Raw genomic sequence first — 62,619 nt, forward strand, 5'->3', positions numbered from 1 at the left:
CCTATATTCTTTATTTACTTATTTTATACTGTTAATTTTAATTTTATATTATTGTATCTCAGTGTATTTTTTGTATTTTTGTATTTATTGGTAATTTATTATGTTCTATTGTATTTCAATGTATCTTATTGTGTTGTAAGCCGCCCCGAGGCTTCGGCAAGGGGCAGCATAGAAATGTTATAATAATAATAATAATAATAATAATAATAATAATAATAATAATATATTTCAATAGAAAATTAAAGCTCTAAACTGTGGTCTTATGTACGCATACATGGTGAGTGTGGATGGTGACCACAGCAGAAGTCCCACTTCCCGAATATAATACAGACTGAAGGAAGTATCTACAGCAGCAGCAGCAGCAGCAGCAGGATATTGCATTACATTTCTATAATGCCCATAGCAAAAGCTCTCCGGATGGTCCATAACATTTTAAGTCACCCATCCAGATTTCAACCAGGCCCAACCCTGCTTAGCTTCCTACCTTCCTTTTTCGTCTTAGACAAAAGGGCTCTGCAGTTACATGAAAGATGGTTGAAAAGCAGGGGAATATGCGGACCCTAAGATCACAGTGGAGGTATGGGACACATCACCCAGAGCAGGTACTGCTAATACAGTCATAGTACAAGTCCAACAGAGAAGCAGAGTATACAGATATATAATCTAGAAGAAGATGAAGATACCAGAAAACGCTGATACTTTCAGGCTTAGAAAAAATGCAGATCATTAGAAGTGTGTATTTGTTTTTGAAATTTCAAATGGCATTTGTCATTAACCTCTATAATGATGCGACTTAAGTTTCACAAGCAACTAATGAGAACTGAAAATATGCTAGAAATATTGACATTCATTCCAGAATGCAGTGTGTGTGTGTGTACATGTGTGTGCTTGTGTGTGTGTCTGTGCATGTATATGTGTGGTGAACAACTACTTTGATTCTTGCCAGCCCTTCAAGGTTTGACATATTTAGTGGGAGAAAATGTATTTTTAGAATCTACATCAATCAATGAGCAGCTCAGCATTTTTCTGCATTATAAGATCACTTCACTTTGAGAAAGCTAATTAGTTTCATGATAAACAAGGCAGTTTACCTATGTATGGGCATAGCGAGACTTTTCAAGGATCCCCAAGTTTTTATGGAGAGGCATCTCCATAAATATATACATAAAAATAATGAAAATGTAAAAGAGCCTGTGAAGAAGACATTAACGGGAAATGCAATCTTAAAGTGAAAACGTGCCATATTATGGATTAATATGGAATTTATAAGCATTAATATCCAAAAATCTATGCAGTATAACAGAAGGCTGTTAAAATGCCTACATAAAATTGGTTAGACGTATGAACGAGTCAGAGAGAATTGCTATAAAAAGAAAAGTAAAGCATTACAGTTAAAACTTGCTGGAAGATTTACAAATTGGGCTATTAAACAATAAAAGATATAGATAGGTCAGATTACAGAGACAGAAGACATGATTTATGCTTTAGGCACTGGGAAAAATTGTATAATACATGAACTGAGTTGACTAAACTAGCTGTGATAATCATCACACTATTTCAAGAAAAGAGAGCCAGCATGGCAAAGTGTCTGGAGTGTTAGACTAGGACTCGGGGGATTCAGGTTCCCATCCCCGCAGCTGTGAGTGAAGCTCACCGGGTGACTTTGGGCCATTCACTGACTCCAGGCCTAACTTACCTCGCAGAGTTGTTGTGAAGGTAAAATGGAGAGGAGGAGGAGCATCACACAAGCCACCTTGGGATCCTTGGAAGAGAAAAAGAAGTGGGTTGTAAATGCAATAACAAAAATGAACTGGGCCCATTAAGAAAACAGTGAATCTGCAGTGAGGATTCTACAGTGGTTTAAATGTTCTTTCTTCAATCAGGAGGTTATTATTTTCAGAAGCACAATAATTTCACTGCACAAGCGACCCTTCCTGCAAGGACACCCTGGCCAAAGTCTAGGATCAAGATTTCCTTTCATAGCATGGTAAGGCTCAGATTCTAGGCTAGGATCTGCTCAAGGATTTGACTACAGAGCAAATGAGAGGATCTGCAGAAGGAAAAGGACCCGCCTTCCTCACTGGCTGGCTAGATGGGCATGTTCTCTTTCACCCAAGGTTGGGGCTGAGGGGTAGCATCCTGCCTGCTACTGGGCGGGCCACTGAGGGAAGGCTCCTGTTTCCTCCCTCCGCTTCTTGTGTGCTGCTTTTCTGCCTCTTCTTGAGGGCCAGGTGCTGAAACTATTGCAACCCCTCTGGCCCAGCCAGGATAGTGCAGCAAAACAACAAATCAGTCCTGCTCTTTGTAGCCGCTGCAGTGGAAGTAGATGGACACCGGATGCTCCCTCCTGCCAGAGCTGCTACTGGTGAGACCGTAAGAGGAGAAGGAAGCAGCATGATGCCAACAAGCCCTTCCATCTCCATAACCTGCTCAAATTTGCAACAAGAACAACAACAACAAAAATAGTACTCGAATTTGCTTTTTCCATCCTCCCTCCCAATCCTCTTTTCCGATAGTATCTTTTTGATTATTACAGTACTGTGGGTAAGAACTGTTTCAGTTCTCATCTTGGAAGCTGCTCTGGGAACCTTGGCTAAAGAGTGGGATAGAATGCTCTCAGATGATGATGATGACGACGACGAGGATGACAACAATGACCATGATGCGGTAAAGGCAGGCAGGCTGGGTCACATGGAGGAACATCACTCAGTTTCGACACTTCGCCGAGTGGCCGTTGCCTGGCAGATGGCTGTGTGAACAGTCTCCCTCGAAAAGCATGGCAGCGCATGTGAACTCGCTTTAACAAAAACATACATATAGCCAATGTGCTTATGCAGAGGGTTTGGCCAAACCGGGCAGCTTTCTTTTTAAAGCGAAATGGTGCCAATTCTTTCTTTTGTAAGTGAAGAACTTTCTGTTAGATTATTTCCTTTAGAGTGTGCATCTTTCTGGAGAAGCTGTTTGCTGGGGATACACAGCAAGACAGTCCACCATTTCTGTAACCTGCTAGAAAAAAGTGCAGCAGGGAAAGAAAGTGCTAACTGCTCGTCCTGTAATAGGCTTCTTTGCATGGGACTTTTTTGTATCCCACTTCCTTAAAAAAAAAAAGAGTAGCTCAACTGTGAAATGAGTGCATAAATGAAAAAGGCACACGAAAAGGTCAGAGGTGTCACAGCAGTAATGGGAGCGTTCCTTAACTTGGTGATGGATGTGTAAGCATTAAGTGGCAGGAACGAGGCTGTCTCTGTGTGTGGCTGCGCAGAGATACAGCACCGAACTGCACTTCAGCTCAGGGTTTCATTGCCATAACAATCTGAGCAGGAATACTTGTCCAGAGGAGGACAAATCCCACTAGCAAAACATATGCTTGGTGGACAGAATATAGAGACAAGTTTGGTTTAAGGCTTGGAGCTCAAAATAAAGCTGAAATAAAAAAATGCAAGATGAGAGAGTCACCATCAAAAGGCAATCTGACAGGCATGTGTATGAAATTAGCTGATAAAATGGGAAAACAGAGTTGAATAAGGTAAGATGCCGCTAGTTAGTAAATGGCTGTAGATTAACTGAGGTCCACACTACATGAAATGATTGTGTCGCTATGGCATGACTGCCCATATAAAGTAATACAAGTTTCTTCTAATAGGTATGATTTGTAACAGAGGTGAGTTGGAAGGGAGAGGGTACCAGTATGCTTGGAGTGTAGGCCTTGAACTCAGGAGATCTGGGTTCTACTCCCCACTTGGCCATGAAACTCACTGCATTACTTTAGGTCAGACACTTGGCTCTCAGCTTAACTTACCCCATGGGATTTTTATGAAGACAAAATGGAGAAAAGGAGGCTCATTTAAGTTCCAGTGCAAGAGGAAACATGCATGCTACAGATATAATATTTAATAAATGATCTGCTGTGTGCAATATTCCCAAATTACTTCTCAAGTGGCTGCAACCCCCCCCCCACACACACACACACTTCCACTCTCTGCCATGAGATGTGAGAAGAGAACAGAAGAAGAACCTTGCAGGATCAGACCAAGGGTCCATCTAAGCCAACATTCCGTTCACACAATGGCCACCGGCTGTGCAAGGGAAACTCAGATGTAGGACATGAGACAAAGAACATCCTCTGGTCATGGTCCAGTCAACTCCACTCCAAAGCTCTCATTACAATTCTGCGAGGAAATCAGCATAATTCACAAGACAAAGTCTTAATGTATGTCCCCAAAATGCCTGCTACTCTCTGTTATCTGCCTGTAGTTGTAGAATGCCACAGAAGTGTTATCCGTTCACTCAGCTCTTACTTGGAGATCTCTTAAGAGGACTGAATGCCCACTTCTTCCCAAGTCTGACATTTGTTCTCCTGATACAAAGCAAGTTCTTAGGGTAGTGCTCAGCACTGCTCTATGTCCATCCGGCAAATGCTTCTAAAAATCAGACATGTGCATTTTGGACTTTGCAGTCTGTGTGTGCGTGTATGTGCATGAGTGGGGGGAGGTGGCTGTAGAAGTGTTAAGAGCCCCCAACACACCACACAATTTTATCAGTCCCAGTTTCATGCACTGCAGAAATGGCACAGAATGTTTATAATTTGGACCTAGGTTATGTTAATAAGGAAAGAAGATAATGCAGGATGGGAGAGGTCTGATAAATAGCTTGCATTTAAGGAGGCATCACTTATCCTGGAAGAGTACTTTAGTATTTGGTAAAGGAGCTGGCTGACTTATCTGACTTCTGGATCTGAGCTAGGTAATGACCTTCTTTTCAAATGAACCAGACAAAGAGAGCAGCATTGCAGAAGGAAGCTATTGTATGACACATAAAATTGTTTCTAAATGGAGTTTCACAAGCAGCTTTTCTCAGTAGTGCTAATATATAGCTAGGCATGTGCATTCTTGGATAATGTCCAGGTGTTAGCTCACTGAATACTACCCATGCTCTTGGAGATGCCCTTAAATATGCTTTGACTCTCCGGTTTCTTCCACATACTAGTTTGCATGTCTCTTGCCACTCTCCTGGGCTCATGCTTACCTTTTAAGATAATAAAAGAGGATGTCTTTCTCTTTTTATGTCTGTCAGAGCCATAACACCAGCTGAAACTTGATATTCATCCCAGGGGGACCCTGGAAGTGTGCCTCTCAGAACTGTTTTGTTTTTTAACCAGGCTAACTGTAAATTGCCATTCATGTAAAGGGGTCCATATGGTTGAAGGATGCAGCAACCCCTTTCGCCCCAAGGGGCAGACTTCTCTAGCCAGTATTGTACCTAGCAGGGGTGGCCAAACCAAGGCTTGGGAGCCACATGCAGCTCTTTGAGTTTACTTTGCAGCTTGCTGCTTGCCCCTGTGGGTGCCTGTGGGCACCTGCTTGCCGCTTGCTGTCCACTGCCTGCAAGCACCCACTTGCAGCTGTCAAATGTCTGACATTTACCGTATGTGGCTCTTCTGTGCAGCAAGTCTGGCCATCCCAGAATATAGTGTTGTGGTCCATGCTGTTTGAAGCCAGAGGAGACTTGTAGGCCAAAGACAGCAACATAACCTGCCCTGTCACCTTCAATGAGGCCATCTCCCTTGGGGTAATAGAATGGCGAGGCCTGCCCTCAGTGGGCTGTAAGGTTGCCCCATGGCAACGGCTGTGCCTAGCAGTGGGCTTCGCCTTGCTCAGGCAGGGCAGGCAGAATGTGCCCCGTTCTGACCACTACAGAGGTTTCTTGGAAGGCTTTGCTCCATGAATCCAAGGGCTCTTCCCACCTTTGCAGAAGCCCTGCTTGCTAGTTTGCATATAAAGAAAAGGACACACTGACTTTCCCCTTCCTTATATTATTACTTGGAAGCAACCTAATCAGAATGTAAAGCTGCAAGTGCATTTGCATCTTGAGCAGTGTCACATTTTGATATAGGGGAGCCAGAGTGGAAGGAAAGCAAAAGCCGTCTGTGCTCGACAAGAGCAGATCTCTTAGTTGCTCAACTGCCCAAAAGCATGGGGTGGAAGCTTGGAGTATCGTTGGCCAGTTCTGGCCTACTGGTGCAAGCAAGCCTGCTTAGAGGTGTAAGATTTCCTTGGACTAAAGCTGGGTGATGATGTGAAGGTTGAATCATTGTCTGAGATCTTCCAGGTAACCAGCTCAGGTGGGCCATGCTTCAGGTATGAAGGCACATGCCCTCCATGAGCCCTACTCATAACAACACATCCAAGCCAAAGCACCCCCCCCACACACACACACGCACACACTAGTTGGTGGGCAGGCTTTGGTGCAAACAGAAGCCCCAGCACATGTAGCATGCGTGTTCTAGCTGTGAAGCACGTATTTCTGGGCCCTGGCATTTGCAGGCAACCATCCTGATTCGAGGACCCACTGTGGCTCAAGTACTCACATTTGCATATTCAGCTGCTAGTCATTAAGCATGCAAGAATCAAGGGATACGGTTTCATGTGAGACCTGAATGACTGAATATGAGTGAAAACCTTATGTCATCTGTTCGCATTACCTGAAGACATTCTAGCTGGTGAAAGAAAACAGCTATAGAAAAAGGAAAACTAATTTTTTCCAATTCTTTCCTCATTTCCTATGTTCAAACTTAACTGCTGATGCAAATTGTATCATTTGTGTACTTTTAGGTATCATCAGGTTCAGCAGAAACCCTAGTTTTGCAGTAGTACCATTTTTGAAGGGGAAAAACCCCTAAGGGGCTATTTTAGCATGCTTGGTGATCACGGAATGAAGACTTTGATGGAAAATTGTGCAAGAGGGCTTGGCTATCTGACCACAACAGTGGATAAGCGCTTCACACTGCAACATTTTGTTGCAGGTCCCTCTTGGTCTTCCTCAAATGCCTGCACCAGCAAGGACAAGGATAGTAAGCAAATAGGCATAGAATGCAGAGGGGAAGAGGGGAAGTCGGCTGGGGCGAGAGGAAGTGAGAAGGAGTAGATGAAATATGGGAGACTTTGACTGGCACACATGCTGAGGAAAAGACAAGTAGTACTCCAGACCAACCCCAATGCCCGATTTCCACTGGCCTTGCAGTGATGAAGGTGGTATTCCACCTACAAACCCATGGTGCTAATACAAGGCTGGGATTTAAATCAGGCAAACTTCATGGGCATGGAGATCAAATATCCTTTCTCTCAGTGCTTCTGTTCTAACCAGTGTGGAACTTCCCCCACACAGCCCGCACTGGGCTAATGTTTAAGCCCAGTCAGAGAACTCTCACTTTATATATGGCTTTGCCCTTGGTGTGTTTCAGTTTTAATGTCAAGCAACAGCACTAAGTCCTTCCTCCTGTACATCTGTGAAAAGAGGTAGGCTAAAGACAAAGATGTACTCATCCCCATGTTAGTTTTCTTTTCATCTCAGCAGATTTACTGTAATCTAGAGATTACAATCACACAGAAGGGGTGGCAGAGGGGACAAATAAGTGCCTCAAATGATCAGTGATCTGCAGCTGAATGCTTGTATAGCTAAGGGCACACCCTTAATATAAAGGGGTTCTTGGGGGGAGTCTATTTAAAGCTATGTAAAATCAGGGGCTTTGGGAGCATAAAGGATGCAGGTACAGAATTCAAAAGAGTGAATGAGAAAGCAGCTTTTCAGGCCTCCTGATTACTAGGCTGCCACGTGTTGACTGAAATATGAAAGAAATGCTCTGATCAGAAAGTGGAATGCATTCACAGCAGAAACAGGAATTAAAATCTCACCTGCAAAAACATTCCAGCTTTGCACAAATCAATGCTGCCAGAAGAGTTTGAAATAATCAGACACACATCTCTGCTTGGGGGTGGTGGTTGACTGATCTTCCCAGTGAAATGCAATCCTTCTTTCATGATAAGTGGTGTGGGGATAAGTGGAAACAAGATTTGGGTTTTACATTTTGCAAGTTCACAAAGGAAAATTAAATGGAACTGTATGCACATTTCATTTCTGTACTGCCCAATAGTCAATGCTTTCTGGATCATTTACAAAACTTAGCAACACAATATTACACAGTGTGTGTGTATGTGTGTGTATGAGTGTATTGTGTGTGTATGAGTGTATCACATACCAACATTAAACAATGAACATACAATTTGAACAAACAACTATAAGAAATCCCAGGGCATAATTAAAAACCTTATATTCTGCTAAATGCCTGAAAGTAGGGGAAGACCTTAAACTGGTGCTGAAAAATAACTATGTCAGCACCAGGCAGACCTCACTGGGGAGACCATTCCCTATTCAGGGGCCACTACTAAAAAGGCCCTTTCCCTTTTGCCACCTTCTGAGCTTCCCTCAGACAAGGCAGAGATGCAGATGATGAGCACAGTATATGGGTAGATTTGTATGGGTAGGAAAGGCACTCCATCAGGTTTTGTGGTCCCAAGCCATGTAAGGTTTTGTAGGTCAAAATAACCATTTGCATTTTGGAAATGAAGACATGTTTTCCACTAGCTCCTGTGAATATTCTTGCACACTGAAGTGATTAGACTGAAGATGAGTTACATTTGCATTCAAATGAACAAGTTATGATTCACTTTTAGGAGAGCCGTTGGTAGCACTGAATAGTCTGATCAGAGATGTATCATTACGGCATATTACAGCATCCGGGTCTTTTATGAGCCAGAGTCCAGACAGCCGACAGTTTTTGTCTTTCGTGAGGTCCGGAAGCTGTTTTGGTGCTGACCTTGGCCATCATACAAAACTGGGAATTAGGCATCATTTTCATTTGTAATAAACAACCCAGCTGGGAGTGCAGCTGCTTAATAAGGAGGAAACAATCAAGCTTCCTTCTACCTGGAATGTTGGCATTATATAGCCACCTAGATAGTCCCTCAAAACAAGAAATAAAAAAAGCTTGGGTTGAACTGAGAAATAGCCCCAAACACTGGAAGCAACAGCAGCTGAAACAGCATCCAGTGGGGGATATTTTATCCACTGATATCAGCCCGAAGATCTGCAAAATGAAACTGAAGGAATGAGTTTCCACTAGGGATATGTAATCTGAGTGTCTTAATTGGCCCACTTTGCCTGAGCATTTCACATAGAGGCGTCTTGTGAAGCCCTTCCATCTTAGGAATGCCACCTTATCTGTGCAAAACAAAAGGAGCAATATTTTTATACAATTATCTGCAGTTGCTACAGGTTAAGAAAGGGCAGTCAGGCTGCATAAGAAAATGTTTCACTTGCGTGTAAACGAATAAAGCATATTTTTAATGTGACCGTGCAACTCTTTGTATTTTCACCTATACGGTTATGTTAATCAGCAGCTGCTGTGAAAACTGTACTGAAGATTACCTTAAACAAGGTGATTAGGAGTTACAATCACAACTTGGGTAAGAATTTATAGTCCAATCTTAAATGCTAGAACTTGGGGTTGTTCCATAAGGCTGATTGTTGGGAGATTCAGGACAGATAAAAGGAAGTTCTTCACACAGTGTACAGATAAGTACAGAATTCATGACCACAGAGTGTAGTGATGGCCACCAATATGGATGGCTTTAAAAAGTCATGAAAAAACTCATGAAGGAGAATGACTACTAGTCATATGCTAGAGGCAGTGTGGCTATGTGCACCGGTTGCTGGGGAATAGGGGTTTGAGGATGCTTTTGTGTTCATGCCCTACTTGGTGTTCCCTGCAGACATCTGGTTGGCCACTCTGTGAACAGGATGTTGAACTCAGTGAGGCTTCAGTCTAATCCAGCATGGCTCTTATATTTTAAGGATTCCACCCCCCTGCCCCAAATATCCTGTCTACAATGGATGCTAGAACCTTTCATTATCTGGGAAAAATAAACTAGGGATAAGCAGACAAACTGGGCAAAACCTTTATGGTGGTCCAGTTAATAACCACAAAGAGATGATTTATGACTGCAGTACATACTCTGTGATCACAGAGTCAAACAAGGCTCACCATCCTGTTAGGAACTTGACTACACTCTGTTTTCCCATCCCCAGGCAGGCAGTAAACAAGAGGTAGCCTGCATTTGTCTTGATGGGTTACTAGTTCTGAAGGCCTGCTGTGGCACAAGCATGGACACCCAGTGCCATTTCATTGATCAGAAGAGCTAGTACATAATAGAGGCTTAGAGTGTACGGCCTGCACATAGGAATAGTACAGGGAAATGTTGTATGTCTGAAGGTGGGCTTGTATTACCTAACAATGAGTCCGTTGCAACCTTCCTGAACGCTGTAGTCAGGCATTCTGTGGTTTCCATTGAGTCCTGCCTTATGTCTTCAAAATATTTCCCAACAGAACATTTCTCCCTTTCCCCTATTTATACACACTTCTATAGTTCCCCAGCCCCAATTTAAACAACTGTATTTTGTTTTCATTTGTTTGACTTATAGAAAACAACTATGGACATGCAAAACAGGTGTCTTTTTTTTTTTTTTTACACACACTCCTCACTCTCACCTTTAAAAGGATGCCTCATTCGCCTTTGTTTGAGCACATCCTGTTCCTGGCTGGGACCCATGGAGAAACATTTGCCCAGTGTGGGGATGTCATGGGGTGCAGCCCAGTATGTAAACAATCCACACATTCTAGAGCAATAAAACCAAAGTCCTTTAATGCTAATTGTCTACAAGATTTACAACTCTATAGATAAGTTCCCTAATAGCGGTCCTTGCTAAGCAGATGTTAACTCTCTAATGGCTCCTCTTCCGAAGCCCACGTGGGATCATTCTCCCAAGTCACGCCTTTCCTCCCCCTTATGTAATAAACTTTGCCGCTGTTCATATCTGCGTAAAATACGTCTGTTCTCGGCTTTCAAGAAATCCATGACACCTATTGTGTCTTCTGTTTCTGGCTCAGGAAGATCAGCATCAGAGGGGGAAGAGGCAGTTTGCTCTGCCTCCTTCTGAGTAGAACTTGCAGCTTCCTCTTTCTCATGACTCTCTGTCTCTGATAAAGGTCCAGGCGTTTGCTCAACATGCTGGGGCTCAGAGGAAGACTCAGCAGCTGGCTCAGCCGTCCCTGCATTGGATTGCGGGGTCGACTCTTGGGCACTGGGTGTCAAGTGCAAGGTCTCCTCATGAGTCACTGTTTCTGTCGGCGCTTCATGCACGACAGGGGAGACTGGAGTGGAGGACCTATAGTTCAGGAAGCATGTCTGGGCTTTTCAAATATATGTATGTATGTATGTATGTATGTGTATATGTGTGTGTGTGTGTGTGTGTCCTGTCCTATAGCCCCACTAGAACTCTTATCTTATCCATGAGACATCTATGGGTGGGAACAAACATTCGCAAAAGTGAATCAAAACTGCAGCATTACAGGCAAGGTATCAGGACCATGGACAGCACACAAGGAAGATGGATGCTCTGCCGTGAATTGCAACAAAGCTGATACTGCTTCGCTACTAGTATTGCTCATACTGAAGCAACTCTATTCAGGAGTTACCAGGTTTGGAAGCATTATGGCAAGGGTTTGTGTGGCCCAGGCACAGTCCTTAAAAATAATAACTTTGGTCCTGCGGCACGTATATAGGATAATGTTGGCAAATGTCTTGCTGTAGCTTTTGGCAACGGTTGAATTCCAGGACATCGGGGAGGCTTTGCAGAGGAGTCACTGGAATCTGTGGATAACCAGAGGAGGACAATTCTAGGAGGGGTGGACTCCTTAAGGGAATTCCATCAAAGCTGAGGTGGAAGAACCCATGGATGAGTCATTTCTTCTGACTGCCTTCCTAGGAAATTTGGGAAGATGAGTTTTTCATGAGTCTCAGGGCATTTGGCCTCCTCAGATGCCTCCTTTGTTCTACAAGAGAATTTTTCCAAGAGCATACTTGGGTTCTGGGTCACCCTAATTTTGATGCATGTCATTTTCACTCCAGCACACATGCCCATTTTTTATTATTTAATGTTTAGTCTTGCCCCCAAGAAGACTAAAATGAAGAAGAATGAAGAAGTTTATACAATTGTAAGGAGCAGCAATATTAATGCATGGTACCTATTTGGCCTGACCCCTACCCTGTGCTTTATTTAACATAGCAGTTAATCTCATTGTGGCCAGAAAGTGAGAAGAGACTATCAGAAGGGCATTGTATATGGTGCTTGTAATGGGAGAGGGTGTCTGTCTGTCCATCTGTCCATAATTATTTCTAGGTCACTTTTAAGGCTGTAACCCAATCAAGGTGGCCTACAAAATTAAAAAAATAAAAATAAAATGATAAACACAAAATGAAATAGTGGATATAAATTTTAAAAATCCATAAAAGCAAGTTTAAATAAAATCCATAAAAACAGAGATTGCCAATTTAAGATCAATAAGAACAAAATTCCCCCACTCTCCTATTTCCTAGTTTTCCATTGAATTCACCATTAAAAACTAAATTCAAATGCTAGTAGAACAGCAACGCAAGATACATATAATGTGGAATCACATGGAACTGCATAGTATTGCTTGCCAGAAAGCCCAGGAGCTGACATCTTCTTAGTAAAAAGTCCATTGAAAATGTGCAATCAGTGACTCAGTAATATGCATAATATTTTCTGAAAGGAAACATATAGCAATGGGGATGGCATATAAAAATTTTAAATAAATAAATATTGCCTGCCAGCATTTTGCCTGAGGTTGAAAGGCGTTCTTCCATTCTTCACCAGATTGCCTCTTCCGTTTAGCAGGAAAATGATGGACCTAATTGGTAATGACTGGAAGTCTGGGAAAAGACTGAAGGAGATCAAAAGAGAGCTGGATGGGGATCTGTACAGCTGTGACCTTGCTGACACATTACAGTTGCAGGGAAGACAGTTTCTTAGATGTAGTATAAATGTTCGTGCTGGGAGGTGAAATTTGTTATGGAAGTAGAGACCAGGGGCCAGGATTTTGTTTCAGTTTACACATCATGAGAACATCTTCATGGGACACCCCAAACATGGGCAGGAGCTCCTATATATTCTAAATTATGACTGCATTTGAAAATTGCCTATGAACGTTGCATTTTTAAAGCATATATTCATGATTTAGCAAAAGTGTGGGAAAGTGCACACTTTTGGAAAATGAACAATGCATACCTCACTTTTCTCATTTAAGCAAAAAATAAGCCATGTTGGAAACAAAAACAAGAGCAAGGTAAATTCTGGAGAATCTGGCAAGCTCAAGCATCCCTGGGTGCCTCACCCCTAGTAGGAAGGCTTGAAAATTCTACTCAATGTGTGAACTTTGTAAGAATTAATGTCAGCATGCAAACATCTGAGTATTTTTCCAGTGCCAAAATCAATGAACAGATGCCCACATGAGGTCATCCTTTGCTTTTGTTGGTACCATTTCAGACTTCCAGTGGCTTGCATGCTCCCACCCATAAAAATATTCTCCACAAATATAAAACCTGAATATGGAATGGGGAAATGTTCTAGGTTATCTTTCTCCTTGTCTGCTCATTTTGTGTGTGCAGAGAATGTATTATGTCAGGCAGTTTCAGAACATTGAGGCTAGGGCTGACCCTACCATAACACAGCTGGAGGGAATTGCACCTGGTCAGATGGCAGATGCTTAGAAGCAGCTTTGGTGGTTCCTCAAACATTACTCTTGAGTCCCTGACATTTCCCTCTTTTGGAGGATAGAGGTGCGTGTCCGCCCCCCCCCCCCCAAACTGGCTTGCTGCCCTCAGTTGTCATGTGGGACCCAACCCTATCACCAGTGCTAAAGTTAGGTGAAGAACAGAGAGCAGGGTGCCACCTCCTCCTTCCAGCAGTAAATAGTCTTGGGCAGTCCTAATTCTTTGCCTATAGTATAAAGTGGTGCTGCAAAGGGGGCTTCTCTTTGAAGCTCTCCTTAGGAGATCAGAGATACGATATTCCAGAACATACGGAACCACAATGCATTGCCATTTAAAGTCATCCCATGTCTGATGCTCCCCCTGGCAATAGGGCAACTGCTGCAGTGTGGCCCTCCAAAGTGGCAGAGGTGACATCAGAAGCCCAAATTCACATGAGAAGGGTTGCTGAAGTGGCTACTTTCACTGGCATCTGTCCTTTAGAAAAAGTTAGCAAAGCAGCTCTTTCTACATGACTTTGGGCTTCTCGGCTGCATGGGAAGGATTCAAACAGCAGCAGCTCAACATCTGGGAAAACAGCACATGATTCAGTTTCCCTGGACTGTACCAGGAGAATATTCCCCCATGTAATCCACTCACTATCCTTAGAAAGCTTCCTCTATCAGGACGAAGGCTAGGCAGAAGCATTAGCTTTCCCTGTGCAGGAGGGAAGCTCGACATAAATATTATACGCACATACACACGCGGCATTTAGAAGTGCTACAGCTCTGAAAGCTGATGGGGAAAAGTGTAGCTCATTCATTGCACCGCTCTCTCTTCATCAAGTGACAAAATGTCCTTTGCTCCATAAAACTGAGCAATATTCCATCTCTACATATGGCCTGTGCATCTTGATTCCAAGGTCATCCCGTTTCTATGAGCTATTTTTGCATGGTGATGTCATCAGACCAACGTGCGGCGATGCCCTTCTTTTCAGCAGTGCCTTGGAACCTTTATGAAATTAATGACCCACAGGTGGCACCTGTGAGCTCCTTTTTATAAGGCCATTTCCTGGCTAACAGTCATTCTCAAATACATCTTTGTGTCTTGTAAATGCAAACAAGCTGACCTTCTGGACTTCCTCCCTTCCCATCCAAAAGGCACGCTGCACCAAATTTCAGTGAAAAATCTTATTTTTAAAAAGATTTATAAGCTGCCTTTTAGGATAAACCCTTCCACAGGTGCACTTTATGAGTCAAATTTAACCCCATATAAATTCTAGCAAAGTCTCTTGAAAAGATTATGCTTCCTCCTTGCGTCTCCGGCACTAGTGATTTACTGGCTGGCATCTTGGCCGCATACACTGTCATTCATACTGGCTGGGGAACGTTGTGGTTTGTAAGACTTTTGTCTCTCTAAACAGCACAGGATCGTGCCACTGAAATCATATACAGCATCCTTGCAAATGGCACCAAAAATTCACCTGCCTAAGGCTGCACAAGGGTTTACAAGCTGACTTGTCCACACCTAGATGCCTTAATTAATTATGGGTGAAATTCACTCATTGTGATCTGGATTTGACTTTCAGGGCCTTCAGGAAGAAACTGAGTGAAAACTGTGTGATTGGGGTTTTTTAGTAGTTCTTCTAAACCTGGGTCAGAGGAATTTATCTGCCACTTCCAGAACACTGCTGCCAGGTTCTCTCTGTCCCCACCTCCCTCCCTCCCTCCCTCCCTCCCTCCCTCCCTCCCTCTCTCTCTCTCTCTCTCTCTCTCTCTCTCTCTCTCTCTCCAACCCCAACATGCCTCTAGTAGAGAAACTAGCCACAGAGAAGACAGCAAAAGCCAAGCATGTTCAAAACCTCTAGTATTGATGGAACCTCCAGGAAATGTAGTAGTGCTATTTTGATTCAGGGGATCCTTCCCTTACATGAAACAGATTTTTCAGTGCTTATCTTACAGTTTGTATTAGCACTGAAGTGATGCGTGTTTCATTGTTTCAGAATTTTCATTGAATTTTTGTTTGTATATTATCTTGACTAAACATGGAGTCTCCATATTCAGGAGGAGCATGCATTTGAGTACCAGACAACAATGCTTAGACTTCTGTGTTTGCATAAACATTGACAACTTTCACAGAGAAGAAAGTGATGCTAGGAAAGAAAGGCCCACCAGAGAGGGAACATCTGCCTGGGTTAATCTAGGGATGGAAGCTTTCCAGATGTTCTGATCTTTATATTGTTATCATTGGCAAAGACATGCAAGTGCTGAAACTGTTCCTTCAAGCCAGTCTGGATCAGGGATTAGCAATTTGGGGGATTCTAGGGGCCATTTTGCTGAGTCAGCCTGCTGCAGCCACCCAATGCTTTGTCACTGAACTTCAGTGGGAATAGGTCACATGCAGTTTGCTCTTAAGCTAAATTGGATCTTTGACTCTTCCAAAGCAGCTACAGAATGATACAAGGGTCCAATGTAGCTTGAGAACAAGCTATATCTCACCTATTTAATACTTCATAGCAGTAAACAACTGGGGTGCATGCACTAAGCGGCAGTAGGGGGGCACAGTGGGGGTTGTGCCAGGGGCTACATGTGGCCTGTGGACCACGTATTACTCATTCCTGGTCTAGGTGGAACATTCAGCCTCCGGCACTTGGGCTGCTCATCTAAGTGTTGCTTTCTTTGGCCAAGGACAAGCCATCAAAGGAGGAACTTTCAGCTCACCCAGGAGAAGGCCAGATGCTTCACACCTGAACTGGCTCAGGGGCAGGAGTATCTGGGTGAGACCTTGCTGTCATCCCCACGGTTGGTGGGAATACTACTCCAGGTTTGAATTTGCATGAGGCAAATCCATTTGGGGGTTTTGGGTGTGGCTGGTTTGTTGCTGTTGCCAGTACTGCTGGCTCTGCTGTCTGTCCCCTTCCATCCACCTCTTCTCTAGAACCTTTCATTCGCTACGCTAAACTACACTGGCTGGGTGAATATGGCTTCATATGAACCGGCTGGGAAACTTAGAAATGCTTTCTAAAATGTGGATGAGCAGAAAGGAGGAAGCAGAAACAAAGAAGACCTTCAGTTAGAATATAACTTGATCAATCACCTTATCATGCACTTGGTCAATAATGTTAGAAAATCATGCTTATGCTGTCTTTAAACCATCTGTATTGTTTTGATGTTTCTTTGATTGCTTCCTCATGCCATTTTCTGACCATTTATAATCATTCCCAGTAATAAAAACCTGTAATATTATCTTGTATGAAGATTGTATTATATGCATTGTACATATATCAACCAACTCATTTTCTTCCTGTTACAACCGTGAGTCTATGGTCATTTGCACAGGCCACATGCTACTCCAGTCTCTCTGGGTTGCAAAACGTGTAAATTTGAATCCAGAGCATGAATGAAGAGTGGATGCTGGAAAGCACTTGTGAATAACATTATCCTCCCTGGCATCACTCCCGTATGAACATCAAGCAGAAGCCGAAAGGGCAACCCCTTTTATTAATGAAAGTGGGGGTTCTGGTGGGGATGATCAGTGCTAGCTACCTTGCAACATACATCGGAGTGGTGCCTGTGCAAGTCAGACATGGCAATAAAAGGAGACACGCGTGATGAGACCTAAGCGCTCAGCCACTGTCTTGCATTCATCCAACCTTGAATGCGGGTTCTGTGCCCCCTTTCCATGCAACCTTTGTGCATGGTTAGTGCTGGAAGAGGCCATCTTACCAGGCTTCAAGGCTAGATCGTTAATGCTTTTTCCTGGGGGAGGGGGGAGTGTCAGCCCCTTCAGGTTTCAAGGGAGCAGCAGCTTTCCCATTCCCTAAATAAAACAACAGGATCAAGCAACCCAAAGATGTTCTTTGGAGGGAGCGGGGCGGGGTGGGGGGGGGTGAAGCAAACACCAGTGAAACACAATCACATGCTGGCAAGGGCTAAAACAGAGGGCATACCTAAGCGATTCCCTGGACTCTGACACTGAGAGCTATGACACAAATAGATGGGCAAATGGAAGCATCAAAACCACAACACCATCTGATTCATGTATAAATGCTGCTTTTCCTCACAATCCTGAAACTCAGCACTAAGTAAATTTACATCAGTATCTTTTTACAGTGCTCCTGAAACAATGCAATAAAAAGGAGGGGAAACATATGCAGATTTTAAAGTGCTTTTAAAAATATGCACCTCAATACAAGCAGTTAAATTCAAAAGTCAGAGAGAAAACATGATTATCCAGGCATAACATTTTTCCAATCTCAGTCCATAGGGTGAAGTATGGTCTCTTTGGAAGATCACCTATATCAGGCAGTTCTTCCAAGCAAATAATCACAGGCATATTGGCGGTTCTTAAAGATGGACTAGTTCAGATGTAGGCCCCAGTTGATCATTTATACATTCCTTCCATAATCCAGCTAAGTCAGGCATTTTCACTGGGTGGCATTTAGGGTTCATTTAGATATAAATGACGTGCTCTTCATGGGGCTGCCCTTGAAGATGGTCCGGATACTTTAAATGGTGCAAAACAGAGCTGCCAGGATGCTGTCGGCGACCAGTCATTATTCTCATATAACTCCGATCCTCCATCAGCTCCACTGGCTGCCCATTGAAGTCCGGGCCCAATTTAAGGTGCAGGTTATAACCTATAAAGCCTTAAAGGGCTTGGGACCAGGATACCTAAAGGAACATCTGTTTCCCTACATTCCTTCCTGCTCCTTAAGATCTGCAGCAGAGGACCTGCTCCGGGAACCCTCCTTGAAGGAGATCAGGAGACAGAATACCCGGAGGAGGGCTTTCTCTGCAGTGGCGCCCCAGCTATGGAATACGCTCCCTAGAGTCCACCTGGCATCATCAATATATGCTTTTTGGTACCAGGTCAAGACCTTTTTATTTACCCAATATTTTGATGTTCAATAGATTTTAATTATGTTCATTTCAGTTGTTGGTTATTTAGTTTTATTATTGTTGTGGTATTTATAATAAGATGACGATATTTATATTTTTTTACTGTTGTATTTATTGATTTTGTTGTGAGCCATCCAGAGACTCTGTGTGATTGGACGGCCTAAAAATACCCCAAATAAAAATAAAACTAAAACATAAACCATAATATAATGCTCATACTTCACAGTTTGCAGAAAGACACCAAGCTTTAGAGCCATGACAAACATATTTTCGAAATACTGGATACATACTGAATGTACCACCATAGTAGCTGAAGCCAGGCCTGATTTTGTGGACAGAGTATGTATGGGTGTGCACATGAAAGGCAGTGTGGTGTAGTGGTTAGGGTGCTGGACTATGACTTGGGAGATCCAGGTTCTAGTCCTCACCAGGCTGAGATGCACACTGGGTGAATTTGGACCACTCACTGTCCCTCAGCCTAACCTACCTCACAGAGTTGTGGTGAAGGTAACATGACAATGAGGAGGATTCTGCAAACCACCTTGGGTTCCTTGGAAGAGGAAAAAAGACAGGATATCAATGTGGCGGTGGTGGTGGTGGTGGTGGTGATTTATTTATTTCAACATTTATATGTCGCCTATTTCACCCATGGCATCTCTAGACGGCTGCCGCTGCCGCTGCTGATGTCATGATTGGTACCACCATGCAAGGTTGCACAGTTCTCTGTAATATGTGGATTACTGAAGGGTCCATCAAGCCAAACCCGAGAGAAGGCATGTGCTTTCTTTTAAAGAAAACAACACTGGCCAGTGGGATGGAATGGTACCACATGAAAGAAAGCAGCTTTGTCCAACATGATGTCCCCCGTATGTTTTGTACCTCAGCTCCCATCACCTCTCCCAGCATAGCCAATGATTAGGAGTTCTGGGACTTATGATCCAAAGCATGACAGAAGGCATGAGGCAGAGGAAGGCTATCATAGCTACTTTTTAAAATAAATTACCATATTGTTGGTTGAGGTTACATTCTTTCAGAAGGACCTTGAAGTCCAATTTGTTTTTCACGGTTTGCTTATAAGAGAAGATCATTTTTTTTCAACTGTTGTTGGTTGGTTTTAACTGTATTTATTAAGCAGTTTTTAGTATTTTTCTGGGCTAGAAAGGGTTTTTTTTAGTGCTAAAAAGTTTCAATGCGTTGAAGTTTACTGTTGTTATATATTTGTTGGGAAGTCACCTTGAGAGCAGTGGTAGTCGAAGGCTACACTGGCAGATAATTCCTCACAGACCATAGCAGTGACACTCAAGCTAATTCCCGCTAGTACTACACAGAACAAGGCAATGGCAAACCACTTCTTACCTTGAAACACCTATGAAGATGAGATCCACAATGAAACAAGAGATGGTGCCAGAATATGACACTCCAGACTGAAAGGCAGGCAGGCAGCTACGAGGAGGAGCAAAGGACAAGTACAAATAAAGCTGTCACTAATGAAGCAACTAGATTGATGCCGAAGGGAAGGCTGGTGGCTGACACGGGCAGAGGTGAAAGGAAAGTTCAATGCCTCACAACACATCGAATTGGAACATGGAATATGGGAAGGATGAATCAAGACGAACTAGAACATGTAAATGGAATGGTTAAACTTTGTAGTATTTGATGTGAACAAACTTAAGTGGACTGGAGTGGGACAAATTTAGTCAGACAAACAAAGTGTTTTGCTCTGAAAATGACAAACTCAGAAGAAATGGAGTGGCTGTAATGAAAAAAAACGGTACATGCAATGAGGGCTGTAATGCAAAGGCCCACCAAATAATCTCAATCAGCATTCCCAGAAAACCTATCAACATAACCATTGTTCAGGTCAACATCACAACTCTTAGCAAACTTCCAAGAGGAAATTGATAACACACCAGAATAAGACCTGTGGATAAACACAGGTGACTATGCAAAAGTAGAAAACAAAGCTGAATCAATTTAGCCTAGAGGTCAGAAAATTTAGCCTGGAGGTCAGAAATGAAGTAGAACAACTCATAGAAATGTGTGAGACCAACAAACTATTTATTACAAAAACATCCTTCAGGGAACTGATCAGACAGGTGTACACAGGCAGATGGTCAGATTCAGAAATCAAATAGACTATGTAATTTGAAGTATGACCACGGAGGAACTCCATTCTTGCTGCCCAAACTAAACCAGGATCAGATTGAAATCTTCAACGTTTAATTTCCAAATTCAGAGCAAAGCTTAAAAAGATAATTAACGGAAGCGGAGTGCCAAAATACAGTGTTAATGTCAACAATGAAGAAATTGAAAGATTATTATGAAAGATTTTGCACATCTTGGCTCAATCATTTATTCAAACAGTGACTGCAGCCAAGAAATTAGAAGAGACTTGGAATGAAGGAAATGGAAAAGATCATCCAGTGTGAGGACGTTTCACTGGATATCAAGGCCAAGATTATCCACACTATTGCATTCCTGACTATTATGTATAGGCTGAAAATGGGACAGTGAGGAATGTGGACAGGAAGAAAAATTATATGCTCAAAACATGGTGCTGGTGGAGAGCTTTGCAAAAACCCTGGGCTGACAGCAAGATAAGCAAGTGAGTCTTCGATCAAGCCAGAACTTTCGATCAAGCCAGAACTGTTCAAATCAAGCCAGAACTTTCCCTGGAAGCAAAAAATGACACACTCAAGCTATCGTTTTGTGGGCGCATCATGAGAGGAAAGGAGTCATGGGAGAAAACAATAATGCTAGGAAAAGTTGAAGGCAGAAGAGGAAGACCAAGCATTCCATAAAGGATTCCTTTCCATGAAAGACATATAGCCTTGAGTTTATAGGAGTTGAGCATTTGGAGGGTTTCCATTCATAGGGTCACCATAAGTTGGAGAGAACTTGACAGCACATAACAACCACACCCTGAGAGGAACCCCTCCGCAAGGCAGCATATAACACCTATAAAGCAATAAGAAAAAATGAAGATACGTTCTGGGTTTGGAAAGGTAGAAGACAACTGAAAGATATTGTCATAAATATGCAGCTCTATATGAAAAAATAACTCAAATATTAAATTAGATAAACTATGCCAGCAGTATACAGACAAAGTTGCCTCCATGCATAGAGTTTAATAAGGATGCATAATGCTGAATATACAATCTGAAATATACAGATCACATTTTAAATTCAGGGTAAAGTACATTAGGATTTGTATATAGCTTGGCCAGATGGAAATTATGTTACAGTAGTTCATGTATTAGTCTCATATTACATTCCTAGGTATTTCATTATATACTAGGAAGCATCACCATGCAGATGAGATTTGGAATAGTTATATAGGGGATAGTAGGTGATATCATAGATTAGGGGGACATTATTATTATTATTATTATTATTATTATTATTATTATTATTATTATTATAACATTTCTATGCCGCCCCTTGCCGAAACCTCGGGGCGGCTTACAACATGATAAAATACATTGAAATACAATAGTACATAATAAATTACCATTAAATATAACAATACAAAAATACATTGATTTACAAATACAAAATTAAAATTATCAGTATAAAATAAAAATATAGGAGGAGAAAGAGAAGGAAGAAGAAGTTGCCCAGGCCAGATCATATGTTTTAACAATTGAAATGATGTTTAAATAAAAAGGTCTTTACCTGGCGCCGAAAAACCAGTAACGACGGTGCCAGGCGGACCTCTTTGGGGAGTGAATTCCATAGGTTGGGCGCCACCGCAGAGAAAGCCCTCCTCCGGGTACTTACTCTCCTAATTTCTTTCATGGAGGGTTCCCGGAGAAGGGACTCTCCCGCAGATCTCAAAGGGCGGTCGGGCATATACGGACGTAAGCGCTCGTGCAGGTAGCCAGGACCCAAGCCGTTTAGGGCTTTGTAGGTCATAATCAACACCTTGAATTGGGCCCGGGCTTCAATGGGAAGCCAGTGAAGCTGATGGAGGACTGGAGTCATGTGAGCATAACGCCCCGTCCCCGTCAGCAACCTGGCAGCTCTATTTTGCACCAATTGAAGTGTTCGGACTGTCTTCAGGGGAAGCCCCACGTAAAGCGCGTTACAGAAGTCTAGGCGGGAAGTCACCAGCGCGTGTGTCACCGTCGCCAGGCAGTCGTATTCCAGGTAGGGGCACAGCTGATTAATCAGCCGAAGCTGAAGGAAGGCATTCCTCGCTACCGCTGTCACCTGAGCTTCCAAAGAAAGCTCCGGGTCGAGGAGTACACCTAAGCTGCGGACCTTATCCCTAAGAGGGAGTGTTGCACCATTCAGGACCAGGTCAAATCCACCCTCTCCGAAACCCGATCCGCCAACCAACAGGACCTCCGTCTTGTCTGGGTTGAGTTTCAGTTTATTGGCCCTCATCCATTCTCTTACCTCGGCCAAGCACCGGTTCAGCACAGCCACTGCCTCACCTGGATTAGTGGAGAATGAGAGGTAAAGCTGGGTATCATCAGCGTATTGATGATTCCGCAGCCCACACCTCCTGATGACCTCTCCCAGCGGTTTCATATAGATGTTAAATAGCAGAGGGGATAGAATGGAGCCCTGTGGTACCCCATGGCATAGCTGCCATGACGTAGAGACATGGTCCCCCAGCACTACCTTCTGGAATCGACCGTCGAGATAGGAGCGGAACCACTGCAAAGCAGTGCCTCCAACCCCCAATCCCGCAAGTCTATCCAGAAGGATACCATGGTCGATGGTATCGAAAGCCGCCGAGAGGTCCAGAAGAACCAACAGGGATGTACTCCCCCTGTCCTTCTCCCTGCACAGGTCGTCGTACAGGGCGACCAAGGCAGATTCAGTACTGTACCCGGGTCTGAAGCCGGACTGAAAATGTGGCTAAAGCGAGAGAGAGAGGTTTTTTTTCAATTAGTTAAAAAATTATGTTGTACTTAGCTGTTCAGTCACAGAGTTTCTGGTTTGCTGCTCACTGACTTCAAATCAGCTCCAACCAACCCTCTCAAGGTCAAACTGGGCATGTACAGATGCAACTAGTTTAACAAGAAGCAGAGTATAGTACTTTTCCCCCAAAGAGGGGAAGACTGAAGCCAGGATATCTGGGGGTCTCCTCAATCTGGTGCTCACTGCTGATGGAAAACTTCAAGGCTCAGATGGTCTCCCTTCTTACAGTACTTTTAACCAAACTTGGAGAGCCCTTCAGACAAAATTTTACCATCTGTAGGGCAGGACCTATGGTCACCCCATATTTACCCATTAAGACTTATGGCTGGGGTAGGATTGGAACCCAACTTGGAAAGTATTCTGAAATGTACATGAGGGTGTCATGCAATGCTAGCCACGAATGTACACCCTAACTCTGAACAGCAAGGCTTCCAGGGAAGAGATTAGTAATCTTCACACTGAGAAATCTCTTGTCCATTTCCAAGGAGCCCCAGCAGTCCTGGGAAACAAACACTCTGGCTCCATTTTACAGATTTAAAGATGAAAGATGGATGAATATGGAGAAAACACCGGCCTCGAAGTCCTGCTCAGAAGACATTATCATGCTGGAAATTAACGTTCTTCATTCTTAATACTGAATAACGATTGTGCCATGTTATTATTGCACAAATAATTCATGCTTCAAAATGCAGTAAAGCAGAAGTAGGTGGATCAACAGCGTGATACTAACACATTGTTATGGTGGTATATGGAATTTATAAAGAAAAATGCTCTTTGGGATTTTTCCCTAGCTGCATCCAATTCAGTTGAATGCAGTCTATTGCTACAGAAATGAATACCGTGTGTGATTAATATCTCTTTAAGTCTCTCTTTCTCCTTCATAAGCTCTGTTAAAACCTTCAAAAGAGTGGGAAGCATTTAATCCTGAGATTAAGAGGGTGGGACTGGGACTCAGACAATCTGGGTTCTGCTTGCAGCTCAGCCAGGAAGCTCACTGGGTGACTTTGGGACAGTCACAGACTCTCAGCCCAACCTACCTCGCAGGGTTGTTGTGAGCAAAAGAATGAGAGTAGGAGGTGAATTATATAAGCTACCTTGAGTTCCTTGAAAGGAGAAAAAAGGTGGGAGGTGAATATAATAAGTAAATAAAACACATCCATACAGCAATATTCAAAGTGAATTTTACATACAACTTCAGCCACAAATTATTAAAATATTTCATGTTCTTTCTTTTAAGTTATCTAGCTTACAATAGTACCTTTCAGTGCCAGCTTGTCATGTTTTTCTATGTAATTACTTTTTTTTGGAAATGAACCAGCAACGCTTTTTTAAATGAAAATGCTAACATCAATCTCATTATGCCTGGTAGGACTGCCTTCCATCAATTTCCATTACAAAGGTAAGAGGATTGGCCATTAACTGCAGCCTCAAACAGGGGCATCCCTACCTCTGCCCCATTAATATGCACACTGTATGGTGGATTTCTGGGAATTTATAGCTTTGATTTCATAGCATGTATCATGGCTATTGACAATTAATAAGAATCCCAACACAGGTGTACATCTGCAGCTGCAATTTTTGTACAGCAATTTTATTTTCATCACAGTAATGCACATTTAGGAGAAAGTAATAGGGAATGGCTATAAGCCTCTTGTGAGCCTCTCAGTAGCAACTGGTTGGTGTAGAGATGGACAATCAGTCCATTCCATCTGGTTTCTGCATCAGTGGGCAGGATCCAACAGGGTGATTCCATTAGTGTACTAGTGGAAACCAAGAGGAAATCATTTACACAAGCATGTAGTTGCACACTATACTTGTGCAATCTGTTGTGCAGCTGATGGTGCATGTGTGATGTAGCACAAATCTGCTGCAGAACCGGATGTACAACAGAAAGATTCACTGATGTATCCGGCGTAGGACTTAATATATGAATTCTGGATGGATGTATCTACATGTGCACTTAACGTGAAGACTGGACAGTACCCGAAGTTGTCATTCCATAAACTCAAAAGCACTTGCAGACTCCTATCCATTTTTTTTCCATTACACAACTGCTTGCACTTTATGCTTGCACAACCCATTGTAAAATTGGGTACACAAGCATAATGCACAGCCGGTTGTACAGCAGATACAGGGGAACTCTGCTAGTTTGTGAATTAATACCATTGGATACTGCCCAGTGTGCAGTTTAAACACACACACACACACACACACACACACACACACTGGATTTATACATGAGAGATGAATACAAGCACTATTCTCAATAGAGTTGCCACCTTTCCCTTGGCTCTTGCTGGGGGTTGTCTATATCAGCTGCAACTTACTGGTTTATTCAAATCCCTTATCCAGAAATCAGTTTTAGGCATCAAAATCCATATTCATCCTGCTTCAAAGTTTCATTTTGCTCCAGTAAGACATTGCAGTTCTATAATTAAAGTGGCTGCTTCAAGCACAGCATTAGTCATACATGAACATTAATATGATATTATACATGAAATGTATCCTAATCATCCTTTACCCTATTTGCTTTCCTAATGCAGTGCACGTTCTACTGCTACAAACATTCCTACTATATAGCACCTGAACAGCCCACTTCACAGGTCACAATAGCCCATGGGTTATTCAAATCATGGGTTGTCAGGGCTGAGGACTAGTAACCAACCTCCTGGATGCTCTCAATGAACCGCCCATGGGTTGCTGTTGGGTTATTTCTAGGCTATTAAACCCCTACTGACTTAGCATTTCTGGGTTTAGATGTCAAGATAACCTAGGAATGGGGTACCCTGGATTATTAATTCAGAGCCAAAATGATGAACATGAAGAAGCAGCATGCTCATTTGCTCCCTGCTGCTTGGCTGTGACAAACCACGGTTTAAGCAACTCCAGAACAGCTGATACAAGTCAACCAAGTGAACCAAATCAGATGCTAAAACAACTTTACTACATAACTCCTTAAATTAATATGTAATGCCTTTTGCTTCCAAAGTCATATCATGAAACAGTTCTCTGTATCCACAGATGGCCATACCAGATCCCTTAAAATATTACCTTTTGCACTCCTCACACGAACTAAACAAATTGTATCTCATGGGTCAAACCCAATCACTTCATCAAGATAAAAAAAAAAAAACCAAAGCCCTGTTTTCAGTGCCATCTGCACATTACAAAATGCACATTTCCCCCCATCCATCAGCCTCCTAAGGTACCCTTAATTGTATGATTCAGTAAAAATGAGATTTCATAGGACATGAATTCTAGAACCTCTCATGCATCTTGGAACTACACTGATAGCTCAGTGTCAGTAGGTTATTTGACTAGATGCATGCAGTCTCTGCAAGGGAGCAAGCAAGATGAAAGATAAACATTTTTTGACAACTCTCTTCAGAAATCTGTTTTGGCTTGGTGTTTTCAATTTGCAAATACAGCTGCAGTGCCAACCATGCATCTTGTATACACAATCAGACACAAAAAAATTGCTTATTGTATAATGAATTCTACCACTCAAGCCATAAGCTCTTGCTTTTCCCTATAAATTGCTGATAAAATTGCTTGTACTGTACTGAGCAATCAGATTTGGAGACAGACTGATTGTTCTTACAATAGTGACCTTGTTTTGCAGATGCAAAGAATCGGGCTTTTTTTTTTTAAACTTCTCGTTCTATGAAACAGAAACAAGCAATTTGCTTTACATCTTTTTTGTCATTCATTGATGTTATGAAGGCAGGAATTATAGCCTCCAGGTGGAATCTGAAAGAAAATATTGCAGCATTTTCACCAGATGAAAGCTGTGAAATCCATATCTGATATCTTCTGTTGCCTGGACTTTCAGCAGCACTGAACTGATTCTGAAATGATCAATATATGGAAAGTCATCACAGGTATATCCACACTACAGACTTAAGCTAGGGGGGGTCAGGTGGCCTCCTGCACAGATGACACTCCTCTGTGCAGGGCCACCAAAGACTATCCTCTGTTTTGAAGGCACCTTCTGTGGATGGGCTTTCTGGCCCAATTTTGGTCCAAGACTCATAAGGAAAGAAGGCCTGGGCCTTGGAAATGCCCATCAGTAGCTTCCACCTGGACTGCAGGCACACAAGTCACCTGGTCACACAGGCTTCCCTTCTATGGTAGGATGTATTTTACTTCCATTGTTCTTCAGTTTGCATCTATCCATGGGTTATGCATGCAAAAGTGGCCACTCCATGTGACAGTTTGTCCTTGTTTCTGGGAATTACAGCTTAGGGTAGGGCAAGGGAACCCAAACAAACAAACAAACAAACAGCCCCTTCATCAGATTACCGTTTCCAGAATTCACTAGAGGAAGCCATTCTTTGCTATTATTCAGAAGTCAATAAACATTTTGTCCATGTAGAGCTAGTCAGCAAAATTCCAGCAGCAGCTCCTGGGAATGTTTCACTTGAAATCCTGGAGAGCATTTGCCAGGCAGAACAATAAGCCATGTGGACTAGATGGCCAATAGACTGCTTCATTATAAGGCAATGTCATTCATTGAAATGACAGTTGTAATAATTGTAGGTCTGCAGAGCGTACGAGCTATGGGGAAGTTAACATGCATCCATGATGGATGCTTTGGTTCCTCTCAGATATCTGGATCATGTGGACCCACTGAGGAGGGCCATGTGTGAGGGATGGCAGAGTCTCACTGCCGCATGCTACGTCTTCCTCACCATGGTAGAGATGGATCAATGACCTTGTAAGGGTGTCACATTTGATGTTGTGATGTTCGAAATAGTACAAAAAGGAAGGGGCAGAGCTAAAAGCTGACTGCAAATAGCCAGTACTGAAAAGAATACGAGCAGGACTGGTAAGGAAGTGCATGTATCAAATTCTTGCTGACCAGGCATAGCAGAATTACAAATGTTGCACCATGAAAAATGACCTCAAGTAAACCACATGGAAAGATCCATTGGGATACGTTACTGGGCAAATGTAATGCACAGAATAATGTGTCATTCACAGTGATCTTGGATGAGTTGTGGGAATGGCATTAAGGTGCTTATATATATGTAGAAATAAGTATTCTGGATCACACGAAAAGAGCTCTAATGCTGCGGAAGAGATTGTGACTGTGTTCAGGCAATACCATAACCCACACTCAAGCGTTGAATATGGGTGGAGTGTTGGTTATCACTGAATAAGGCTTTGTTGTTAAAATGTGGGTTTCTGTGTTGTCTGAATCCAGCTGAGTTAGGACACCATGGGGAACAATGCACAATTCACCACCAGACAAAAAAAATGGGTTTTTTAGATAGTTTTCATGGTTAACAAGCCACGACTGGGTTCAGACAGCATGATAAACCATATTTCAACCACAACAGTTCAGTGACAGCCTGGTTGGCCCTACACAAGCATGGCCACAGACAACTTCTGCCAGAAGTGTTGCTAGTCTGGAACTCAGAGACAACATCCTCAAATGTATTTCCAAAGGTCCTAATTGTCCACTGGTGCCAATAGGAGTGTCCCCTCCCTTAGCTTAATATAAGGGACATTTTCTCCCGAGGGATTGCAGCTGGTGATGGAAAGCTTAATTTTTTCCTTCTTGCATTGAAGCATCTCTTTCTTTCAAATCATTTCCGTGAGAAAGTATTCAGCTTTGCTGCCTGTGAAATTTAAATAAAGCAGCAATCATTTCTAAATTTGCACATATAGATATAAATCAGCTTCTGTTGATGTGGTATAGACTTGTGCCCTGTGGAACTGGGTCTCAATTTTTCCAGATGCCGAGCAACATCTGCTTGCAGAGCTGCCCTTTTGTATATTGCTGCTCCCCCATGATCACTGCTACCTCACAAACCAGATGTTGCCTTGTACCTTTTTGGAAGCCACTGTGCACAGGCTGCCCATTGAGTGAACTGGCCCAAAACTTTGGGCACCACTTAGCAAACTACATTATGGCTATGTTACTGCTGAATAGGGTCTTCTGGCTCTTTAAGACATGGCTAACTGTGTGATTATCTGCTGCTAGTGGACTGGCCAGCCAATGAAGGGATAATTTTATTTGGTACTGATAGATAACATTCAATCTGGGGTATCAGATTTTCATTTGTTGACCTGTTGTCCAGAAAGTGGGACAGTTCATTTCCTGGTGTGTGTATAGCCCCATCAATACACCACAAAGGCATGAAAAGTAAAAAGTTTATTCTGCAGAATAAAGGCACGCAGAGGACCATTCCACTCTGGCGTGTCCAGGCGAAGCTCTGAGCAGCCCTTTATGTATTACAAGGTTAAACAGGAGACACTTCGCCCTTTTCTGATAGGTTACAGAGCACTTTAGTAACAATGATTACTTCTCCTGCCTGCATAATAATGATAAGATACAGGATGGTCCAAGGGTTGGGCTATGGTCAGCCGTTTTTGTTCTTTTCGCTATCTTCCTTGTACCTGCTTGACAGGCTGTTTCTTCATGGCATTTAGAGTTCAGCTAAAGTTCAGCCTGTTCATCGGACCTGTGTTTTAGAAAGACCAGAAAATTCCTGCTTGCACTGGCTACCTGTATGCATCTGAGCCTAGTTCAAAGTGCTGGTTTTAACCTATAAAGCCCTATAGAACACAAAATTGCCACAAAGTAATTGTGTGTGTGTGTGGGGGGGGAGGGGGGTGTTGCCAGCCGTGTTTCAGCAGGCTTAGCAGTAAGGACTGGTTTTAACTTTTTAGTTATAAAACTGTTTAATTTTTTGATGTCACTTTATGGTGTGTTATTGTTCTATTCTGTATTGTATTTTATTGCATTTACTGCTGCTCTTCACTTCCCAGAGAGCTTTGGCTTTTGGGTGGTATAGAAATTTATTAATTAAAGACAACTGCTTGCCTGAGCAGTAATCTTTTTAGAAGGGAAAGCTGCAGGAGCATTCTTATTAACTGATTTCTAACCCCATATCTTCAGCAAGAACCACTAAGCTGTGGAAACCTCCCTGTGGAAAACAGGGAGACATTATCAGAAGGACAGACTGCAAGGGACTGACCTTGTCTGGGGAACTTGGGAGGCATTTTTGTATTTTGAGCAAAGCACAATGCACAAACACTGCACAATATGAGACAAAAGCATACAATAATGACTCTTGTTCTTGTAAATCTCCCTGTCCAGCAAAGAAGAGTACATTTTCTTGGACTGCAGTCCAGTGGTATTCCCAGGGCAGTTTGCAAGGAAAAAAGGAATAAAGCAATTAAAATTTAAAAGCAAAACAACCTTAATGAACTGAGGTGAAACCCACAGCATTGTGTCATAAAAGCAGCATCGATCAATGAGGGAGGTTGCAATTCAAAGTGCAGGGACACAAAAATGGTCTTGTTGAAAGGGTGACAAAGTAGTACCAGCAAACCTCTCTTGTGACAGAACCGCACACTAGAGTGAGGGTCGCCACCATTTGGTAGCCCCCTGTCTCAGTTCTCGTGGTGGAAGCCACTCAGGGACGCCACCCACCCAGTAAACCCCTTCCTGCCCATGGAGAAAGCCTGCCCATCAACCACCTTCAAAGATACAGCACATTATGGAAATGGACATTATGGAAATGCAATTGACTGATCAATTCAGAGGCAAGGAAGTCCATAAAAACTGTTAAAATCAATGGATCCCCTACCTAATACATCTTCTTGCGCCAAGAGCCAGATAGCATTAACTTGTTCCTCTTTACTATCTCCTAATTTTGTGCACTGGCAACTTCAGGGTCTAACTTGCTCAGTCTCTGTCATTGACAAATATACCATTGCCTGTCATAATCCCCTTCTCACCTCGTACAAAATCGCAGTCTGCTGGAATTGCATGTGCATTCAGTACCCCCTTTTGTGCTGGAACCAGAGCAATGGAAGCTAACAAGTAACTACAACCATGAATATGAGAAGCATTTTAATTTCTCTTCTCAGTTATTTTTAGCAATCAGGTCTCTACTCCATCCTCAGACCTTTAGCCTCGGATTTCCATAACAAGGAGATCTTTACTGGGACTAATATCTGTATACAAGGGTGGGTCTGCCTAATTTACTTGCCTTTCAAATCCATTGAAAAGGGTGCAAACCAGATTGGCAAAGTTCCACAGAGCAGCATTCGCCTATGGAATGCTAAATGGAAGTGCACATTTGCATGATGTACCTGGAAGCCACCCGCATGAATATGGGAAAAGAAGTATCAGGGAATGGTGAGAAAGGTCTAAGGAGAAACAGTCCGAAGCATAGGACTAGAGTCAGCTGGATGAGGCAGCAAGAAACAAGGACTGCAACAAAATAGCTTAGCTTTAGAGGGAACCAAAGATACCCCATCTTGCCACGTCTTTCATCCCCAGCCCCTGCAAGGCAGAAAATCACCGGCAAGGTATAATCTTTGCCAGCTATGTCACATATACAAAGCTAGATCAGGGACCATTGGATTCCAGTTAGAGGAGGGGGGAAATGATGTTTCCACAATGTGTCTTATTGCGACAGCAATGTACAGCAAGTAGTCCTTCTGTGTTGGGAAGACCAACTATATCCTTTGCCTAAAAACAAGTACCGCCATTTCCAACAGTTAAAAAACCGATTTAGCAAGGGGTCTGGTACCAACTAGGACATCTGCTCTTTTGTGTAAAAGGTATAATGGTTTCCAGTGGCAAGGTGCACAGCCAAGCTGTGGTTTGATGAGCAAACTCCATCTGGTCTCATTACAGGCAAAGCTTGGGAGCTTGGCTCACTCGAGGATCCTTGACTGAAATCCATGAGCTGCTCTTTCTTCAAGAAGACAAACTGCCGCATCCCACTGGCGATTCCCACATGGGGCTGGGGCTTATACAGCATTCGTGCTGCCCTGCTTCCAGAAAAGGCTTTTATTGTGCCATCATCAGGTCTTGTTCACAGTATTTTATGTGGGAGAAGGGAATAGACACTGTCATTTTCAACATGTAACCCTCCCAAGTTTTGTCACAGCCTCCTCCATCTTTTTCTTGTCACAGAAAATCTGCAAAGGAAGAGAAGATGGAAGAGTTTCCTAATGTTTGTTGATTGGTAGTGCTAGGAGCACTTTGACAGCTATCACAAATCTGTGTTCCAGTAAAAGGGATTGGGCAAACTCCTTTGCTTTCCTGAGCACCTGGAGATTTTGGAAAGGGTGGAAAGGTGGAGGACACTCACAACTGTCAGGTCCACATTTCAGAAGTAGAGGATCTCATTGCAAATGGGATGAAATATTCATCACCCACTTATTCAAGCAAAAGTCTCTTCATGGCTTTGCCTTTTTCTTGTGAAGAGCTCACTGCAAGTGAGAAGTAACAAAACCTTTTTGCAGTCTTGAGAAATTCCCTCTTCACAGTGTCGAACTGTGGAATCACGTGAAGGACCATTAACAACCCAGTCAGCTGCTCCAGGAGGAGTGAAGCTGACCAGACTTCAGGTCCTGTCAGCCTACATACAGTTTCAGTTGACTTTAGTTATGCACTGAGGCAACATCCTCCTATGTTCTAGAAGGAGAGAGTTCCAACTAGCAAGACCTACTTGAAGTTTTCCAGGCCCTGTGTTATTCCTGCTTTGATCTGCATTCTCCCCTTGTACTTACGACTAGCTTTCCATGTGAGCATCAAGGGACCCTGAAATGGGACAGAATGTAAGATGTGCTGTGGTGCTTACCTTTGGAAAGAGAAAATAAGTCAGTGATGCAGCACGTGCTTTGCACACACAAGTTTCCAGATTGAATCCCCTGTATCTGCAGATGAAAAAGGATGTCGGGTAGTAGCTTCTGGAATCACCTCTCTCTCTCTCTGGGAACCTGGAAAATTGATGTCACCCAGAGTCTATAGTTATGGGTCAGATGATCTGACATAGTATCAGCCAGCACCATACGGTGATGGGTGAAAGCTGAAACCTCCAGGAGAGAAATACATTTGACCTCATTGGCATGATTCTTCTCCTCTCTTTGGATGCACCCATGGTACTCCGAATAGAAACACCTACTTTGGATGATGGCATGGGTGTGGCACACATTACTGACACCTTAAAACTGTCTTGCTCAGCCTGAGACCCTCTAACTGTGTCAGACCACAAATCCCAGGATTTCTCAAGCAAGTTGCTGGAGACTGATGGAAGATAAAGTTCACAATATCTGGAGGGGACGAAGTTGAGGAACATTGCACTGCAGCCACATGAATGCAAGTCATACATGTGACAGTTGCACCATGAGAGCAGCTCCCAAAACGGCTGCAACTAAACTTTTCAGATCACTTGCAGACCTGGCTTTCTTTTCCTAAATGGATGGATGAAGGGGAAGGCATTGTGTCAAAGACAGAGAAACTGTTTTATAATGTCAAATTCACCCCCATAAATGATCACTTCTTATTATGCTGGCTCCCCATTATTATATTTTGCAATTTGCTAGTTGCTTTTTTATCTGCGGATGCATTGTTTGTTGTCGGTTTCCCTCCCCGTGGAATGGCTAAGCCTTTGTACATTACATGCTCAGATTAAATTCTGGCTTCCAGTAGACATATTTAGGAATTACCTTGGCTCTGCAAAGAGCTGTTTCTGCTGTGACAGCAGGTGGTAGTTTAGTGGCAATTTTAGAATCAAACATTGCTGTACATAATGTACAGTACAGTGGAACTTTACAGAACCATTTCTTTCTAAAAGAGAGAGAAAAGGCAACCGAATGGGCTTAAATTCTTCATTTGCGCATGTTGTGCTATAATAGTATGTTCTTGCAATCCTGTCCAATTACAGTAATTCATCAGCATCATAGTCATTTCATTTTAAATACATTTTTCATACTTGAATAAACTGTTCACACAAAGTGCCAAGGCAAACTTGTGCTTGAATTATTGAAAACTAGAGGCCTGCAGGAAAAGATTTGGTGAGTCATTTTTAATCAATATGTGAAATTCAGTGAATACATGAAACTGCATTTGTTCTCATTTGACCTTCCTTATCTTGGCCATTTTTATTCTACAATTTTCTTTTTTCTGTTTTTCTTTAGCTTTGCCTTTTTATGCCCTTCTCCAACTTAAGGCCATGAATTTCCAGGGCAAAGACTTGTCGTTTTAGGATCATGTTACTCTGGTCAAGAATCCTATACATTGTTGTTGCATAAAAGTATTATTGGTATGATTACCATCTTTCCCATCATTACCTTCCGTCCTTCCATCCTTCCTAGTCATTACCTTCCCTTTTTTAAGAGCCATGACTTCTTGCACCCGGTGGTGCCACATTTAACTGAAGATAGTGAGGGCTTCAGTGCCGGGATAAAACCATCCTATTAATGCATCAGTGCTGCCTACACTGATGCCTTTGAGCAAGTAAGCAAATAAATGCATATTCCTGGGCACACCAAAGCACAGCACTTCGTATTTTGACATAGACCAAGAAATCTGGCAGCAGCATTGCATATGTAACTCGGTTGCGAGTCTATCTCAGCAACACAATTAGTGACCTAACAAGCAGACTACAGCTAGGTGCCCATGTATTGTGGCCAACCCTGCACAAGCCCTCTTGCCACCTCATGCCTTTTCCCTTGTGGACGCATTATTCCCACCTGTACCCACTCCCCACCCTAATCAGCTCTGCTGCTGCTGCACCAGCCCTGAGGAGAATCGTGGGGCTGGAAAACAGCCTGTTGGGTCTCTCAGGCTCTTGAAGGGGAATGGAGGGCCAGCACCTGGTCTGGAGTGCCCTGCCTTCCACTCTCTAACCACCAGGTGGGGCTCTAGAGCACCTGCTGGAAGCATTGTGGAATGGCAGCAGTGGCCTCTTCTGGCTGGGGTGAGGTGGGTGCAGGAGTGAGCCATCCGCCACCCCTCAGGCTGCGCCCTCTGATGTGGGTGACTCATTCCGCTTCATGGGCAGGCTGGCTATGACTGAGGCTTGCCACCCTGCTTCTGAAATTCAAGACAGGCCTGACTAGGAATTTTACTGAGGCTTGATGGACTGCCATTCCTTGAACAGTAGGATACATTGGGCCTGGATGGGAAGCCCCAAGTTAAGCAGGCTTGCTTTAAAGCAGTCCTATAAGAAAGGGAGAAAAAGAAATCAGGTGCTGCCAGAAGCTTTTCAATAAGCCACCAGCTGAGATGAGATTTCTTCCAGGCTCAACATAGGCTGTGCTCCAGCTAATGTCGTGCATACATACCTCAGCATCACTGAAATCCGTGGGACTTAAGCATGACAGTTAACTCTTGCAAATTGCCTTTCAAGTAGTTTGCTCTAGTAATAGGAATGTATCTTTCTTTGTGAGGGAATGCAGCCCTAACATGGCAATGGGTGGAAAATTAGATGTTATTTGTTTATTGGAATGCAATATATAACAACCATGTTCAGCCACTCTCTGTTGGAAATTGCTTTCTTTGTATTGTCATGATCAGAATGTATAACAACAACAACCCAACCCAAGGGAGTGCATTCAGAGAGGCACAGTGTTTAAGCATTCTTTTAAAACCTGACATATAAATTACAGTACTTTGGCAGCTTAAATGCCTCCTGGTTTCTTTACTCACTTAGAGCTTGTTTGCACATCAGAAACACCCCCCTCTCCCCACAAACACAATCACCACAAGATGCTCTGGGACTGTCAGGGGGTTCATGTGTAGACAGGTGCTTTGTGTGACCAGGGGCCTCCATTCTGGCAATGCGCCATTTCTGAAAATGTCAACAGGACTTCTTGAAACTACTGACAATACAAAAGACACACACTCAGGCACCAGTTCATGTCACTGCAGCCTGGCCACAAGTTTTTCACTGAGCTGGTACATCCGCTCGTGTTGGCCCAAGGCATTTTAAACCCTGAAGCAGCACAGCCTGAATGTCCGGCTCCCTGGAAATGCCAACAGCCAGTGAAATCTCGGCGCACTTTTCGGGTAACAACCTTGTCTTCATCTATTCATTCCACCCCGCATGGTGTTACTTGAAGTTGGTCGTTTCACCCTCCTGCATAGCCAAGCTAGCCGTAGGGTGCCCAGCCCTCCTCTTTCACAGAGGATAGTCCTTTGTTTGAAGGGTGACCAGAAGACATCCTTGAATCAAAAGCGTCTTTTATTTGAAAGGATGTCCAGCCCACATCCAGGCTAGAGATAAAGAACTACAAGGACTGTTACAGTTCTTCATCATCAACAGTACCTAGACAGCAGACTGAACAGGATGGCACATGGGTTACCTGGTCACCATCTTCTACACTCTATTGTTGTTGTTAGTTGTGAAGTCGTGTCCAACCCATCCCGACCCCATGGGCAACATTCCTCCAGGCCTTCCTGTCCTCCACCATCCCCCGGAGTCCACTCAAGCTCACACCAACTGCTTCAGTGACTCCATCTAGTCACCTCATCCTCTGCCGTCCCCTTCTTCTTTTGCCATCTATTTTTCCCAGCATTAGGCTCTTCTCCAGGGAGTCCTTCCTTCTCATTAGGTGGCCAAAGTATTTGAGTTTCATCTTCACTATCTGGCTTTCTAAAGAGCAGTCAGGGTTGACCTCCTCTAGGACTGACCGGTTTGATCGCCTTGCGGTCCAAGGGACTCGCAGGAGTCTCCTCCAGACCACAATTCAAAGGCCTCAATCCTTCGGCGCTCAGCCTTCCTTATGGTCCAGCTTTCACAGCCATACATTGCAATTGGGAAAACCATAGCCTTGACTATACGCACTTTTGCTGGCAAGGTGATGTCTCTGCTTTTTAGTATGCTGTCTAGATTTGCCATAGCTTTCCTCCCAAGGAGCAAGCATCTTTTAATTTCTTGGCTGCAGTCCCCATCTGTGGTGATCTTGGAGCCCAGGAAAATAAAATCTGTCACTACCTCCATTTCTTCCCCATCTATTTGCCAGGAAGTGAGAGGACCGGATGCCATGATCTTAGTTTCTTAATGCTGAGTTTCAAGCCAACTTTTGCACTCTTGTCCACCTGCATCAAGAGACTCTTTAATTCCTCTTCACTATATGGAGATGTGCTATTGCCTGTTTTTTTGGTAATGCATTTTTGGCATTTAGTAGGTGACCATCCTTGGCAGCCCTGCAGAGTTGTATGGCCACTCCTCATCCTGCATAATATAGAAGGTAAGACTAGTCCCTAGAACTGTAGATCAGTAGTGTATGTGGATTTGGATCCAAAACACTATCCAAGTAGCAAAGTGTGTTTTAAATCCATTTAATTTTTAAAAGCAAGTTTGCAGCGCTTTTTTTAAACAGTCATTTCCACAAAATGCTTTTAAAAGCGAACATTTACAGCATAACTTTTTCACTATGCAATTATTAACATTTTCCTTCCTGGTTTTATTCCATTTTCATCCATTACACAAATAAAATGTAAATCATCTCATCTAATTTTGTTAATTATCTCATCTAATTTTGTTAAGGGGGTGTAATGCATGTTTGGTGGGGGAAGAGCAAATAACTTTCAGAAGCGACTAGGACAAGTGGAGCGCTGCAAAAGAAAATAACATGTGTCTGTTTTCATATGTGGCACAAAACTACACCCTCTGCTTTGACTTTCTCAGGTGCTGCCCCATTCACATGCACAACAGGTGCCCCATCCATGCTACTCATGCACTTGAGCACACATGGCTCAAGTGTGCAGCATTTGTGCACAATTCTATACACAGGCAGTACTGAAGCATACATAGTATAACATCTGATGGGAGTCTCTTTTCTGCTACACCCCCTTCCACCAGCAGTACATGACCTCACTTGTCCCTAACAGTCATAAACATCTGATAACATCTCAGTATGAACCAGGGCAAGAGTGGACTCGGTTCAATTAAGTGTTGTCAGGATAGTCAATAGCTTTAGATGCTTCATACAATGAAGGCTTGGTTTATTTCAACTTTTTTCTTAAAAATAATTGCCTACTAATGGTGTAAACCCAGGGTGTATATTAGTCACACTTTTTGTACTTAATGGAAGTAAGTAGTGATGAGTGAATTCAAGCTCTGTTTAGAATTACCGTATTTTTTGCCCTATAAGATGCACCTGACCATAAGACGCACCTAGTTTTTAGAGGAGACATCCATGTAAAGCTTCCTGATAATCACAGGCACATTCCCCATCACTTCCCCATGGGCTTCATTAAAAGACGGGTTGCCATTTGAAAACACACACCGACCTGTGATTAACAACTCTCACCTGCGCCGGAGGAGAGGGGAGGAGCAGGGCGCGCTGAGTGCATGCCGGCCAGGTGTGGTGCAGCCGGGCTGGCAGAGTGCCGGCGGTGGTCTTCCGGGCGGCGCAGCAGCAGGTCTTCCCAGGCGGTGGGGGTGAGCAGTCCGTCTCTTTGTGCGGCCGGTGGGTTAAAGCCCGCGCCTCCTTCTCCTCCGCACCGCTCCCCGAGCGGCACAGGTCTCACCTGTGCAGGAACGGGGGGGGGGGGGGGCGAAGCAGCGCACGCCGAGCGAGTGCGGGCCAGGTGGTACCACGTGGTGCAGGCGTGCTGGCAGCGTCCCGGGCGTCAGGCACACACATATTCGCTCTATAAGACGCACAGACATTTCCCCTTACTTTTGAAGGGGAAAAAAGTGCGTCATATAGAGCGAAAAATACAGTATCTTGCTACCCACCCTTTTTTGCTTTCTGAAAATTATTTTCCACTGCATAAAATTGGGCACATGTGCTGGTGGGCCTACATTAAAGTTCCTTATTGCTGTATTCAGCCACTGGAAAATGTACTTCCCAGGACCTCTCATGACTTAGAGCAGACTTATTCAATATGACTGGATACTGGACATAATACTCCTCATCATTCCTGGCCATGGCCCAAGCTGGCTGAAGTTGAGTCGTGCCCTAATATATCTAGAAGCCACCAAGCTGAGGGAACCTGGCTTAGAGCCTCCTGGAAATTCAACACATTCTTCCACCACTTTAAAAATGAATGAACAAACCCTGGAAGAAGAATGGGTGTTAGATCTGAAACAGAGACAGAAGTCACATACCATGTTTGCAGGAAGACAATCAATAGGGTCTGTGTTCAAACACACAGAAACTTTTGATAACAAACGTTTTCTTGGCTGGGTGCCTGATCGTGCATTTCATGTCAATCAGTGCATCGTTGAAAGTGAGGGGCTAACATATCATTTGTATTCCTAGCCAGGCAATCCGAAGCTTTGCAAACATCTTTAAAGGGCTCTCAAAGATTGTCTGGAGATGGCTGTAATTTTGCAGTTAGACATATACATTGGAGAGAACAGAGGCAATGTTAGAGGACTGCCCACTTGGGCTGGAGTCCCCAAGTTTTCATTTGGAGTCCTGAATCCCGGGGAGGCCATCTGCCCAACCACTCTGCTGTCTGTAGGCACTTGGTATTACTAGGGACCTGGATTATTTCTGCTGCATTGGATCCCTTGCTGTTTCTCCAGTTTTTTTCTGAAATATCTTCTCTCCAGTCTTCTATCTATCTCTTCTTATAGATAGAGGTTTTTCTTAGATGAGAAGGTTCTCTTTAGACACATATAGAGAGAGCCTTTAGAGCATATGTAAATGAGTATATTCAAATTTCTGTGTTTTTTGTTTTTGGGGTTTTTTTTTTTTGGTCTTTTGGGGTTTCTTTGTCCTGTGGGCCTGAGGCCCAGATCTTTTCAGGACCTAGTATTGCTCTCAGGGAGGTAACAGGATGGCTCAAAGAAAATGAAGCTCAGAAAACAGTCATAAGTGCAAAAAGGCCATAGAGTAAAACGCAAGGATAGGCAACCAGAAGTTGCTGGCCTTCCATAGCCAACGCTGATGTGAATATTTTGGAGGCCGACAGGCTGCACCATCCAGTAATGATCAGGGCTAGCAGAGTTCCCAGAAGTCCCCTGCAGGAACAGAATTGACAACAAAAATAATTGGTTAAGATGATTTGAATGAAAACATCTCAGTATTCTCGCTAAACAGGGATACAATGATAGCGGAAGCCTAGTAGCAAATACAACATCACATCAAGGCAAACAAACAGGAGCAGGTGGGAAGGGAGTCATTTTTCATTTGGGACAAACAAAACAGTCTCATAATTTGCAGCCTGAAAAGGCTAAGCAGCGAGCCATAAATTAGTGAGCGACTATCTCGTTTGCTAGAAGTGTGAGGCAAGCCATCTCAGCACTTTTCATGCCACAGTGCCCCAGAAGCCCACAGCAGGTAGAGAGAAATGGCCACACCATGTAATTTTTGCACTACTCAACCTGAAACGAAAGCCACATCTATGCAAGCAAAGTACAGAAATAAATGCAGGGTTTTTATACCACTTTGGTTTATATGGCAGTACTGGAATGCAATGCAGGCCCATGACTTTTCCATTACAACACACCCTGTCCTCCCACAGAACTACAGCTGTTGGGTTTCGCTAGATAGAAGGAATAGCTAGTAAAGCAACATATTCCTGTCATTCCGATATGCCTGCTGAGTTTATACTTATTGCAAAAACACATTTCATTTATTTCTCTTTTCATTATGTTTACGCCTGTTTCCCTCGTCCTATGGGCTCAGTGCAGCTTACTGCAATGTCATCAATATCTAATGGGCGGCTTGCGGAAACAAAAGAGGGCAAAGAAGAGTGATGAATAATTCCTTTCTACTCACAAACATGTTGTTGTCCCTGTTCGCTCTATTTCTTGCTGGTCTCTTGAGACACATACCTTGCTCAATCGTCTTTTCCTTTGCCAATCCCTTCCTCTCCGCCTCACTCCGCACATACCCACAGAAAACAAACCATTCCTTTTAGAAAAGTTCTGTCAGGTGCTTAAGTGCTCCTCAGTTCAAGGGAGAGTTCAGTGGGTGGGGGCTGTAGTGAGGGAAAAGTGATGGTTCCTCTTGCCTCCTTTGCTTTTCTCTTCCATCTGTTCCTATGAGAGCTTGGCTTTATTCTCTTTATTAATAAAACTAGAGTTCTACATCCCATGGAATCTTTAGGATGCCACAAGGAGAATGGGAAACACAGGCCTTGGCCCAAGGATTGTACTTTGTGATCAGTTCACTAGACTCAATGAGGTCATTTCCTAAAACTGGCAACAAACTGCTCTGTGATCAAGCACAATAAAGCTTCATTCCTATAGGCCTTACCTGCGTGCAAGTCCAACTGATCTTAATGGGACTTATCTCTAGGTAGCTATGCTTAGGATTGCACTGTAAGCAAACTGGAGTTAGCTCTATCTGTTGTTGTTGTTTTTAAAATGCACATGCATTGCTTTATAAATGAAAATTAAATGTGCCTATAGCTATAGAGCCAAAATACTATTAATGGATCCTTCAGACAAACCAATGGTTGTCAGATCAAGGTAACAAGAGCTCTATGTTGTGGATTATTGCCAGGGCTTTCGCCACACAGATGGAATAAGCCATAAAGGTAACACACACACACAGACACACACACATGCAGGGTGGGGGGCAACAGCAGAATATATTTATATAAAACTATTACTTTAAAAAAAAAGAAACAATAGAAGGTTTTCATTTCCTGGATGCAGTTTTCTACAGCTCCCTCAGCTCCCACTTTAATGAAGAATAAAATAGGTGGAGATACAGGAGGTACTTCATATATCTGAAAACAGGTTAGATAAACCTGGGAGATAAACTTATAATTCCCACTCATATCAAACTTAGGTGGTCTGGTGCTATACGTATCAGTTGGGAAATGAAATAAACTGAATGTATTTACATACGTATATAGTTTTACACACCTAGGGACTCTCCAGAAGACACAAAAACCACAACCTAATTTTTTGATTGATCATCCAAAAATAAGAGGGTGGATTTTGCATACTCAGGAGACCTCCTAGGTATATAAAAGTATACACAAACCCCCAAATGGTTTAGCAAGGACCTGTGAGGCTCTAAGGGCAGAATAATAAAGTTTGTGGTTGAAAGATGTTGAGATGTGGAATATGAAGTTGGCAGAAGGGGAAAAAGGATAATGGAGGGCAGGGGGGAAGCGGGAAGTGAAGGCTGAACTCCTGAAAATTTTATACTAAGCATCTGAGGAAGCAGATTGGAAATGTAGGACACATGCTGTGAAATTAAGATTCCTCTTGTTCCACCAGGCTCCTGTTCTATGCTTGCTTTAGGCCTGAACAGGAACATTCTTTTATGTAGTGGGAATAGTTAGGAGCAGGGTTACCCTGCAAAGTTTTATAAGATGGACTCTCCATCTACAGAGGCAGCACACCTCTGGGCATGGTGTGTTGGAGGCAGGTAATAACGGATTAAGTGTCACAGCTCTGAGTACAAACACATAATAGGAGTCTTCCCCAGTTCATAGCCCTGCAGATGTGTAACTTTCATCATCTTCACCAAGCATGGTGAATGATCAGGAATGATGGGGATTGCAGTCGACACCTTGGGAGAGTACTAGACCGGAAGGGCTATTTCTGAAGTATGTGGTCTACCACTGTGGAAAATCAAATGCTTAATATGGCCTGATCTAATGAACTGATTCTCAGGGATTGATTCTGTAAATGTCTGGACAGGAAAAACAGCCCTGCAGCTTCCAGCTTGCTCTAACCAGCCATTGTAGGAATTTTTTTCCTCCCTAAAACTTAGGATGGCACCCTAATATCCCAGCCCAACACTCCTCTTTCTCCATTCTTGTCGTCCTCTGTCTTAATAAATCTTACATACAGTAAATACGCCTTTATACCATTTGCAGCAACTTGCCAGCATTCTAGATTAAATTAATACTTACTGTAGGGAGAAGAATGCTGCACATGTGGAGAGAATCACCATAGGCAGGAGGCAGTAACCTAGCACACTCGCTACACATCCATAGGAAACACTGGCTATGCTCATCAGGTTCAGCAACGCATGGATTGCTATGCATCCAATAGCACTCATGCCATAAATATAGCCAAAATGAACTTTCCCTGCCTGTAGAAATGAACAAAGAGGCTGCCGTCACTGTGTGAATGATGGATTGGATGGCAAAGAGGTGGCGTATTCAAGTATATGCAGAATCACAGATACTTTAATTATGGTGCATTGAGTGCAATGAGGAAGTAAATGGGAAACTCAAAGCTCATTGAACTCTGTAAAATGTTGTCTCTAATTTTAGAGTTTATACTGGATATACAAAAATCTTGTTTGGTGCCATTAAGAATAAGAAAGTAGTTTCCAGGAAACTGATTTGACAGCAAGACTGAAAGATAACACCATTGGAACAAAGAAGGAGACTGGAGATAAATTAAGAGAATAAAAGTTGACTTTGGGGATAAAAATCTTCTTTACTGGTGGCATCTGATTGAGGGCTCTCTTTCTAGTTCAAACCAACAACACTATTTAAATCCTTATTTAGTAAGTGCAGCATGCTGAGATCAATAAAGAGTCAAGTCATCATCAACCTAGAAATGAAACAATATTTGCGTTTGTAGATTGCTCTAGACTTTTATGTCTGATGAACAATGTATAGTTTAAAGGATGTTATTTAAGTTTTTATTTTTTTATCCCTCTCTCATCATAGAAGAACCCAGGCTCAGCCAAAAAAGCTGATTGAGAGAGCTGGAAAAAGGGAAATTCAAGACAGAGAAAAAGAAGTGCTTTGTCACACAGTGCATAGCGGAACAGTGGACAGTGATGTCCACACCCTGAGAAAGCTTCAAAGCTGAGCTAGAGAAATTCATGGAGCATAAGGCTTGCCATAATGACTGTATATTACCCTCAGGATCAAAAGCAGTGGTCCAGCTCGCATGATCACGGAGGAGAAATAAGCCATGGTGACCTGCCTCTCTCACTTGTGCGTCCCAACACGGGCTCTTGTAGGGTTGCGGGTGACTTGCTTACATGGCACAACAGGACAAGCCATGCTGCCGAGGGTATTTACACAACTCCCCTGCACATGCACAGAGGGGCAGGGAAACAATTAGCCATCCTGGCTTATTCCTCTGTGTAACAGTTGCTGAAGAACCTGAGTGGGAGGGCCCTATTGCCCTCTGGTCCCACTAGAGGGCCTCTCACAGCCTGTCCATTGTGGGAAACTGGATACTGGGCTAGAGAGGGCTTTGCTCTGATCCTAGAGGGCTCTTCTTGGGTCTTTTCTTTGACATCATGCCCAATTTGGTCCCAATTCTCACTGAAATCATTGACCTTTTAACTTAGCTGGAACTGAGTAATGAAAACAGTTCCTTTCTCATAGCAAACAAGTATGCCAGGGAGATTCCCCCACCCCTCAGCAGCTAGTTTTCTGAAAACACACACAATACAATCTCTCTCTCTCTCTCTCTCACACACCCCCCCCCCCCACACACAGAGGTATGTAAGCAGAAACATTCAATCACGTGTGACTTCACTTATTGTCTGAGGTCATTCAGTGCAAGCACAGGTTTATCAGCATAGTGAGAACCAGGTCCATGTTACACTTTGGTTGCTGAATTGTGCCTGTACTTTCTTTTGCTGTACAATGAAGATTCTGTGAAGATTCTGTTTTGTCAGGTCAAAGAAATAATGCACCTCTTTGTGAAGGAAGTTGATACTTTAGCGAAAATACAAAAAAATAGTTTCCTAAGTGTGCAAACTTGTCCATTGTCCACAAATGAACCCTCTGAAGTATTCAGTCAAATTGTTATGAATTTCTGATTCATTTTTATGCAATTGTGATTCATTCACTAACACTGCAGCTAAGTTTACAAAAAGTAGCTACTGCTACTTTAGCCCATCTACGACTAGCCCTTTTTTTATAGCTTTGCCAAGTTGCTAGGGGTAGTGTTTAGGATGTTTGTGGCTGCCCTGCTCTAAGCCAGCCTTCCCCAGTGTGGATGTCCTCTGGACTCCACTAGCATGGCCAATGGTAAGGGACAACTGAAGCTGTATCTCAGAACATCTGGAAGAAACTGGCTTGGGAAAGCTGCCATATACACTTCCCTGAAAGTAAGCTCTATAGAAGTCAATGGGACTTACTGTTGAGTAGACCTGTGTACATTTGGGCTTTTAAAACCCTGTTAGTGCAGGCTTCAAAGCCTGTTATGAAAATATGATGGAAAAGTTTATGTCTGAAAGAAAATTAATGGACGGCTGTCTTTTCATCAACACTCATATTTCCAGTATTCCCACAACTGCTGCTAACATGTTGCTGGCAGATAATGTCATTCATGTAACACATTACTGCCACATTACTCCCAAGTACCTCTGCAGCATTAAAGGATCTCAATAGGTTTAGCATTTTCAGTCTGAGTGGGAAAGCTTGATCTGCAATATTTTGTGCAGATGCAGTGCGTAAACACAATGCCAGCAATAATCAGTTAATATTTTAACTTGTTTGTTCCAGAGTGTTTGATTAATTGACACAGGCATACTTAGCAGCTTAATCTAAGATTAACAAATTGCTGTGCCAGAGGCAGAAGAAGGCAAGATAGCAACTAAATGAAAACTCTCTTTGATATACAGCTTGACAGTGGAGAGAGATTCGGTGCAATAAAAATGGGATGGGGCAGTTGGGGAGTAAAGATGGAAAATTAAGTTGGGACAGATTTAGCCAAATTGGCTTTGCATTTACTGCATTTTACATGTGTTTTATCTCCTTTACTTTCATTAGAGATTCATTTTAGATGAGCCCAGGAACCAGCTGTTAAAAAAATCAACTGATTTAGAGCCCAATATTTCTGATGAAGTTTATGCATTGTGGTACACTGCACATTATTTTTTTCAAGCATAACAATTCATGACCCAGCTCTGAGGCTGGAAAAGCTTGCACCCCCAAATCTGTCGGAAATACATTTCAAAAGAAAATCTGCTGTAGTCTTTCAGTTACTGTTCCAAGGTGATTTCTCTGTAGGTTCCAGCCTGAGATTGTAGGACCTTTTAACAGTGTTTCAACACAAAGTTCTGAACTTCACTCCTTTACATTCCTCTCGGCCTCACCAAAGTGAGCTTAGGCAGGCACAAAACTTGAGCAGCTTCTTCAAAGTCATACTATTTATAATTCTTCCTTTGAGTGAATTGTGTATATGCAGGCAGACAAGCAAGGGCAGGTATAACTAGACCAGTCTGTCTGCCTGTCTCTTGGGAAAACCTGATCAACCACTGCCATGGCTGTATTAAGTGGACTGGTGGTCACATTTTCTGAAAAATGTCACAGTGCACATTGGTCAGACCTTTGAAAAGCTTTCCAAGTTAGGGTCCATGATGCCAACCACTGGAATTGGAGGTTTCAGTTGATGCTTGAAGTTCAGAAAGTATTGTTCTGTGGAAGGCAATCTATGATGGTGCCTATGAACTGTGATTCTACATGAACATATCTCCCCTTTTTAGCCGAAGATAGCTCTGAGGGCTGAGCAAGCACACCCTCAGGTAGGTTACAGGCCTCAAGTGAGGAGATTCAAGGTTCTGGAAACAGTCCCTTCTTGGGGCCAAGAAGAGAACCAAGTAAGTACATTTGTACCTACAAGGACCATAGCATGACCAGCTAGTGTGGTGGTAGGTTCATCAGGAAAGAGGCTTCAGTGGTCTAGGCCCAATTTAGAAAGGCCCTCAATACAAAATGCTCCATGTATATATGGATCCAGCCCTGGCCTGTGACAATCTGCAGCATATCTAGAGAATATTATCTTTGTGACGAACTAATTGCAATGTCTGGGTCAGTATCCCACTTTGTATGGGTCCAATTCACAAACATGGAAGTGAATAAGACATTTTTGCGGAACCATTACAACATTGCTATCTGCACCTCCTCCACCCATCAGTACAGCCATTTCTCATTTGCATCATTATGTAAATAGAGGCTCTGACGTCCCTGCTCACATACTTCTTGCTTTCTATACTGCCAAAAAGCGTTGCTAGATTCTGCAGAAGAGTTTTGTATTTTTCTTCTATATTTATCAGCTGCTTGAAATACAATGTAGAAATCTTAATCTGAATTACATGCTTTTCAAGCGTACATTATGATGCATTAGGCAGAAAAAAAATACAAGCAAACAGCAATAGATCTGTGAAGCTGTAAATTACAGTATTCAGGTGCAAGAGAATGAGTGGAGGCACGTCAGCAGTATGCCTTCATCCTGCTAAGAGCACAATCCCGTGCATGTTTAGAGAGAGAAAAGGTGCCACACAAATTCCCAGCATTCCCCAGTCAACTTCGTTGTTGTGGGAGGAAGGGCTTTTTTTCTGTCTAAACATGAATCCCAAGTCTCGGGTTCTTTAGAACAATGGTGATCAAAAGGCAAATTGGGACCCACTGGTGGATCTGTAGGCACTTTGCAGTAGTATAGTAATGGTTTCTGATTTTCAGTGGATTAACAAGGACACAAGAAACGTTCTATTTCCCTCCAAAACTAGGCTGTCAAAACCAAGAAATGCGATGTGTGTGAGAGTGAGCGAGCAGAGGAGTAAGAGAAGTGTGTGTGTGTGTGTGTGTGAGAGAGAGAGATTTGCATAAAAGCTTGTTTTGATACTGGGAAAAAAAACTATAGGGCTGAGCATATACTCAACTCTGTGCCCATTTCCTAAGTGGATCTAGCCTCCTCTATGCCCACTTCCCCGAGCACTCAGCAGCTGATCCCAGCAGCTGGACCTGGAGGGCTAGTGAAAAACTTGATCCTGCAAGCATAAAGGCAGGGGCAGCTCCTCGTTCAGGAGGGCCCTTGGATTGGCTCCCCCTCTCAGTGAATCTTGCTGCTCCCTACCACTGGCACCAGCTGCTAATGTTCCTCGTTCTTTTTCTCATCCCTGCTATCACTTGCTTGCTTGACTGGCAGGGAGGCCACAAACCCAGTGGCACCTGCTGCCCCTTCTTCGTGCCACCGCCATTAGCTGAGACAGGTGGACAAGCAGATTGCAGGAGCGAAAAAGAAAAGCAAGTTCCAGGGGACTCTTTCCCAGGTTGCCACAGGGATCCTGGGATGACTGGCAAAGGGCACCCTTGCCCTCAGTTGCTGCACCCACCACTGCTGTGACGGGCAGGTCCTTCCTGTGGTTTCTAGTCAACGAATGCTGACTTTTCACTGAGCTGCTACATGAATGCCTGGCAGGACTGTTTGTATTATGTTCCAAAGGCAATGGTTTCAACTAAACAAGCTATAGGCAAAGAAAGAGGGAATCCTCCAATATGGCCAATAAAGATACTTTTTTTCCTAGATCTGTTTTGCACAGATACAAAAAGGTTCTCATATTGTCCTACTGTCACTGCTCACCAGATATGGGTATGATTAATTATTAGTGGATGCCACTATACCATACCAGTAGCAGTGTTCCTCCAAGAGCCAAGCAGAAAACCATCGGCCCTGTCAGGTCCGTCTCGTTCATAATGCTGCCATCTGCTGGCTTCATTGGGTTGAGGACCGTTAACGTTTTCTGCCAGATGTGATCGAAATTGATTCCCAGTTCTGCAAGAGAGAATAGTTTCAACATTGTTCTTTATCTCACGGGAAAGCCTTGGACGAAAAAGTTCATTAGGGATCTTGACTCCCCAAATAATTCTCAGTCGGTTGGCCATATACAAATTATTCTAATGACTTGTACGTGGTATCCAAGGCATCATTTGGATTCTAGATAGGAAGGTATCGATTACTCAGTTATGAAAGAGGGGACTTTGTAAACCAGACAGCAATACTGTCCTCATATGCCTTTGATTTATCATATGCCCAGAAATAACATGGGCATTATTTTATAGCACCGATGTGTATAAAATAAACGTTGAATAATTTGATGAAGAGTTTTGAAGATAATAAAGTTGCGCACTCCATTTTTCTTGTATGTCATACAACATGAGGACAGAATGAGATTGATTCTAGCATGGATGCTGATGGACATGCTGTTTAGAAATAGGGCTGCCTTTTATTAATATGATTGTTATTGAATGCCTTTAATGCAAGACACTACTCTGTTCCCATAAGCTGATTCCCAGTTTTGACTGGGAATGGATGGGTGCACCTACAGATGCCCTGGCTTCAGAGTCAGGGTATGTATTAGAATTGAGTACTGGGGGCTTGTAGTACTAGTGGTCCACCGAGCCAAATTCAGTCCATGCTTTGCTTGTGGTAGAAATTATTTGACATGTCAGCCTGTCTAGGACTACAAAGACAGCTTCTCAAGCACATGGTAAGCTCAGCCCTTGGCAGGTGTCCTGTTCCAGGCAGTGAATATATTTTTATTTTCGTGGCACTCTATGCCAGAATAACTTCGCCATGTCTTATCTTTTCCTAAACTTGGTTCAGGAAAGGGACTCAAATACCAAGGAACCACCTCCTTTCATAGTATCTTGCTCATGCACGTGGTTGTTCAATTAGCAGTGGTGTGGCCAACAACATGGCTTGCCCGCTTGGGAGCCTCTCCCAGTTCACTGGCAGAGCACACAGTCTGGGTTTTGGTGAAGCCAAGGTATAAGATTCATTAAGGATTCGGGAGGCAGTACAGAATGGGGAAAGGGTTAGTCAGTTGCAGAGCACAACATGATAAGCAGACTAAGGTGACAATTCGGTGGCAAAAGACAAGGAAGCACAGGCCTGCAGCAAGAAATGTAACTAATGATAATAAAGTCTTCCCTCTGCCTTTTGGGGAAAGCTACAACTGGGCACCTGGACTGCAGAAACACTTCTGGTGCTTGCGTCAATCTCTTCTGCTTCCTGCACTGACTGTCCAGTGCTCATCTCCAGCTCTGAGATGGACTCTAGAAGATTCCTGGACAAGATGCTCCTCAATAAGTTAGCTAAGCTTGAGGTACTTGGCCTTGAGATGCCCTCAGCCAGGACATCTGCATTGCAATGCCAGCATCTGGAGGATCTGGCCTTTAGTTTTAGCATGGGCCTGCAAGTGATGGCAAAAGGGAGGTAGGTGTCTTTCTCTTGAGTCTGGGTAGGACAAAGTCAGCAATGTTTGGCTGAGTTGGCCACTTCAGGCTGACCACAACAGCACTGCAGCCTAAATATCTCTACTAGTGATTGTACATGGAGTTTTCTAACCTAACACAGTTGTTGCCATTAGTGTAATGTAGAACCATCATGATTCACAGGCCTGTTCTTAAGTTTTGCCTTGGCATAAGCCACCTTAATTTAAGAAAACATGAAAATTTATTACAAGATATGTAAACAAGATTATAACAAGTGTTTATTAATTATAGGTACCTTAACATGATACCTGATTGTGCAATATAAACACAGAGGGAAATGCAATGCTGTGAAGTCTGAAAGCAAAATTTATTGTGCTGCTGTCATCTAGAGGTAGTAAAGTCTATGATATATGTGCCATAAAAATGAGTTAACGCCTTTATTTTCCATGCAAATTGTGGTGCTGCCCTTTCAAACATAAACATGTGTGTGTTACAAATGCAAGACGACAAATTAACCCGATTCCCTACCTTCTGTAACAGCATAGAATGGAATATTGCTTCTAAACATACTTTTTCACCAAGAATATTTGGACTGTGTGATGATCAACCTAGTTACAGTTCTGGGCCCAGGACAATTTAAAATGGGGTTTGCATTAACACACACTGAATGAAAAGCTGGTTGACTTTTCGTCTGGCTTGTGTATGCTCATTATGAGAAAGGGAGATTTAATACTGCTGTATAATGCCACATTTTGGACATGATATAATGTCTCTTAAAAGGCTGTGGTCTGCAACTGAATTTTAACATGAAGGAGCCTGTTGTTGCTGTAATGGACCAAGCAAAAAACTAAGCCTTTGATTTAAAAGTCCAAGTGATGGGACCCATGAAGGAATTTGAAATCGGAGTGGTGGTCCCTAGTGTGACCTTGGATGGCAAAATGTAGGTTTCTTTTGTTGAACATCCAGAAAGCAACATGTTCCAGGTACCTACCTGTTAACTCTGAGAAGAGTGCAGAAAGCAGGGACTATAGCTCAGTGGTAAAGCAGGAGTTCTGCATTCACAAGGTCCCAGATTCACTTGCTGGCTTCTCCAGGTAGGGCTGCTGCCAGTCAGTGTTGACAATACTGAGTTAGATGGACCAAGGGTCTGACTCAGTAAAAGACACCTACCTATACCTATGAGATGTTTTTTGCCTACTTCTAGATTACTCTTTGTTAGTAGCCTATATTTTATGGTATCTTATCCAAACAAAATACACATTGTCATTAAATGTTAATTGTTATCTATATAAGGATGGGGGAAAATAAATGGCTTAGTTGATAGCACAAGCATCTGTGATGATGATTAACAGATTCTACTTTATGCATAGCTGCCAGAACATGCAAAAAAGTGTAATTAAGTGTTTTAATTCTGTACCTTCTAGCAAAGGAGGTTCTTCATCAAAGCTGTCACAGTAAACACTATTAGATGGAAACTCGGAAGCATATGCTGGTTGAAAGATCTGGCCAGGATATGGGTGAGAAGATGAAAGCATTTCTGCAGGAGCAAAGGTATTTGACTGTGGCAAGGAACCCATCCAACCTCTACAATAAAGGGGACATTGCTATCAGAATCAAAGAACATATTCCTACAATCTCTTATGTAATATATTAGATCTTATTAGGATTAATATGTGAAATGTAAGTATTTTGGTAGCTGCACATGGTGTTCCAACACCTCTAAAATTAAGACAATCAAAGCCGGTAAGACGATAACCTCCTGTAGATTGCATCATTTCACCTGTTTTGTCTCCCCACAAAAATATCTCAATCTAGTCTGGTTCATACCTTAATGTTGGTGTAGGAACCACTTCCATGAGGATTCCTCCCAGATCAGACTAGTGGTGATCGCATCAAAGAATAATATGAATAAGACTACTGTCTCCTTCCTGAGCAAATGTCCCGGTCCTTCCTGAGCAAAATTTATGGAGAAAGTAATATTTCCATCCACAAGATTCTCCAGGGACTGTCTGCATGAGAAAGCCACAAGGAAGCAGTTCCTATGCCACTGTCTGTGCGCTGCCCTTGGTTGAAGGTAAAAAACAGTCATCACAGTCCTTTTCATTTTATGATGGGGTTAACAGCTAATACAGTTTAGACATTGGTGTATCATGATGCAGAAAGGTATACTTTACAACATTTGAAGGTGATCACGGAGAGGAAGGCCAGGGTCTCTTACTGATCATCTCAAAGTGCAGGACGCAGAATAAGGGACTCAAGTTACAGGAAGCTAGGTTCAGAAAGAGTAATACAACAATGGAACAAATTACCTAGGAAGGTTGTGGGCTCTTCCATACTAGAAGCATTCAAGAAGCAACTGGACAGCCATCTGAGAGGGATGGTTTAACTTAGAATCCTGCACTGAGCAGGGGATTGGAGTGATGGCCTTCTTGGCCCCTTCCAACTCTATTATCTATGATTCTATGATGTGAAAATTGATTAATGTGTTTCTTCAAGTGGAAAGACATGGCTGGTTACAGAGATCAGAAGAACTGAGCAGTTGCAAAGGTCTAGGAATATTAATAAGCCCACTGGCCAAAGACTAGTATTGCCATTTTGGCTTTGTTTAGGTTTGGTGTCAAACCAAGTTCAAACTAGCTGGACCTTCTGCCACATGAGATCACACTCTTGTTGTCACACAGCGGCCTCTGGGATATTATTGTTGTTATCATTGTAGTTAAATTGTGGCACTTGACAGCAGGCAGTGCTCACTGTTGTTGATCTTGACAAACATTTGTCAAGTGGACTTTGGTTCTTGGTTTATGACTTTGGTTCCTCGCAGGAAAAAGTTGGGATATAATAAATACTAAATAAAGCAATGACACCTACATACCTCCATCTCTCACAAGACATGGCCATACCCTATAGACAATTTTGGGCTCCTTCTAGGTCATGTTGTTCCAAAAATCTTAGAGCTGGCTCTGTTAATTTTGCTATCTGCAGATTAAGTAGGACCAATGATCATTGGGTTTTGGATGCAATGATGAACAGTTACAACATCTGGAATTGTTTAGAGGAAGTGTGAAGGAAGGTAGAAATGATAGATCTGTACAAAACTATGCATAAAAGGGGTTAAGCAAACATTTTTCTCCTTCACTTATAATGTTAGAACATAAAAGATAATTCTTGTGAGATTCAGGACAGATCAAATGAAGTACTTCTTCATACAACATTAGCTAAACTATGGAATTAACTTCTACCAGATATAGTGATGGCCACCCATTTTTTTTATGGGAAATTGCAGGAGAAAGCTATCAGTGGCTACATGTTCCCACAGTTATACACAGCCTCAGCAATCAGCCAGGTCATGCATTGCTTACCCTCTTCTGAGTGGTCGTCTCCATATTCCAAACTGATTTAAAAGGAAGAGTCAAGTAGAGTGACAAAAAAGCTTTTGAAAAACTGACAGAGGGTCTCTTTCTATGTTACAACTCTTTCTCTCCTTTTTAAGGCAGAGGGAGTATAAAGCACCCTCACCATAATGTACTTTCACTTACTTACTTTCAGTTATGAGGTTAAAAATGCTTGGAGCATTGCTTTTAACTTCTTCCTGTATTAAGCACTGCACCGTATTTATATGAATGTAAAAAGATAAATTCGTAACAATGTAAATTGCAAGTATTATTGCAAGCTATTCTCCTTGAAATGCAATGTGAAAATTAAATCAAACAATTTTTTTCCTATTTCCAGAACTTACTTTTTGCTTTCACGAACATTCCCAGTGACTCCACACTCATCATAACCTTGTTGCTGGTTATTGGTGGTATAGTTTGACCGGTAAAAGTCTATATCAAATTGTTCAAAGTTCGACATTCTGAGGAAAAGGAAACAGATTACTTAGCGACAAAAAAGTATCAGCGTTTTATCTGTGTATCTTTTGGGGCAAAAATTCGAAATCCTCGTTTACTTGAAAGGATGGGCTCTTGCTTTTAATGCAAATGTAGCGTCAGCGGCTGAATGTGAACTAGTGAAAACATCTTGTGATATGAGCTTCTCTGTCCTGTAATGCTTGTCTGTGTTTTTCAGTGTCTCCCTTTTCTCCTGGCCACCTGCCTCTCATTTGCTGTCTTTGGTTCACTCCCAGTCATGCATGACTTGCTCAGTTTGCCCCTTCTCCTAGTTCTAAGATTACAGTTCCCCTTTGCTGTCTATGGACCTTTTAATTCCTCTTTTCCTCCTTGCAGTCTTGCTTCTTTTATTTACTTATAAGCGTTGCATTTATTATCACTGGTGCTTGAGAAAGGTAACAACAGCAAAAATCTAACCAAGCATGGATTGTGGCAATTGGGTAAAGATCAGGTCTCCTCTTAATGCGGAGATATTAATGTTTATGCAAAATTCAAAATTGATGTCATAATGTATGCATTTTGCCATGTATGAGTGAATTGTTTTAACTCTTGAGTTTAAGGAAAAAAATGATGGGTGGATCCGCCGAGGGGTTTATGTCTAAGTCAATATGCATAGGCTTGGACAGCAAAATCCAAAATCAGGACTAAATCCTTGGTGGTGAAGAGTGCCATGCTACTGGACTGCCAGTCAGTAGATGAGAGATGCCCATCTCAGAGCCCTCAACATTTCCTAGGCCCTGCCAGCAACACAAGGCATGGGAGGGAGAATGCCAGAGTGCCTCTCTTTTCTCCTTTGCTGTAAAGTGAATTCTGCAGGTCTCTGAGCCATGTATTTCTTCTACTTGGTTAGCAGCTTTTGTAAATAGATGCAAATTTGTAAATTATTAGTACAAATTAAATAGAAATGCAATACACCTGAATGTAGCAGGGAAGACTGTGACCGGGTAACTGGTGTCCCTCTTCTGTCTGTTATCCTGGCAGTGATTGTTGATGGAAAACTTCAGTGCCCTTCACTGCCTTCTTAGGATTCCTGGCTTCGAAATGGATTTGGCCCTGACAGCCCTTCCAACAGAGAGTGGGTCACTTGTGGTTCTACAGTATTTTTGGCCAAAACCCCCTACCCAGCATAGCCAAAAGGGTTTTAGGTCAAAACATCTAGATACACCTTCGATCAGAGGACTGCCCTATGTCCACCCTAGTTCTCTCCAGTAACTAATACATGACAAACTTGTAAACTTTGCGTTACAGATGGGGGCAGGATGTGCAGATGGGTCACAAAATACTCTTCTGTATGGATGATAGTACAAAAAGATATATACTTCCATGCAGTGAAAATTAGATTTTAGAGGGACATGAGAGAGCTCTATAACATCACCAATGCAAAGAGGAGGGTGAGGAGATGGTTAGAATATTTCCGCAAAATTTCTGCATTAGCTTTAAGTCATGATTAACTTAGCACCTTAAGCTGAGGGGTTGAACCTACCTTAGGGTGCCCTCCTATGTGTATTTAGACAGAAAAAAACTCATAAAACTGGCTGGGGTATGATGGCAGTTGTAGGATTATTTTTTGTCCAAACATGGATAGGATTTCACCTTTGGACAGGAAAAATAGAGGATTCGACTGAATGGAGGATAGGTTCATGACCTGACATGGGAACCAGACAGAGAAAAGCCACTCTCCTTGTGTTTAGAAGTAGACCTGGGCCAGGGTTCTGGAACATTTGACAGGCCTTTGATTACATAAAGAAAAAATGCAAAAAACTTGTACATGGCTTTTTAAAAGAAATTCTCTTATGTACAATCAGTATTTCATTTGGAGTTCTTAAAACAACCCCCCAACACACTGCACATTTACAAATCTTAAATTTTATTCTATAGTCAAATTATTCTGCTTCAGTCTGATACTTCCATTCATCAAAAACATTTAACACTGTGGTTATCCCATATAGTAACTCTGTTTCTTACGAGTTAACAAATCATACATGTTTCCTAAGTTAGAATACAAAACTGATTTATTTTTAATAAGTCTAGTAAATTAGAGATTTTTATTAGAAATGTGACATTTTCTATGAATTATGCACACATAAAATTATGAACTGAATTATAATAATTCTTAAGACATCATAGGATAATATTTTAAATTTTAATTTTCAGTACAATTTTAATGCTTTAAAATTCTCAGAAGTACCAATCCCCACCCTGAAAACGCGAGCAATTATCATTTATGGTGAATAAAATGTGCATCTGCTAACAGCTGGATCACAGAGGATGAGTAGCTTCAAACATTTTAATTTTAGGCCCATACCTCTTAAAACTGCAGATGAAAATTTCCTACCATAGATTCAGCTTACAGACAGAGAAACTGGCCAAGTATTCTACTGTGTTAAGCAGGGTGATCTTGAGCTATTTATAAAGTCCTAAATTTGGACTTCCAGCAGATGCATGACAGAAAGAAAGCCGCTCGATGTCACGGGCAATATTTCCAACATGATGTTTGGTAACAACAATAATGAAAGAGAAACCAGTCATTCACTGACCTGAGCCTTAAAACAGAGCAGGTTTCTGTTATGAATTTTACATTCTTGTGTAGAGTGACCAGATATGGATGTGCACAGACTTGTGTACCTTTGCATCTCTAGAGAAGACACTTTGGAGGTCCTTTAGGAGTGAAAAAAAAATCAGCCTTAAATTCCCTCTTCTACTCAAGTGCAACCTTATATACATTTATATGGGAGCAAATGCTGTTGAACTTAATGGAGCTTACCTTTGAGTAGCTGTGCATTGGACTGTACTATGAGCTGGGACATTCCCATTTAAAATCTCACGTAAGGTCAGCCCATGGAGGTCAAGCTGCAGGAAGCGGAGGTGCTATTTTCTAAGCCCTACTGGGTTTGCCAGCGGCAGAGTGTCCATTTGTGACTTGCCAAAAGAAAATATGCATCAGCAACCCTCGTTTGCGTAGCATTTGGCATATGCTGATTAATACATATAGATGCAAATTGAGAAGTCTTACTATAATTTAAATAGAAATATGGTATATCTTGGCATAGTGTGCAAAACTGTGTCTGGGGTGGGTGATCTGTGTGGCTTGCTAAGCCAGCTATTAGTGGCCCATTTCAAAGCCCAGCATTTCCCAAGAAGGCTTTTATTTTTAATGGGCCAACAGCTTTTCAAATAGAGGACTATGCTCTGTAACTAGCACACATGGTCACCCTACCAGGCTTAAAATTCCGGTTGTCGCAGCTCTTCCCTCTAATCCAGGGACCTCCTTCTGGAGATGCCGCTTTGGCTTTCTGACCAGGCATGGAGTTTTCCATCTCTGATTAAAGGGCAGCCCTCACTGAGATGGGTGGACCTCCTGCTGAAGAGGGAATTATGCAATATCCTATTCTCACAAGATTATACTCTTAGCATGCAATCCTAGGCATGTTTAGACAAGAAAAAGCCCTCCAGCTCCCAGCATTTCCCAGCCAGCTAGCCCTTTGCATGTTTACTCAGAAGCACATCACCCCATCTACCAAACATCTTTAGAATCGAAGCCTTACAAATGGATCTCATCCATGAGCGCTTGACAGCATCATTACATCGAATGGGGCTTTCTCCAAAATCAATGTGTTTAGGACACCTGTATGTGACTCTTTTCACCTTCTACAACATTCTTGTTTCATCCTCTGTGCTAACAGCAAACTCATTCTCCCCATGCAGATCTTTATGTAGCTGAAACAGCATAATTGGTACACAAGTATCAGCAAACTTGGGGCAAACTCCAAGCTTTTCAGAAATACAGAAACACTCCTGAAAATCTTAAGAGATTTCTCCAGGTTTGCTGATAAAAACACTCTTTTAAAAACCTAAAATATAAAACACTCTACTTAATACACTTAAGGGGACACCCCTCCACACACACACACACACACACACACACACACACAAATAAAAGCCAAAAGAGATCCCTGGGCACAAGATGTTGCTCATCTGTTTGAAGAAATAAAAACAAAAGGAAAAATGGGAGTGGGTGGGAAGGGAGTATCCTGGGAAAGGGTGTGTTTGGCTGGAATCTTGAACAAGAGCACGTTTTATGGAATAACAATACTGACCTACCTCTATTATCCTTAACTTGTTTTAGATTAAGAGATCTGAAACACTGTCCTAAACTGTCAAACCAGTATCAGAAAAAAGGACAAAGGTTAAGTGGAGGAGGCATCAACAGCATCATCCAGCAGCCCTACAGCTACTAATACTATAGTGGGTGCTTAGAGCACTTGTACGTACTTCAGGTTCTGTAGTTGCAACAGCTTGTTTACCAGTCCTTCTCAGGATCTTAAACAGGCCCAGGTGGGAAAAGTGCAATCTCTCCATTGTCATGGTCTTGTTCAGAAATGTTGCAGTGCTCCACAGGATTGCCTGGGTTTTGCAGATCTGTTATGTCTTGTGTATTTGTCGAAGGTGGCAGAATCTAGCAGTGTAGCTCAACAGGACAAATAGGCGCTCAACACAAGTGAACACTCGATTTCTGGATTTGGATAGGAATGGCAGTAATTTTCCTGCAATTTAATTTTCCTGTATTTATCTCTGTGGCATTTTGAAATGTGTCGTATGCAAACTCTTCTGAAGATTCAGAACCTTCTTGAAAAATTAATGTGAATGTACGAGAAGGAAAATACACTTTCAAATGTCACATTACCATGCCAGAGGGTAGAGGGAGATTTATAAGCAGTAAAACTCTCCTCATCAATAATATTCAGTGTTTTTTAACATCCTTTCAACATTCAACTGGGTTAAATGATGCTACCTGTTAAACACTTCCACAAAATCAAATCAAATTAAGTATTGGTAAATCATAGTCCATACTTCTTAACACTAAGTTTGCCACTCACTTGTCTTGAGATGTATTCTGGAAAAAGGCATCCTTGTTCATTCTCTAGTGCAGCCTCCCACCCTCCAGAGATGCTCAATTACAACCCTGTCACCCCAGCTAATTTAATTGTTGTAAGCCACACAGAGAGTCCAGGTCCGGGCTACTGTAGCAGCAGATACATTGAAATAATACATAAACAAACAAACTAGCTTGAACCATGGCTGGATGGGGATAACAAGGAGGCCGGGGACATCCGCTGTAAAGCTTCAATTCCAGTCTTGGTTTGGTGAAAGATTTCATGTCCTTTGATGCTAGCTTTGGTTTCTGAAACCATTTGCTATACTGCTTGAATTGGAATTCTCCCACTTCCACTCCATATCCAGCAGTCTACTCATGATCATTGTTGGGTGGAAGAGGTCGAGGATGTACTGAATATATTAAAAAGGAACACAAGGAAAATGTGTTGTTGTTATCTGCGGTCATCTCTGACTTACAGTGAGCCTGTAAATGAAAGCCCTCCAAAATGTCTTGTCCATGATGGCCCTGTTTAGTTGTTCTAAATTCATTTCATCTTTTGTCTTTCCTTCTCTTTTTCTGCCATTGACTTTCCCTGACATGATTGTCTTCCAGGAGTCTTGTCTTCTCATGATGTGTCCAAAGTATGAAGCCTCAGTTTTGCCATTTTTGTTTCTAGGGAAAGCTCTGGCTTGATTTGGTCTAGGACCCACTTGTCTTTCTGTTAATCCAGGGTGTTCTCAAAACTCTCCTCCAGCAGCATGTTTTGAACATACTGATTTTCTTCCTGTCAAGCTTTCTTCACTGTCCAGCCTTCACACCCATACACTGTGATTGGGAATACACTAGTTTGGATGATCTTGGTCTTGGTCTCCAGTGAAACACCCTTACATTTGATGATCTTTTCGAGTTCCTTCCTAGATGCCCTTCCAAGTCCGAAGCTTTCTTGACTGCAGTCTCCCTTTGAACTGATGACTGAGCCAAGGAATGTAGCATCTTTCACAATTTCAGTGTCTTCATTGTTGAGAGTGAAGTTGTAGAATTCCTCTGCAGTTGATTTTTTCCCTTAATGTTCATCTGTAGTCCTGCTTATGCACTTTATTTTTTCACTTTCATCAGCTGTTTCAGTTCATTGCTGCTTTCCGCCAGTAATACGGTGTCATCTGCATATCATAAATTATTGATGCCTTCCACCAGTTTTCACTCCTTTTTCTGATCCTAATCCAGCTTTCCTTATTATATGTTCTGTGTACAGGCTGAAAAGACAGGAAGATAAATGCATCCTTGACTGACACCTTTGCGTATAGTAAACCATTCTGTTTCTCCATATTCTGTTCTCACAGTAGCTTCTTGTCCACACTATGTCCTCCCCAATAACCATTTTATTTTTGTTACATAGGAGGCAAATAGCCTAAGAAGAGCTGTGATAGAACAGACCAAGAACCATCTAGTCCAGGATTCTGTCCAGCCAGTGGCCAACCAGCAAGCCATGGGGGAAGGATACAAGTGCTACAGCACCATCCCATCGTGTTCCTTAGTACTGCTGCATAGGTCCACAGCCTCTAGCATGGAAGATAGTAGAGTGCTATCAGCCATGGATAGCCTTATCCCCGGGAAATGACCAGTTCCCTCCATCTAAACAAGTGGCCATCACTACATGCAGTGGTAGCAGATTCCATAGCTTATGCACTGTGTGAAGAAATACTTTTATCTTGCGATTGTCCTCTGATTATCATCAGTTTAATTCCGTATGAAACTAAGTGCTGCATGTCACATAAGAACAAAAAAGCTATGTAGATCAGTCCAAGGATTCATCTGGTCTGGCATTCTGTTCACAAAGTGGCAAACCAGCTGCCTGTGGGAAAGCCACAAGTGGGATGTAACAGCACCCCTACATTCCTATTCCCCAGCAACTGGCACAAATAGGCACACTGTCTTTTGGTATTTGAGGTACATATAGCCATCAGGACCAATAGAGATAGGTAGTCTTCTTGTCCATAAATTTGTCCAATCTCCTTTCCAAGTCACAGGTGGCCATGACTACATTCCTCATGTTCCCCAGCAATGCAGGCAAAGACCCACACATAATCAACACAGCATAGTAGCCCATGACCAGTAGCCTTGAGGTCATTCCACTCATTATATTAGGGAAGTATTTTCCCCTATGGGAAAGATGCCACAGCAGGCTTTAGCTATGCAGAAGTATTTTGTGGTGTACATTCCTTTCACAGGAGCATTAAAACATTGTTTGGTCACCACACATTATGGGACAGATTCAGAATGTTAGTTGACCATAGATTCCATTGAAATTGACAGGATGGGTTATTTATGGCTTATAGTTTATTGATTTTGGTGGGGACTAAAAGCAACTAATTCCACATGAATACAGCCTTATATCACTATGATAATTAAAAAGTAGTGCACAGAATGATATTTTTTCCAGTGTTTCATTTCCACATTATGGTGCAAATTTTCAAGCAAAGTTGAAGAAGGAAAATAAAATCAGTAGAAAGAATCACATCCGAAATAACACAGTATTTGCTTGATGTCCATGGCTGAATTGCATCTAGTTGTATTTCAATTATATTTCATTAGCACAGAGGGCTGTCCTGCTGCATTTGTTCAAGACTTTATCCTTGTGTCACAAGAAAATGAACTGTGACTGATTGTAAAAAATGTCAAGGAGGAAGAAGGGACAGAGTTAGCCTGCTGTGAAGGGTTGCATTCTTAGAAATCATGATAATTGAAAAATATAATGAATCTGTGCGTTTTACTTCACCTCATTTCAGCATTGCAAGATTTGTGTTATTGATCTGTGCCACTGCAAACGATTAGAAAATGAATTTATCAACAAATAAATACTGTACTAGAATTTTCTACAGCAGAGCGCTTGCATGGTTTGTAAAATGAGTTTCAGGGGTCTTGTGCTGAATTTTATTCACCTTTATCCCTGGTGTACCTTAATAGCCATTGACTGGGTTCAGAAAACTTAATTCACACTCAAGGGTTGAGGATAGTTCGGGTGTAGGTTGTCGTGGATTTCTGATGAAATCTGGGTTATTGCATTGTCTGAACCCAGCCAAGATAACAAACCATGGTGAGCAACTCATAATTCATAATTCAACAACAATCGTGGATTCAGACAACACAATAATTCACATTTTTGCAGTTTAGCACATCAGAGTTTCTCATATTTTAATTTAAAGGAACAGGAATTCCTTGTTGAGTTTGAACAGCCAATGAAAATTGCCTATTGCTTTCTTTCACTGAGCTGCTCTTTCACTGAAGTCCAAGATTCAACAAACTAAGCCTTAAATCAATTCACAGAATCCTTTTAATTCCAACCTTGGCAGCCTAATCCTATGGGCACTGGAGTTCAGAGAGTGGTCTGTCTCCAGCATTAAAAGAACCCTCAAACATTATCAGCTTGATCAGATGCTGATTATTTGCTTGGAACACATTCAGAATGAAACTTAATTTGCCTGCTGTAAGATTTTTTTTCATTCCTCCCCATTGCAAATTTTCCTATTTACAATATGGAAAAAGCAAGACCTGTTTCCATATTGTAGGCATTATAATATTATTCCATTTTAGCTATACAGAGTCTGTGCCTGGTTGTGCAGTTTTTGGGGACATTTTGTTGACAATTAAGATCATTGATTTGTGTCAAGTGTTTCTTTACCTAATGATTATTCAGTCCATCTGGAAGGAAAACAAAAATTTTACAGTCTTTTTCATGAAAATTAAAACCATAGTAGTATCTTGTTTAGCCTACATGTCTTTATTTGTGAACTGTCAGTTCAATGATTGCAGCAGATTGCAGCAGCAGAACAGCCTTAAAATGATAGCAAATAGGTCTTTGATTCCTACAGCAACTGACTTTATTTTCAATATTCCATCACTTTATCACATGAAACATTGG

The 62,619-nt window shown here is 42.4% G+C and overlaps 1 protein-coding gene across 4 annotated transcripts; it reads right to left on the reverse strand.

Annotated features, from left to right (window-relative positions):
- Window positions 1-39,157: 39,157 nt before the first annotated feature.
- Window positions 39,158-56,602, reverse strand: YIPF7 (Yip1 domain family member 7). 4 transcript variants are annotated; one of them, XM_044418401.1, is made up of 6 exons: window positions 56,362-56,602; window positions 53,674-53,790; window positions 51,355-51,521; window positions 48,350-48,495; window positions 42,873-43,054; window positions 39,158-40,014 (listed from the first exon to the last, which is right to left on the reverse strand). In XM_044418401.1, the coding sequence occupies exons 2-6, from the start codon at window positions 53,787-53,789 to the stop codon at window positions 39,852-39,854; spliced, it is 774 nt and encodes a 257-aa protein (XP_044274336.1). In that variant the 5' UTR covers window position 53,790; window positions 56,362-56,602; the 3' UTR covers window positions 39,158-39,851. The 4 variants fall into 4 exon arrangements, with proteins under 4 accessions (XP_044274336.1, XP_044274335.1, XP_044274338.1 ...); XM_044418400.1 differs by lacking the exon at window positions 56,362-56,602 and adding an exon at window positions 56,130-56,239; XM_044418403.1 differs by lacking the exons at window positions 53,674-53,790; window positions 56,362-56,602 and adding an exon at window positions 52,112-52,201.
- Between the last annotated feature and the right edge of the window lie 6,017 nt (window positions 56,603-62,619).

Source organism: Varanus komodoensis, unplaced genomic scaffold (genome assembly GCF_004798865.1).
Source record: "Varanus komodoensis strain SLA01 unplaced genomic scaffold, ASM479886v1 scaffold9, whole genome shotgun sequence".
NCBI classification, from domain to species: domain Eukaryota; kingdom Metazoa; phylum Chordata; class Lepidosauria; order Squamata; family Varanidae; genus Varanus; species Varanus komodoensis.

Excerpts from the sequence above, each read along its gene's own strand:
- YIPF7 (XM_044418401.1), bottom strand. The coding sequence starts at position 53,789 with ATGTCGAACTTTGAACAATTTGATATAGACTTTTACCGGTCAAACTAT. Across the intron at positions 51,522-53,673 it reads AATGTTCGTGAAAGCAAAAA|AGGTTGGATGGGTTCCTTGC; the intron begins GTAAGTTCTGGA and ends CCTTTATTGTAG. Across the intron at positions 40,015-42,872 it reads GCAGCATTCTTCTCCCTACA|GGGACTTCTGGGAACTCTGC; the intron begins GTAAGTATTAAT and ends CTGTTCCTGCAG.